Raw genomic sequence first — 72,089 nt, 5'->3', positions numbered from 1 at the left:
TCCTGTATTTTTATTTTGCATCCCTCATTTTCTTTGAATCACTCTGAATTTTTTCCTTGAGCAAATGCTGTCCTTTTGATCTCTGCCAAACCACTGTCATTCAGTGGAGTTTGCTTCATGTGAATTTGATCTCTAATGGCTCATTATTCAAAGGAGTGAGTACCTCACTAGTGGTATTGTTCCCTGTATAAGCCTGTCTGTTAGACAACTAACCATTGATGCATGAGTGTCAATTGAGTTCCAGATTCGAGGGGGACTTCGGACTGTAGTCTCCGTAGTTCCATTGGTCATTATTTGATAAAGTCTGGTCTTTTCTAAGATTTTGATTCTACCTTTTAACCCCTCCATCTAGGAGCATTCTATTGCCCCTAATACATTTTTCAAGTAGTTCTTTAACTTAAGATGGACTATTATGGACTTAATATAAGTACAACATTATTTACCATTTGGTAGGAAATTTGAAGCAAACCTAAAATGAGGCATAGAGATATAATCAGGATTGAGCTTGGTAGCTTCATGGCTCAATTTATCAAAACACAAACTTATTATTATGTATCTTCTTTATGCCTGGTGACTTCCAAAATGTGTCCTCTCTAAGGCTGCTTTCATGAATAATAAAAATATCCACCGAATGAGACCACTTAAGACCAGATGAGATTAATTTGGAAGAATGTCCACACAACCTTTTCTGACATATTGTTTGCCTCTACTTCTTAGTTGCTGCGGGATTTAATTTCATTATAACTTAATTTTAGCTACCCAAAAGACACAGTCACTGTAGTAAAAAATATTGATCAATGCTCAACAATTCCAGGGAGTAGAATCTTATGAAGAATTGATGGTATTAAAGAAAGGATATACTGAAGGCATTGGTCAAAAACAAGGCTCCAAGAGTTGACATTATACCATCAATTGAAATGTTTCAACAAACAGATGTAATGCTTGCAGAATTCACTCTTTTAAGCCAAGAAATTTGGGAAGATAACTACCTGGCCAACTGTTTGGAAGACACCCATATATATGTGCACATTCTGAAAGAAGTTGATCCAACAGAATGCAGAAATTATTGAGCAATATCATTAATACCCTACCCAAGTAAACTGTTTAAAATAATTAAAAAATGGTTGCAGCAGTATGTCAATAGGCAACTGAAAGAAATTCAAGCCTAAATCAGAAGAGAAAGTGTGGCAAGAGCCATAATTGTGGATGTTAGTTAGATCTTGACCCAAAATAGAGAATAAAATGAATATTTTACTTGTATTTTAGTGACTTTGAAAAGGCATTCAACTGGGTGGATCTCAACAAATTATGGATAATACTTTCAAGGATGGTAATTTTAGAACACCTAATTGTGCTCATGATAAACTTGTATAAGGATCAAATTTAGATAGAACAAGGTAATATTTAATTTTATATGGATCTTCAATCAATGCTCATGGAAGCAGAAACCAAGGAATCTGATGATATTTTATAAGGGGCAAAGATGGCTCTTTGAGGACACAAGCCATGGTATTTTAATGGTCTCATGCATGCAAAAGCCTGATGAGAATAAGGAAGACTAAAGAATTGATGCATGAGAATTATGGTGATGGTGTAGAATAATGACTACACCACGAGGTGCTGGGGAAAGAATTGGAAGAAATATGATCAGAATATCTCTTAGAGATGGGGAGACTTCATCTCATGGGTGTTGGCCCTCTACTGGGGAGCAGTCCCTGAAGAAGGACATCATGCTTTGTAAAGTGAAGGGTCTGAGAAAGAGGAAGACCCTCAATAAGATGGATCGATGCAGTGGCTGCCAGAGGAGGTTCCTCACAAAAGAGAAACATTCTAAATCAGGTGGACCGGCATGATGGCTGCAACAACAGGCTCTAATGTCATAGTGATTTTGAGGATGGATGCAGGACCAAGAAGCAGTTTTGCTCGGTTAGAAACTATGAGTCAGAATCTACTCAATAGCATCTAACAACATCCACCACTCAAAACACCAGGAGAAAAACATTTTTAATACGAAAAGAGATGAAGAATTGATATTATTCAGGAGGGGGTTGTCTCATCTTGAAGAAATAATCTTGCTACTACAAGTGACAGACTGCCTGGCTTGGTTTCATTTATGCCATACTTAATTTAATGTTGAGAATTAGGGGAAGGTTGTCTACTAAAGTCTTGGCTAATAAACTATAGAGTAAAAGTAATAAAATTGTTGGTGAAGAGCTATTTGTACCTATGTATCATATTATTAACAAATCTATAATTCATTAATTTTTAAATCTATGAAGTATAGAGTTTAGTCTGCAGTCTCTGTCCCCTTAAGAGTTAAAAGGCAAGGAAAAATGGGAAATGATTGTAGCAAATTTTATTAACCATATAAATAAAATGTTTCAATCTCTCACAAATACTCAAAATTCTCTTCTTTTTGGAAAGTTGGGCTACATGTACATTAATATGGACTTCATATATAATTGATAATCATATGACATTTAGAAAAATATAAAATGTCAACAGATATATCTTGAGTAAACATGTCACAAAAGCGTGTGTTCATAACAACAGAAGTAACAAGAAAATGAGGGGAATAATAGACTCTTAGACTTTAAAGAAATTTAAAGGTTATCTAGTACAGCCGGCCCTGGCAAGCTCTAATACACTCAGTCACATCCTCCACAGAATCTGGCTGGGTCCTATTTGAATACTGGCAAGGGTACAGTATCATCTACAATTTCAGAGCCTATATTTGATCAGCTCAAAACATCAGCACAAAAACTGAATTATTAACACAAAAGAAGATGGGAGTTATTGAAAACACCCACACACCCCCTTCTCCCATTATTCACAAGCTTTTCCATCTTTTAAAATTTGCCTACATAACTTTCCAAACCTTATAAAGAAAACATGGGTTCTTTAGGAAGCAAGACTAAGTGAACTAAGAGACAAAAAATAGGAAAATGGATATAAAATGGAAATAGGATCAAGAGCAGGACTTACCAGCTTTCTTCATTGTAAGTTAATAATGATTTGGCATTGTGATTCATACATAAATCATTCTCTTATTAGTTGGCTTATTGTTATCAATCCTTTAAAAAGCTGACAAAGTAGCTACTCAACACTGCACCGGCACAGTAGAAGGTCATGTTTTTTTCTAAGATCCAAAGAAGTGTAAGTCCAGGAGAAAGAAAGAAATCCCATCCTTGAAAGAGAAAGTTGCAATCATCTCTTGAAAGATAGGCCAACCTTTCTCTTCCCTTGACATTTAATGCTGCTTTCTGCTTAGCAATACAATTTATCCTGCCAGTTCCTGAATTATGGAAATGCAAAAACTGATCCGCTGCTTGGAACCAAGGTGGAACTCATATAGAAAAACATACAAATGCATAATGCAAAAGTTATTTTGTCATGTATACAATAAAACTCAAGAGGTTCTCTTCAATAATTATTCAATGTTAAGATAAATCTTAGCAAAACAAATGGAAAAATGTGTTTAAACATGTATTTGTCTGCCACAACGTTCCAGATAGCCTGGATTTCTACTGTGGTAGTCCTAAAATGTGGCAAAGGTTTTTTGGAGCTCTTGCCACATCTGAGAAGCTCAACTCTTTCTGTTAGTCAGTGGTTCTCAACCTGTGGGTCACAACCCCTTTGGGGGTCGAACAACTGTTTCACAGATATTGCCCAATTCCTAGCAGTAGCAAAATTACAGTGATGAAGTAGCTACAAAAATAATTTTTTTGTTTGGGTGTCACCACCACATGAGGAACTGTATGAACCGGTCGCGGCATTAGGAAGGTCAACAACCACTGTGTTAGGTGCTCAGCAACAGGGAAGGGTATTCTGATGAACAACTTCCAAATCAAGGGGGTTTTTCTGTTTGTAGCAATGAGGTTTTCCACATGAAAATCAAAGCACTATGTGAGTGGATTGTGGTGCCTCACACTCCTTTATGGGAATTGACATCCGTTGATTTAAAAATATATACAGTTTACCAGAACCCCTGGGTGATTTTCTTAAATTGTTTTATTAGGGGATCATACAACTCTTATCACAATCCATACATACTTCAATTGTGTAAAGCATATTTGTACATTCATTGCCCTCATCATTCTCAAAATATTTGCTCTCCACTTAAGCCCCTGGCATCAGCTCCTCATTTTTCCCCTCCCTTCCCGCTTCCGCCTCCCTCATGAACCCTTGATAATTTATAAATTATTATTTTTCATATCTTGCCCTGTCCGACATCTCCCTTTTCTGTTGTCCATCCCCCAGGGAAGAGGTCACATGTAGATCCTCGTAATCGGTTCCCCCTTTCCAACCCACCCTCCCACTATGCTCCCAGTATTGCCACTCTCACCACTGGTCCTAAGGGGATCATCTGGCCTGGAATCCCTGCGTTTCCAGTTTCTATCTGTACCAGTGTACATCCTCTGGTCTCGCCAGAATTGCGATGGAGAATTTGGATCATGATAGTTGGGGGGAAGGTAGGGGGTAGGGTCGGAGGAAGCATTTAGGAACTAGAGGAAAGTTGTATCTTTCATTATTGCTACATTGCACCCTGACTGGCTCATCTTCTCCAGAGACTCCTCTGCGCCCCCCCCCCTGGGTGTTTTTAAACAAGACTTTCCCACACACTATCATCCGTATCAGTCACTCTATAATTAGGTTCAGTTAGTATACCCCAAATACCAGAACGGTGGGCAATATTCACAGTTAGTAAACCTGATCCTCATAGCTTTGAATTACATCGCATATTCATCTTTTAAAAATGTTTATTCTTAGGAACCTTGAGTAGTAAGGCTTATGTAGTGATGCACACATATCAAAATAGTTTAAGGACAAATTTACTGGAAGATTACAAAGAGACCAACCAACTCATCAGAGGGCTAGAATTTTCATCGCCACCTGCTGTAGCCTGTCACTTGCCTTATTCAAAATATGCTTCCTGGTTGAGGTAATCATTGAGAATAAGAGAGGTAATTTGAAGAACTCATAAAGAACATTCCTCAAGACATGCACTGACATGTTCACTTCTGTCCAATAAGGAAGTTCTTAAAAACCAAACACTGCCAGCGAGTTGATGCCAACTCGGCAACTGTGTAGGACAGGATAGAACTTCCCTGGGAGTTTCTGAGGCTGTAACTCTTTTCAGGAGTAGAAAGCCCTGTCTTTCTCGGAAGGAGAGGCTGGTGGTTTCGAACTGCTGATCTTACAGTTAACTCATAACCACCACACCACCAGGGATCTTTGTGAGGAATTCAGGCTAATGTAAAATCTAAAGATAACCATACCTATAATATTTAGTGACTATGTAAGCATGAATGGAGCCCTGGTAGACTGTTCATCACAATCGGTGTGTTAAACCAACAGGCACTTTCTCAGGACAACTCTGGGGCCATTTCCTCTCTCATAAAGATTTATAGCCTTGGAAAACCAACATAGGGTCACTGTTGATTCATGGCATGAGTCACAATTGATTCATGGCAGTGAGTTTAATTTTTTTTGAGTATGCAAACATGAAAAAAAGAGTAGGCAGCAGGCAATAAAGTACAGGGTAAAGCAAGAGATGAACTTACACCATAACGCATCGTGTTAGCACATTATTTTCTTAATAAAGCTTGCAAACATATTAACCTAATTCACTGGCAAACAAATTTTATATGTATACATTTTAGAGACTTGAAAACCGAGGGAGGCTAAAAAGCAACATTTGATATTTCATCAAATATATAAGTATTAAAAAGTTGGTAGAAAATATAATTACACCAATGTTCCATAAAACCATAAAAGAAAAAATAAGTGTGAAAACCTAAAGAAAGAAAAAAAACATGCTTGAAGGTATCAGAGAACAAGCAAGATGGGAAAAATTACTTGACCCGAATTCAGAGAAATTAAGAGACCATAATAAACTATGGGTAACCTTGAGAAGAATGGGAATTCCAGAACACTTCATTGTGCTCATGAGAAACTTGTACATGGACCAAGAGGCAGTTGTGCAGACAGAAAAAGGGAATGCTGTATTGTTTAAAATCAAGAACAATTGTGTCCTCTCACCATTCTTATTCAATCTGAATGTTGAACAAATCATCGGTGAAGCTGGACTCCATGAAGATGAATGTGGTATCAAGATTAGAGGAAAGTTTACTAACCACCTGTGACATGCAGATGATGCGACCTTGCGTCATCTTGAAGAAACAGAGGACCGCTGGAAGCACTTTCTGAAGAAGATCAAGGATCGCGACCTTCAGTCTGGATTATATCCCAATGTCAAGAAGATCATACCATCATAACTCGACTAATAGGCAGCATCATGATAAATGGAGAAAAGGTTGAAGTTGTCAAGTATTTTGTCTTGCTTAGATCCACAACTGACCTTTATGGAAGCAGTAGTCAAGGGATCAAATGAGGTGTTGCATTAGGTCAATGGTTCTCAACACTTCCTTCCTTTCTTCTTCTTTTTATTAATCATTTTATTGGGGGGCTCATACAACTCTTATCACCATCCATCCATACATCAATTGTATAAAACACATTTATACATTCATTGCCCTCATCATTCTCAAAACATTTGCTCTCCACTTAAGCCCTTGGCATCAGCTCCTCATTTTCCCCCTCTCTCCCTGCTCCCCATTCCCTTCCGTACAGTTACTTATGTGGTGGTAACCCCCCAACCATAAAATTATTTTTGTAGCTACTTCATCACTGTAGTTTTGCTACTGTTATGAATCGGGCAACCCCTGTGAAAGGGTCGTTCGACCCCCAAAGGGGTTGTGACGCACAGGTTGAGAAACACTGGAGTAGATAAATCTGTTGCACCAGCCTATTAGAGTATTGAAAACACAATGTTGCCTTGAGGACCAAGGTGTGCCTGACCCATCCATAGTATTTTCACTTGCCTCAGAGGCATATGAAAGTTGGACCTTGCATAAGAAAGACTGAAGAAGAACCAATACATTTTAATTGGGGTGCTGGAGAGGAGTCTGAAAGAACCGTGGACTGCTCAAAGGATTTGTCTTGGAAGAAATACAGCCTGAGTGCTTCTTAGAGGCAAAATGACAAGACTTCATCTTACAATCTTTGGACATGTTGTCAGGAGAGAGTGGTCCCTGGGGAAGGACATCATGTTTGGTAAAGCAGAGGGGCAGTGACAAAAAGGAGGAAGACCCTCAACGAGATATATTGGCACTGTGGTTGCAACGACCCTGTTTCCCCGAAAGTAAGACATCCCCTGAAAATAAGACCTACTTACAGTTTTGCCTCTCGCTGAAATACAAGGCATCCCCCAGAAAATAAGACCTCCCTGAAAATAAGGTCCCCAAAGCTACTGTAACTCTGGACTCTGGACCATAGCAGCAGGCCGCAGCGCAACCGGAGCAGACAGGAAATGCAAGGTCTCTTTTAATAAAACAATAAATGTATACTTCTTCATGGAAAAATAAGACATTCCCTGAAAATAAAACCTAACGCATCTTTGGGAGCAAAAATTAATATAAGACACTGTCTTGAGGCTGTACACTGGTACTTATGAGGGTTGGAGGTACAGGGAATCCAGGGTGGATGATACCTTCAGGACCAAGGGTGTGAGGGACGATGCTGGGAGAGTGGAGGGTGAGTGGGTTGGAAAGGGGGAACTGATTACAAGGATCCACATGTGACCTCTTCCCTGGGAGAGGGACAGAAGAGAAGGGGGGAAGGGAGACTCCAGATAGGGCAAGATATGACAAAATAACGATGTATAAATTACCAAGGGCATATGAGGGAGGGGGGAATGGGGAGGGAGGGGGGGAAAAAAAAGAGGACCTGATGCAAGGGGCTTAAGTGGAGAGCAAATGCCTTGAGAATGATTGGGGCAGGGAATGTATGGATGTGCTTTATGCAATTGATGTATGTATATGTATGGATTGTGGTAAGAGTTGTTTGAGTCCCTAATAAAATGTAAAAGAAGAAAAGAGAAAAAAAATGATTAGGGCAAAGACTGTACAGATGTGCTTTATACAATTGATGTATGTATATGTATGAACTGTGAAAAGAATTGTATCAGCCCCAATAAATTGTTAAAATAAAAAAAAAAAAGACACTGTCTTATTTTCAGGTAAACCGGGTATAGGCTCAGGCAGAAGAACAGTGGTAAGGATGGCAAAGGACCATGCAGTGTTTAGTTCTGTTGTGCACAGTGTCGCCATGGGTTGAAACAGATTCAATGGCACCTAATAACAACAAAGTCTAAGCATATACTGAATCCCCCCCCTTTTTTTTGGTAAATAAATACCCTTGAAACCACAGAAGGAAGTCAAAGGACTGAGCCTCCCTCTGTTCAGAGTGTTTTGGCTCTAATCAAGTGATTGGGATCTGGCAAAAAAGTAAAAATAACCAAGAACTCAAAATTTTCAGACAACATAGATGAAAAACAACAGGAGCAAACCGAAGGGGCAAGGTAATTTGACCTAAGTGCCAGAGATTAGAAATCTACGTTCTAAGAAGTATGCTTACTGTTTTTGAGATGATTAAAAAACAAAACAGATTTTGGTAAAAAAAACACTGCATATTTTAAAATAAAAATCACAGGAATAAAAGATACAACAAATTGCATTAGAAATATATTTCACAGCAGAACTGACACAGGTGAAAAGATATGGTTAACTGGTAGAGGAAAAGCTCTAAAATTAAAGAAATAAAAATATTATATAAAATACATAAAGGCATTCAAAACATTCATAGGAAATTCCATTACCTTTCATTTCCACTTTTCTACACATTTTGAAGCACTCTCATACAAAAGAAGAAATGAAATTAAATGGCATAGCGAGAAGACCTATAATTTGAGTATGACATATAATATCGTGTAGAGGTAATATTGAAAAGATTATTTCTAGAAAGTAGCCAAAATTGAGGAATGATTTTGAGTCACATGTTTAAAGTACTATGAAGTCCAAACAAAATAAATGAAAAGCGTGTGTAGGCACATCATATAAAATTGCTGCAAACTAAAGACAAAGAGTACATTTCTGTATAAGCCAATGATTTTGGAAGTCAAACTACTTCCCAAAGAGCAGCAATATGATAAACAGCTAATTTCTTAACAACAAAATAGAATTTAGAAGACTATGAAATGAATGCCTCCAAGTGTTTAAAGAAAATAGCTTCAATAATGGAATTTTATACCCACTAAAAATATTCTGCAAAAATGGAGATAATAAATTAAAATGGGAAGTATTTGCTGTTAGAAGAATTTCAATACAGAAAATGTTAGCTGATGGTCTTCAAGTGGAAAATAACTGTTTCCAGAAAGAAGTCAGAGATGGAAAAGTTTGTGAGGTGCAAAAAATATTTTGCTAAATATTGAATATATCGATGTAAACAATATGGCCTATATTTATGATGATAAGCAAATCCACTGATTACAAACCTATTGTAAACCCATGTATATCAATGGCTTCCCACTGAATTATAATGCATTTGAATTGTGGTGCCAGCAAGCATATTGAAAGTCCCATGGTCTACCAAAAGGACAAACACAACTGTCCCAGGCAAGAGGAAAGGGTGGGGAGAATTCATCGTACATATTGAGGACATGTTGCTAGGAGAGATAAGTCCCTGGTCTTGTCTCTGGACATGGCTGGTAAAGTGCAGGTCTTGTGAAAAAGAGGCAGCCCCTTACAGAGATGGAAGGACACTACAGACTGCAGCTATCCACTCCGGCCTGGGAACAGTGGTAAGGATGGTGCAAGACTGTGCAGTGTTTGGTTCTGTTGTGCACAGGGTCACTATGGGTCAGAACTGAGCAGATGATAACAGTATTGATAAGGGATAGACTTAAGTTTCATAACACCAATGATTGCTTGCATTAGTTAAGATTAAAAAAAATACCAAAAAAATTTAGAGATGCATGTGACAACATAAAATACTAATAAAAGGGTTTAAATGTCTAGTCAAAGGCAGAAAAATTATAGCAATAAAAAATCAATCCAAAATAAGGCAAGAGAGAGAAAAATGGCATATTAACATATTTTTAACTGAAAATCCCTTAACAAAAATATTTTAAATGAAATATGTCAGAAACATTAAATGCAACTAAAAACAATTTTCATGAAAAATAAACTATATGTTGCTATAAGAAAGTTGCTATAACAACTAAATGTTGCTATAAGGTGGAAAAAAAGCATCATTAAAATTAAAAAAACATGAGAAGTCACACCATGACACACATAGGCTAATCAGAACAAATGTATCACTATATTAAAAATAGATACATTTTACTGTGAGCTAAATGAAACACTTCTATTGAAAAGCTCAAATAATTAAAAAGATGTAACTCAAAATCAATATGCATTTAATCCCATAATTTCAAAAAGATAAAACCAAAACTAAGAGGATTTGCTTAAAGAAGTGAACAATATGTTCAAACAACGATGGGAGATTTTAACACACCTCTGTTACTCAGAGAGCAGCAAACATAAACATCAGTCAATATTCAAGGGGACACGGAAAGCTTCATGTAAAAATGAAATAAAAAGATCAAGGTTTTTTTGAAGGCTCCTTGTAGATTATTTGGAAAACATTAAAAATCTTGAGGTCATCTAACTAGCTAGCATTGCACGTCAAAAGGAGGAAAGCACACATTGCTATTAAGTGCACAATGAAAAATGTACTGAAATGGAACAAATACTGATACACCCAAAATAAACAAACAAACACAAAACAAATCCCAAAGGTTTAAAATAAAACAGAGTATTCTCTTTATTTTATTAGTTTGGATTTAATACATATAACATATCATTCAAAATTTCAGTCATGTCAAGTAGAATGTACAATAGCGACGATAATCAGTTTGCAACCATTCTTTTCTACATGGGCTCCTTGACATTGTCTCCCTTTTATCGCGCCCCCCCCCTACCAACGTAACCCCTTCCCCTGAACCCTTATTTTTATTGCTGTCCTTTTAGGTTCATTAATCCTGGGTTTTATATACCGAAAAATGGAGGAGCATATAGCAGTTCCAGGAGTGTGACCTCCATTGACACATGTCTCTGAGATTCACTGTACTATGACTGAACAAAAACCACACAATCCAAACCAAATATACAAACATTTTTGGAAAACAGACCAGGTCCGGCCTGCATCATACGGGGCACCCACTGACAGTTACATCTGTTTGGGACAGATTTATATCTTTGATTTTCTCTATTCCTCTCTCCCAAGCACCCTAAGTGCCCACTTTCCTCCTATCCTTCAATTTGAGATACTGGGAGTTCTACAGAGTATTTCAGAGGACCTGATGCAAAGGGCTTAAGTGGAGAGCAAATGCTTTGAAAATGATTAGGGCAAAGAATGTATGGATGTGCTTTATTCAACTGATGTATGTATATGTATGGATTGTGATAAGAATTGTATGAGCCCCTAATAAAATGTTTTTTAAAAAATTCCAACTGGAAATAAAAGAAAGACAAGTAGAAACTTACATATGTTTATCAATTAAAAAGTAAGTTTCTAAATAAACTTTCCCCCACTCAGTCCCCCTTCTATTAAGTTAATTAGGACTCATAGACTGTAAGATAAAATAGACCCCTCCCCCCAGAAGAATTTATTTCAAAGGACAGCATTGAATCTGCAGCTCCGGGAGAGGGACATATCTGATCGGAGCACATGGGAACAGATGAAGGGGGAGTAGGAAAGAGTGGAGCACATCCTGGCCCACCAGGCCCTGAGGATGATCACCCCAATTAGAGCAGCCAGTCCACAGAGAGGACCACATGGCCAGCCCCACTATGAGATATGACGTCCCTTACTGATCCATGGCCCTGCATTGGTCAGCACCGGAGCCACAGTGTGGGAATTGCGCCTGACCTGATCCCACCACACCGATGCAAAGCACTGGGGGAGTGCAGCAGAACAGCAAGGGAATGGAGTGGTAAGGTCCCCAGGGAATGCTGAAAGTGGACTTTGGGGCCAGGGCGTGGTGCCCCAACAGACTGGACTGGAAAACACTCCTAAAGGCCAACAACCTATCCTTGAATGAAGTACAAGCTTTTGTGTCTTGATGTGTTTTGTTTAGTTCTTTGTTGATGGTTTGTTGTTGTTGTTTTGTTGTATACTGTTGCTTGGTTTAGCTCTGTGTTGTTTTTGTGCATGTTATTATCTCCGCAGGTCTGTCTAAGTAAGATAGACTGGATGAACTATCTGGAGGAAAAGCAACGGGACCGACAGTTCCGGGGGGACATGGGATAGGGGGAGATGGGGGGGTGGTAAGGAAGTGGTGTTAACAAACCCAGGGACAAGGGAACAACAAGGGATCCAAATTGGTGATGAGGTGGGTGTGGCAGGCCTGGTAGGGAATGAACGAAGAGGTATAGCAAGTCTGGATAGAGCAGAGGATGTACACTGGTGCAGATAGGAACTGAGGCACAGGGAATCCAGGGCGGATGAACCTTCTGGACCAGAGGTGTGAGTGGTGATACTGGGAGGGTGGAGGGTGAGTGGGTTGGAAAGAGGGAACCGATTACAGGATCTACATGTGACCTCCTCCCTGAGGGACGGACAAAAGAAAAGGGGGTGAAGGGAGACGCCAGATAGGGCAAGATATGACAAAATAATAATTTATCAATTATCAAGGGCTCATGAGGGAGGGAGGAGCGGGGAGGAAGGGGAAAAAAAGAGGACCTGATGCAAAAGGCTTAAGTGGAGAGCAAATGCTTTGAAAATGATGATGGCAAAGAATGTACAGATGTGCTTTACACAATTGATGTATGTATGAATTGTAATAAAAGTTGTATGAGTCCCTAATAAAATGTTTTTTAAAATATATAACATTTAAAAAAAGATAAAGTAGAAGTGCTCTTTTGGGTTTCTTAGACTGGGAATCACCCTAGGAGCAGAGAGCCTCATCTGACTCCTATAAAACAGGTGGTCGGTTTGAATCACTTACTTTGTGTTTAGCAGTCTGATGCTTTTCTAACAGTGCCAAAACCAGTGCTTTGGGTCAAAGAAACTATTAGAATGAAATTCAGCAGATACTTGAACTTATTGATATTAACAATACAATATAGCAAAACGATGAATGCAGTTAAAGAAATCTGAGGGGAAAATAGATAGCTTTAAGTGTGTGTTAGATGAGAAAAACTTTTACAAAAGAAAAGAGATATGTGTCCATCTCAAGATATGACCAAAAAAGATAAGCAAAATGTGGATCCTGACAAAATATTTACAAAACAGGAAAATTATCACCACTCTTTCTGTAGAGCAAAGATGTAACCAAAACTTCTAAACAAATAGCAAACCAAAATATAGGAAAATAATAAAATGGTATATATCACAACCAAGTTAGTTTATTTAGAAGTGCAAGGTTGGCTTAACATTAGAAAATAAATCCATATAATCTACTACTCATACAACATAAAGGAGAAAAATAATATGATTATCTTAATATATACAGGAAAATGATTAAACTGTTCAAAAATAATTTTTAAGAAATGGTGCATACAGTACATAAAAGGAGCCAAACTGAACTTCTACCCAGATACTTAACATGTAACATAGGGTAAACAGTATGTGAGAGTTAGGATTTTTGGTGTCAACATGGCACCTGTAAGAAGATGAGGGTCCAGTTTAACCTGTCAATCAGCCACAGCTTGATGACCTCATTTGGAAGTGCCATGGAGATAAAGGGCTCTCTGGAGGTGGGCCACTCACTCTCTCTGCCTTCACTGTTATGCTGGCTAGACACACGAGACCTGCACAAGCTCTGGAGATGCGGCCATTGCCATTGGATCCACAAAACTTTGCACCCATTGGCATGTGGCTTCGTGAGTCTGAGGAGAGATTTATGGATGAGAATTGGACTTATGGCCTAGTATCAGACTTATGTACTTGAATTGGACTGAGCTGGGATGTTTTCCTTATGTACAATTAGTTCTTGATCTAAAGCTTTCTTATACATATATGAGTGTCTCTGGATTTGTTTCTCTAGTCTACCTGGCCTAACACATATTATTTTTTCAAAGATATGTTGAAGATGCTTTTTGACATCTGTTGAAAATTATTTCTTGAGGTCAGGAACCCACCCAGACTAACATTGTAAATAAGAATAATAATAATAGGAAATAAGATATATATATATATATTTTTATTTATATATATCCTTAGGGTGGAGCTTTTGTAGTATGCATTTTCACCACTAGATGAGCATTGAGAACCTCTCTCTGAGTTAGTGCACCCAGTGGTATTACATGGGAAGGTTCTCTCTGTGACAGTGAATTTTTTTTTTTTTGTAAAAGCCATTTCTCTTTTTTTTCTTCTATTTATCGCAAGAGCTTTATTATCAAGAAATAATTCCATATCAAGATGGCATGCCCGTGCAGTCCAATTCAACTGCACATTGTACATCTTCAAATTTTTTGTATATCTACTTTTGAATGTATATCTTCACATTTCATGATATTGAAGCATTTTCTTCAAAAAATACTTGATAATTTTTTCTGTGCTTTCTGTATTTAAAATTGTTTTTCCTTCTCTTTTAGACTTCTACTTACACAAAGTTTTTCCTTTGGTGATGATCTACATAATTATTAGGATTATATATATTTTTTTCCTTTAATATTTATTTTTAAAACATTTTATTAGGGGCTCATACAACTCTTATCACGATCCATGCATATACATACATCAATTGTATAAAGCACATCTGTACATTCTTTGCCCTAATGATTTTCTTCTTTTTACATTTTATTAGGGGCTCATACAACTCTTATCACAACACGTATACATACATCAATTGTATAAAGCACATCCGTACATTCTTTGCCCTAATCACTCTCAAAGCATTTGCTCTCCACTTAAGCCCTCTGCATCAGGTCCTCTTTTTTTTCCCCTCCCTCCCTTCTCCCCCCTCCCTCATGAGCCCTTGATAATCCACAGATTGTTATTTTGTCATATCTTGCCCTATCCGGAGTCTCCCTTCTCCCCCTTCTCTGCTGTCCATCTCCCAGGGAGGAGGTCAGTCAGGGTGCGATGTAGTACCTATGAAGAACACAGCTTTCCCCCAGATCCTGGATGCTTCCTCCTCCCAACTACCATGATCCAAATTCTACCTTGCAGGACTGGATAGGGCAGAGATTGTACACTGGTGCATATGGGAGTTGGAGGCACAGGGAATCCAGGGTGGACGATACCTTTAGGACCAGGGGTGTGAGGGGCGAGGCTGGGAGAGTGGAGGGTGAGTGGGTTGGAAAGGGGGAACTGATTAAAAGGATCCACATGTGAAAGTCGTTTCTTTTAAACCTTATTTTTTTGTGATGGCCGGTTGATTTAAGAGAACAGCGTATGGTTGTGAAATTTTGTCTCCTGCTCGGGAAAAATGCAGCAGAAACTGTTCTGATGGTGAACACAGCTTACAAGGACAGCACTATGGGAAAAACTCAAGTGTACAAGTGATTTTCTCGTTTCAAAAAAGGTGCAATGATTGACATATAACCACACACCCCCGCTCCAGGGGTAAGACCAACAGAAAGTGTGGGGAAAGGGAGATAGCAGTGAGTGTGAGGTATGAAAAGAATAATAATTTATGATTTATCCAGGGGTCAAACGAGTGAGTGAAGGGAGGGGAAAAAGTGAAGCTAATGTAAAGGGCTCAATAGGAAGTAAATGTCTAGAAAATAATGATGACAACATATGCTCGGTACAATTGATGTATGGATTTTTATGAGCCCCCAATAAAATGGTCTTTTAATTTAAAAGAAGAAGAAAGAAAGAAATAAAAAGGTAAAATGTCAATTGATGACAAATCTTGTACTAGACATCTATCTGCCAACTTCCTGAATGGACGAAAATGTTGGCTCATCATGCATTTGGAGTCTGTTGTACAATGTCCGATTGTTAATTAAGCTTTCCATTTAGAAGTTCTAAATAGATTGTGTAATAGTGTCTGACAAAAAAGGCCTGATTTTTGGCAGATGGGGGCCTGGGTTTGCCACCACGACAATTCACCTGCTCATGCAACCATCTCAGTGTGTCAATTTTTGGCAAAAAAACAGTATTTCTCTCTTGCCCCCTGCACCTTACTCATCTGACCTTGCTCCGTGACACTTCCTTTTGCTTCCGTGAATGAAGAGGGACATGAAAGGGCAGCGATTTGATGATGTAGAAGAGGTGAAGACCAAAATGAGGGAGGTGCTGTCAGCCGTCCAAACAGATGAGTTTGGAAAGTGTTTCCAAGAATGGAATCACAGATTTGACAAATGTATTAAGTGTAATTGTGAGTACTTTGAAAATGATAAGGTTGGTTTAAAAAAATTTAAATACATAGCTTGTAAAAAAAATCTGTTTTGGGGGGGAGTACCCCCTCGTATGTATAGGCTAGCACACTAGCAGTGATACTCTTTAAACTTATACTCATAGGTTTGATAACTTCATACATTCTAGAGTGAATGAATGTTTGCTGTCCACCACGTGTCTTTTACTTGATTGTACTGCGGTGGCTTGCATGTTATTGTAATGTTGGAACTTATACCACTGGTGTTGTAAATACCAGCCTCGTCACCTATGGTATGCAGGTTCCAGTGGAGCTTGCAGCTAAGAGCAAATGAGGAAGAAGGAGTAGGTGGTCCCCTTCTGAGGGCTTAGCTTCTGAGAACCTTCAGGATATATACACGATGCCCAAAATGACAAATTCAAGAGGAGTGACAATCCACTCATTACCAAGAAAGAAAATCTGAGAATCTACCCTGAAATGTAATTCTTTTATACTGTAATATTTTTGTAATATCTACATTTGCACAGAGTTAAACCATCCTACCCATAAATAGGGAATATCTTCAATTTCTCTAAGTTTCTTTGGGTTCCTTAGAGTAGTGGTCTATAGCTATCTTTGTACGGGTCTTTTGTTTCTCTGGTTAAGTTGTTCCCAGACATTTCATCTTTGGGGTGGCTATTGGAAATGGTCTTCCTGCTTGACTTCTTTTGCAGCCCTCTCTTCACTGGGATACAGGAATCTGATTTTTGTGTGACTAGCTTTGTATCCTGTCACATTGCTGAATATTTCAATTGTTTCAAACATTTTTGGCTCACTTTTAAGTTTTTGTATATATAAAATTATATCATCTTCAAAAATGAAAATTTCACTTATTCTTCTCTGACTTGGATTCCTTCTTGTTGTCTACTGACTGTAATTAAGACGACCACTTTAAGCACAATGTGGAAAAGAGCCGTGCTAAGGGCATGCCTGTCTGATTCATTCCCATTCACAGGTGGAATGCTTTCACTTCTTTTCTGTTGAGTAAGATTTTGGCCATTGTTTTTTCATTCCTGGCTTTTATTATGCAGAGAAATTTCCCTTCTACTCCTAGATGATGAGTATATTTAAATCAGAGATGGGTGTTGGTTATTGTCAAATTCTTTTCTGCATTGATTGATATGATCATGTGGCTATTTTCTTGTATTTTGTTCTGGTTATTTGGTAGATGTGTTTTGTTTAATAATTTAAAAAAATATATTGCGGTATTCTACTGACCAGGAGTTTGTTGAGCATTTTTCCATTTATGTTCATAAGAGATGGTGGTCTGTAGTTTTCTGCTTTGTGGGGGTCCTTGCTTTGTTTTGGTATCAGGGTTATGTTCACTTCATAAAGTTAGTTTGGTAGTTTGCAATCCATTTTTTAATTTGGAATTCAGTTAGTATAGAATTGATATCAGATCTTCTGTGAGTATTTGGTAGAAACCCCTGTGAGACCATCTGGCTCTGGACACTTTTTAGTTGGAAGTTGAATGCTAGCCAATTATATTTTGCACAGTGATTCTGTGTATTCCTTCCATCTTCCTTTCGTGCTTCCTGCATTCTTCAGTACTTTGCCCATAGACTAGTTCAATATTGCCACTTGAGGCTTGAATTATTTTTTCCATTTAGTCTGAGCATTCTCTTTTGGTTTTCTAATTTCAAGTTTACACATTTATTTAAAAAAACATTTTATTAGGGACTCATACAACTCTGATCACAATCAATTGTGTAAAACAGATCTGTACATTCTTTGCCCTCACCAATTTCAAAGCATTTGCTCTCCACGTAAGCCCTTTGCATCAGGTCCTCATTTTTTTACCCTCCCTCCCCGCTCCCCCTCCCTCATGAGCCCTTGATAATTTATAAATTATTATTTTGTCATATCTTGCCCTTTCCCACATCTCCCTTCACCCCCTTTTCTGTTGTCCATCCCCCAGGGAGGAGGTCACATGTAGATCTTTGTAATCAGTTCCCTCTTTCCAACCCACTCACCCTCCACCCTCCCAGTATCGCCACTCACACCCCTGGTTCTAGAGGGATCATCCGCCCTGGATTCCCTGTGCCTCCAGCTCCTATCTACACCCGTGTATGTCCTCTACTCCATCCAGACTTGCAAGGTAGAATTCAGATCATGGTAGTTGGGGGGAGGAAGCATTTAGGAACTGGAGGAAAGCTGTATTCTTCATTGGTGTTACATCGCACCCTGACTGACTCATATCCTCCTCTAGACACCTCTGCAAGGGAATCTCCAGTGGCAGACAAATGGGCTTTGGGTCTCTACTCTGCACTGCCCCCTTTATTCACTATGGTAAGATTTTTTTTGATGATGATACCTTATACTTGATCCCTTTGACACCTTGTGATCGCACAGGCTGGTGTGCTTCTTCCATGTGGACTTCGTTGCTTCTGAGCTAGATGGCCGCTTGTTCACCTTCAAGCCTTTAAGACCCCAGAGACTATCTCTTTTGATAGCCGGGCACCATCAGCTTTCTTCACCACATTTGCTTATGCACCCGTTTTTCCTCAGCGATTGTATCATGGAGGTGTGCAGCCAATGATATGATTTTTGTTCTTTGATGCCTGATAACTGATCCCTTCGGAATCACGTGAGCACACAGGCTGGTGTGTTCTTCCATGTGGGCTTTGTTGCTTCTGAGCTAGATGGCTGCTTGTTTATCTTCAAGCCTTTAAGACCCCAGACGCAATCTCCTCCAACAGCTGGGCACCATCAGCTTCCTTCACCACATTTGCTTACTTACCCACTTTGGTTTTAGCGGTTATGTCAAGAGGGTGAGCATCCCATTTGCACATTTCATTGTAATTCTTTAGTTTGACTTTTGGAATTTATTCTCCAGTCCTTTAACTTATCATTTTTTATATTTGCTTGGTCAACTCTATGTTCAAGAACAAATTTGAGTTTCTTCTGACTTTTATTTTTGTTTTTCATTTCTTTTCTGTCTTTTTGAATGCACTTTGCTTTCTTCATGTACACTTGACATCATCCACAACTCATCTGGTCTTCAGCCGTTCATGTTCAATGCCTCAAATCTGTCCTGGAGGTATTCTCTAAATAAGATTGTATATATTCAAATCACTTTTCAAATCTCCATAACTTATTTTAATTCACTTCAACATTAACTGAACTTGTATATGAGCAATTGATGTTTTCCCCCACAGTTGATCACTGGCCTCATTTTGGTTGATTTTATTAAGCTTCTCTATAATCTTTTCCTAAAGATGTAGTCAATTTAAATTTTTATTTTGAGTATTTTTTTCTCGTGAGATCCACTTGTATAGTCATCATTCCTGTTGGTGAAAAATGGTTTTTGTAATGATGAAAGGATGAAATTGTTTGTCTTGTAAATCTCTATAATACAATCCCCAGCTTCATTTCTATCATCATGGGAATGTTTTCAATTACTGATTCTCTTTGTTTCCAGCTCTCCCATTTCCAGTAATTATGTATTCATCCCGATTGCATGTTTGATCAATTTCAAAGATGCAGAACTTTTCGATTTCATCATTGGCTTTACTAGTTGGTTTGTAATTGGAGCTTCTGTTCTTCATAGGTGTATAGATGCTATCATAGGCAGCACTGTACTTCAATGTAGATCTTGAAATTTCCTTAGGATGATAAATGTGATGCCATTCCTCTTGAATTTGTCACTTCTGGTATAGTAAACTATATGATGGTCCATTTGAACATACCAATGCCAGTCAATTTCCTCTCCCTCACATTGCCTACTTTGTTACTATTTGTTCTATTTCATTTTTGATGATTTACAATTTTCCTAGATTCATACTTTGCATATTCTATGTTTCAATTATGAATGAATGGTTACAGATTTTTTTCTTATTTTGAGTCATGTCCTAGTAGCACATGAACAACCCAGAGCTTTGCCACCTCCATGTCATTCAGCTAGTTCCACTCTACTTTGGGGTGACAGTTCTTCCCCAGGCATATTTTTAGCCTTCAAATTCGAGGGTCTCATCTCATGTCACTCTATCACTAAAATGTTGTTCATAACATTTTTCGTTGGTGACTTCGTCAGAAGTAGACAACATTTTCCTTCTTTCTAATATGGTCTTAGCCTGGAAGTTCTGCTGAAACCTGTTCTCCATAGATGATCATGCTGGTATTTAACCTTCCAGCATCACAGTAACATGCAAGCCCAAACTGACAGAAAAGTGATAAGATTTGATGTATAGATATTAATAATTGCTGTGTTTTATTAAAGGGACCCTGGTGGCACTGTCATATTAGGATAAGCATTGGCAGTTCAAACCCACCAGCTGTTCTGTCAAACTCTCTAGAGCCTTGGAGACACTGCATAGGATTGCTGAGCCTGAACTGACTCTAGCGCATAGGGTTTTTATATTTTCACCCTGAACTACTGCTCTTGTTGGGCACCATGGAGTCAATTCTTGCTCACAGTGACACTAAATGGTAGAGTAAAAACACCCCATAGAATTTTTAAGGCTAGAAAAATTTAAGGAAGCAGAGTGCCGCATCTTTCTTCTCCTGCATATTGGCTCGTGGGTTTGAATTGCCTGACTTCTGCTGTTAGCTGAACACTTAATAACTGGACCATCAGAATTCCTACATATCAAGTGGAGTCACAGCCTAGTCCACTCTGCACACCACTTGAGAACATAAGATACTGATGGACGTTCATCAGGGAATGAAAAACATAAGGGTTAAAAGATTGAATATTAATTCTTTCTTTCTCCATTCCTATTTTTCTTTCCTTCTCTTTTGCTTTCAATATCAAAACAAAAGAAAAATTATGGTCAGTAATTATTTCATTCAAGCAGAATTATTTCATTCAATATTAAGGGATTAGAAACTATTTCTCTTCCTTATAATTTTTAATTCATTCCAAATTCTGTTTCAGGCATGGCAGAGGATATAATGATACAGTCTTTACTGTCCAAGTGAATATAATTTGGGAGAAAGGGGAAGATTCTAATATGCAAATGTTATAATATAAATTAAACTGTAAGGACTCAAAGAGAAGCATGACTAAAATATGGAGAGATGTTGGATAGACAAGAAGTTATATTTGGCTACTAAGCCAAAGCATGTGATGATTGTAGGCAAGTAGAGTAGGAGAAGTATGTGGAATTTGATTGGGACACTTTTCAGTGGTTCCATGATAGAAATATGAAGAGACATGTCTGGTCAAAATACACAAGAGTAAGTCCTGTTTGCTTCTAGAATATCTATCAAGATTACCCCTTTCATATTCCAAAACAGTCACCATAAACTTCTGAGCCAACCTCTCTACTTGAAAGATAATTGGCTCAGCAGATCCCTTCAAATATACTGCGTACATGGAAAAAAATTTTTTAAGTCATTCTAGTGTGACTCAGACAAGAGTATACAGAGAGACCTTGTCTGTAGCCATCCACTGACCTCAGCGAAACATTTCAACACATTTTATTTGGAATAAACACATGCATACATGGATACATTTTTACTTATTATCATATGTTATGTTATAAGTATCTGCTATCTTGCAAAGAGGCCTAGTTTGGAGTAGAATGAACCATTGCACTCATGTGGGCATTTCACATGTAATTGTTCCTCATTTTTCTTGGGCTTTGTTTGGCTAGTCCAGTAAAGGGGAACAGGAACATTATTGTCGTTCCAACCCATAGCAACCTGGTGTACAACTGAAGCATGGCCTGGCCTGGTAAAACCACACAAGTGAAATTTGTCATCTGGTTCTAATATCAGAAAAGAGAAACAATCCAATAGCTAGGAGCTACCCGAAGATAGAGGCAGCATGTGGAAAAAAAGGATTCAATGAGATAAGAAGGTCAACGACCTGGAGAACTTAGAACATGATCCAAGTGGGTGCTGAACCCTTTGGAAATAATAGCAGATACTGTACAGGGTTTCTGTGAGTCTGAATTGACTCGATGGCAGTGGGTTTGGCTAAAACGTATTTCTATATATATGATTGAAGACTTCACGTGCAATAACCTTTTTCTCTCCCTCTCTTTGAATGGTGATACTCAATTTGAAAAAGGTATGAATCTATTCTCAGCTCAATTCTATGTTCTGTTCATTGTAGTAGCACCTTCAGCCTTCCCATTAATTCCCCACCCCGAGGTGGAGTCTATTATTATTTCCATGTCATAGGTAAAGAACTTGATCCACAATTGAATTGCTCAGTGTCATTTAGTCTGGGAATGGTGATGGAGCTTGACTTACAAAGAGATACAGGTGGAAAAGGAAAAGTGTTAGAGACAAAATGATCTTACCTCATTTCATTCACTGACACTGAGTAATGCCTACAAATAGCCATCCTTCAAAACAGAGTAGAACTGCTTCAGAGCCTTTCCAAGGGTGTCAACTTTCACAGAAGCAGACTGCCACATCTTTCTCCCATGAAGTAGTTGGTAGGCTCAAGCCTGTGACCTTTTTGATGGAAGATTATAACCACTGCATCATGGGGGTTCCTTTTAAATTAATCTAGAAATGTTAAAAATATAAAGCCAGGAGGACCTGATGCAAGGGGCTTAGGTGAAGAGCAAATGCCTTGAGAGTGATTGGGACAGGGAGTGTATGGGTGTGCTTTGTACAATTGATGTATGTATATGTATGGATTGTGGTAAGAGTTGTTGGAGTCCCTAATAAAATGTAAAAGAAGAAAAAAAAATATATAAAGCCAGTATGCTGGCAATTAAGGGTTTTGTTAATGTTGTATGCATAAAAATGTTAAAATTATCCTAGGGTTATTTAGTATAAAATTGTTAGTCCTTGTCAGTTTGATGGAAATAGTATATAACTGGGGTGCAATGATATAAAGAGATTGTTACCTCAACCCAGTTCCAAATTTCTAGATTTTACATACACCTCTGAAATGGGAACAGATGTGTTTTTCTTCACAATAAATGGGCCCTCAATTCACTTCGGAGGACATTCAAGATCTAGGGCAGATAAAATGCTGGGGCATTACACCTCCGTCTGAGTCAGTTCAGTAAGGGCAAAACACTCATTAAGGAAGTGCAAACTTGGGAGAACCCGATGTCTAAATGCTCATAGTGAGCTATTTTCTGAGCCATAGGAGGTTGGGCGGACAATGACACCTCCAGGAATAGAAGGTAGAAAGGGCAGGAATGTCAAGGCAAGAATCCCTATTGGAGAAATTAGGAAGCAAAATCAGCGTGTAGTACAATGTCTCCCATAAATTAGCGAGTGGATAAGGATGTTTGTTGAATGCATGCTAGCTTAACTTTTTATAGAACATGTAGTGCTTTGGCCACAAATGATTGTCTTCCTAGAAGGGCTGAACACCACTAGAAGCCCATTTTATCCTTATCTTTAACCTATGACTTGCTTCACAAGGCATGCCGGGTCAATTCTTACACTGGTGAGTAACCAGAGTTTCCATGGACATCAGACTTGAATCATTCTTTTTTTTCTTCTGAGAAATGCACGTTTTCTCAAAGATCTGTCATCACGGGACACCACTCTCATTTCTTCCCGATGACTTATCTTGCTGGAACTTTCCTCCTAGATGCTCTCTGTTGAAAGCCAGCGCAGAGGCAGCTGTGTAAGTGGAGATGAGGGGAGGAAAGTGATAGTCAATGGGAATCTGTGTCCCAGAAATGGAAGGGATCACTGTCCTAAAGGTGAAGTATGTACGAATGACTTGGGCATGGTGGGTATGATATGGATCAAGGAATTCATCTTAAGTTAAGGCTGTTCTAAAGTTCAAAATTCTAGACAGAATAAGACATGCCACTACACCCTGCCCCCTCCTCCTGCCATGTCCTTGGTTCAGGAATCATTTTCAGTACATTGCTTTCCCATCATGTACCATCATGTCCCATCGTGATTGAAGTTGGCAGGTAAATTTAAACAATCTATTGGTCTAATTTAAACAATAATTCTTTATTCGAGGACATACGAGTATTACTTATATGTCTTCATATCAAGAAGTGCAATTGATTTTACTTCTTTGGGAAAATGAACATTCATTTTGAGTACACTAAACTTTGCCTTTCTTCTACCCTTCCAACACTGTACTGCTCTCTGCACACTATCACTTCATGTATAATGAGCTCATGTTCTTGTTACTCAGTTGGGGTAGATGTGGTACAGAAAAAGAAAAGGATTTTGGAAGAGAAGATGCTGTTATTAGCTCATTAATTTCAATTATGCCTATTAGCATGAATAATTAAAAGCTGGTTGTATGTGGGGACTTTACAAGAGATATACACACGTGGGAATTCTGAAAAGACGTTGGTGTAAATAGACTGTTATTCCAACCCTTGCCCCCTCATTCTGCCCCCCACCCCCATACAAGACAACACTGCTCAGTATTTAGAAATGCCAGACAGCAGCGAAGTGACAGACAGCAGGGAACTACAGACAGGCAAGAATCTACAAACCATGGAGCCTCTAATGGTAGACAAATCACTTCTCCAACTGTCCCCGCCCCTTCCAGCCACATGGGCCAGTGGCTGCAGGGCACTTGGGCTGTGGCCCCAGAAAAAGAACATTCTTTGACTCCCACAGCCCTCTATATGCACATATATGGCATTCTAAGTTTCTGCCATAAAACCAGGCCGACCTCTGCAGGTCTGATTAGAATGTGCCAGTAGCTCTCCAACCTGCACACTAGAAACTGAATCCTCCGGAAGATCAGTGGAGTCTGATCTTTTAGTTGGCACTCGGTGTACTTCCTTGTACACCCCAAAGGACAGACTTCTGGAGAGTCCATTCTGGTTTCTCTCCCTTTTTGAAGTTGGTGCTGAGAACCGATGCTATCGTATATTAGGAAGCAGGCTTCGTTAGTGGAGGCTACAACCACAGGTACCATATCGTATGGGCATCGCTGGTATCCATACAACAAGGTAGACCACCCTGGAGTTCTGGTTGGAATATGGCACCCTCCCCCTTTCCCGCACACTGTCACCTGCACATCTGCGAATTGCTCCAGAAAGCCTTGGCACTGGAGTCCGTTTCACAGTCAGTACTTGACCTGATTCCCTTTTATACCTCTTAAGTGGCCTCTGAAACCAACCAGAGAAACCCCCCTGAAGATCAACTCAGGGTAGTTCTCTTCCCTCGCTTGTAGTCAATGCTGAGGATAGCTGACTGAAGCTGTTGTGTGCCAGGAAGCAGGAGGCTGCTTTTACATCCCAAAGCCTTCTGGGGGAACTCTGATAGCAACAGGACCTCTATACGAACACTTCTTCCCCAGCTGGGAGCGTATGGTTGCCAGGCTGTTGCACAATCTACAGAAAGCCCCCGAGTAAAGTCCACCCCCCCCCAGTCAGTCCTCCCCCTGCCTTTCTGTATATCTTTCTGAACCAATAGGACAGACCTGCACGGCAATGAGGTTGAGTCTGTCTGCTTTCCTTTACTGTCATAACTGAAGACGGACTGAGATTTCTGTGTATTAGGACCAGGCATCATAGTACAGGCTATACCCATTGCCATCATACTATGGAGAGGATGCTAATAGCAGTTAGGCAGACTTCCCTGGGGGTGCACTTGTGACGCCCCTCCCTTGATTGGTACCTTCCAGTGCCGGGACTGACCAGGAGGTTCTTTATAGTGGAGTCAGGAAGTGGGTCATCAAATGGAGTTTACTCCCAGCCCCCACCCCAACCACTGCTAGGGAAGTGACTTATTGAATGTGGCTCTTGTACGCAGAGCCTCTATGTCCCACCAAATGACCCTTTCCTTCATAGGATTGGATAAGAAGACAGGGGTATACTGATAGGATTCACCCGTGAATGATTTTGACAGGATCCTTTGGATTTCTGTCCTTCTGGGTATAAATTGAGACCCCTGAGAAGCAGGAGAGGAGATTTCATTACCAACAAGATCCAAAAGTGGAGTGCATCCTTTGGACCACAAGATCCCTGTGATGTGAACCTCTCGGATTGAGAATACAGCTGTGACATCAGAAGAACAGTGGCAGAACCACGAGCCAGAGCGTCGAACAGGATGCTAGACTTCCTAGCTCACAGCGCCAATAAAGCCAAATGCTTCTGGGCGGGACACTGGCTAGGGGAGTGTGGTATCTCTCGGAAAATAAGTAGGGGAGTTGAGCTTATTGTCCCATGAAGGTGAATCTAGGACTGCAGACTGAGGCTTACTGGAGTGTGGTGTCTCTGAGCGCTTCACTGGGGAGCTGGGTTCACTGACTCGGGGAGCTGAGTAGAATGCCTTTGGAATGAGGCTCACAGCAGTAGCCTGCCCTGAAAGAACTTTGTAACATGTTCTTGTGAACAACTCTAGCCTGTGCATTTCTCACTTACATCATAACCTCTTAACTTCCTTCATAAAAGTTGTAATCCTCTCTGAGTCCTGTATAGCCAGTAAAATGGATTGTAGAATCTAGATTAAAAAAGGTAGACTCTTGTTTGAGAGAGAACACAACCACCACTAAGGACCATGAAGCCTCTGTAACAAGCAAGTTCTCTCAGAGGTCCTTCTGAGGAGTGCCAGTCCCTCCTACAGCAGAAATGAGGGAGAACTTGCTGTTCTTCCCCCAGTGGCAGCTCAGACAGAGACGTCCCCACGGAGCAGGGGAGGACACATCCGGCAAGCCTCAGCTCCAAAAGGGAGAGCTGAGTGTGGGATTTTCAAACTAACAATTTTGCTTGAAGAGACAGACAAGGGAATAACTACGGAGAGGGACTATGTCCCCTGGTGGACATATTAATTAGTGCATTATTTCACGACAGTGGCAGTGCCTGCTGGTGAACAGATGGAGTGCTGTATGAGCTCTGGTGTGCTTGGGAGAGATTGGAAACTGACTAACGAGACATAGAATGTTCAAACCCCAAATAAATCCAGCAGGGGCAAAGAGCTCCCGCAGCAAGGGAATAGTAAGCCAAGGCCAAGTTCACCTAAGAGTTTTTGTCACAACGGTAGTGTGGGCCAAAACATCACATATGTGCTAAAACTGTGCAAGTAAATATCCTCCAAATTTGAATACTCCAACAAAAAATCACAAGACACACAAAAACCAGAAAAACAATAACTCATCCAAAGGAATATAACAATCACAATGAAAGCATATCTTGGGATGATGGGATCATGAAAAGGAAAAGAGGGGGAAAGCCGGGGAGTGGGGCAGGGTAGAGGATAATACAACAATGAGAGTATAATTAAAGAGCTAAAAACATAGATAAAGAACTGAGAGAAACATGGGAAAATATCAGAACAAATTAATAGCTGAAGATACTGCCATTGAAATGCACAGTAGCTGAAATGATAACCCTAATGGAAGGATTTTTCCAACAGATCTAATTAGGCAGAAGAAATAATCAATGAATTAGAGGATCAAAAAGGTCAAATTACAGATACGGAAGAACAACAAAAGCAGAGGCTCAAGAAAGCTAAGCATGACTTAATGGAATTATAGGATAACAAGAGGCTTGATATATAAATAAAAATAATTTCAGATAAAGATGAGACAAAGGGATAGATGGCATATTTGAAAAAATAGTGACAGAAAAGTTTCCTATTCTAAGGAAGGCATGATTCTATACATCAAAGGAACTCAGAATCCTAAAGAGGATAAACCCCCAGAGATCTATACAAAGGCACATCATAAATTTAAGATAGGGAATCCTGAAAATAGTAACAGAACCGACTTACATACAAATGATCTCCAGTAATATTAAATGTCAATTTCCCTTAGAAATTAGAGGCCAGAAGGCTAAGTAATTATATATTTATATTAGTGGGGTTAAACTTTTCAACTTTATATATTATACCCACAAAAAACAAACTATCCTTCAAGAATGAGGGTGAAATTAACATATTCCCATATAAATAGAGTCTGAGAGAATGTATCTTCTTTAGATTGGCCTTCCAAAAACACAAGGGGAGTTCTATAGAACTATGCATAAAAAGAAAGGGGAAATACATGGACACATAAAAGGCCTAGAAATAAGATATTAATGCTTGATAATACTAAAGGTTTTGCACTAAAAATAAAACCCCATATATTAAAGACAAGGATTAAATTATATACAGGGTAAATGAAATATAAAGATATAATTACACTAAATATGCAAATGAAAACTATAAAATTCTTAGCAAAACAAGCAGGGTAAATCATGAGGTTATCTTTAAACTATGGATTATCTAATATAACAACAAAAGCATAACCTAAAATAAATATATGAATTAGATTTTATTAAAATGAACAACTTTTAGTCATTAAAGGACTTTATTATAAAAGTGAAAGGACAAACTGAAGTTTCTAAGAATATTATTAGAAACATGGCAATAATGTAATAACCCCCCCAAAAAATGACCCCCCAAAAGCTTCCATAACTTAAAGAAAAGGACAATCTAATCATAAGGCGGACTAAGGACTTAAATAGACATTTCACCAAAAACATTCAAGTGGTCACCACACACATGAAAATATTAGCTCAGTAGCCTTCAAAAAGATTTGGATGACTAAAATGAAAACTAAAACAAACAAATAAGCAAACACAGAAAATAGCAGATTTTGGTGTGGATTTTGGAGAATTGGGTTCTTCTGGGAATGAGAAATTGTAACTGACAAAAGGTTGTGTCAGTTCCTCAATATTCTGAGAATAGTAGTACCATTTAACTTAATTGTTACACTCCTAGGTATATATCCAAAACAACTGAAAGCAAAGATTCAAAAAGTTTTGTTTGGCAATGATTATTGGGACACTATTAACAATAACCCAAATATGGAAACAACCTAAATGCCCAGAAACGGTTGATAAGATTAACCAATTATGATGTATACATACAATGGAATGCTACTTAGCCGACTGGAGAAATTCAGTCTTGATACATGGTAGCAGATGGATGGCATTTGAAGAGCTGAATCTAAGTGAAATGAGCCAATTAAAGAAGTTCGTGTACTACATCATTTACATAAACATATAATAAAAGGCAAGTGGTAAAGAATAAAGTCTACTAGTGGCAACCAAAGGTGGGAGAAAGGAGACAATGGGGGAATAACTGTGATAGAAAGACCACACTGATTAAGGGTGTGGTTTCATTTCACAACTCATTATCACAATTTTTGTCAATAATTTGTATACCATAAAAAATTTATTGACAAGTTGTGTGATAGATGTATTTATAACAACAATAATGACAAAACAGTAGCTATTGGGACTTTGTATATTCAAGCAAACATCTCATGTGATTTGGTTCTGAGAGTTGGAAGTTTCTGGTCACGGTTCTTGATACATCCCAGTTAACTGACCCAATAATGTTTAATGTTTTTAGTGCTTCTGTTCTACTTCCTAGTTCATTTTATAGTACCTGGGACCTTGAATAAGGAGGAAAGAGGAAGGAAGGGAGAGAGAGAGAGATTTGATGAAGGAGGAAGAAGGGGTGGTGGTGGATGGCTTGGGGACCACTTTCAACTTCCTCCAGCCACACAAAGGAGAAGGTAGAATCCACCTCTATGTCTGTCCAAGGGTGATTTCTATGAAGCAGAGATCAGACATGCCTCCACCTCTCATTGTTCTTTATCCTAGTCTGATTCTAAATGTCCCTCCCAGGGAATTCTACTTCTTTCATACTTTTGAAAATCCAGTGCAAGTGACACAGAGAACTCACAGACGACCCTTATGATTAAGGGAATTTATTAGGGAAGCTCTCAGGTTACAAAATGGTAAGGATACAGTTCTTTTGGTCTATTCTTGGTCATGCTGATTGGCAAGTCTCTCTGACCCTTGGTCTCTCAGGCACACGGTTTGTTGGCATCTCCCTGCTTGGGTAAGTGCTACAAAGCTACTTTACTGCCGCTAAATATACAAAGAGCATGTCACTCTGCAGGCCAATTTCCTATCAGAAAACACTCAGTTTTACTCCTGTTGTTCTCTTTCACAGCCCCAGTGTGATTCCTCTGCTCTGCCATATGGTCCAGGGGCTGTGGTTTCTGGTGCCTCTGCTATCTCTGTCACTTCAGACAGGGATCTGTACATGCTCCACTGATGGCTCTTTTATGTTTTGGATGGTCATGAGCATCCTCTGTTTCTGATTATGAGATGATTCCCTTTTATACACAGTAAAATGGAAAAACGGAGCAGTTTGCATGAGTGGGAGTTATAAATTCTAGAAATAGAAGAGCCATACCAAAAAGTTCATGTCCACATAGAACTTTAAAGCTTGTAAATGGCCATCTTTGATGTTTTGACTGTTTTTCTTTTTTTGGCGTCTGTCTCTGGACCATGTATTTGGCTAACAACCAGTTCTCTGGACTAGAATTTTATTACCAGTGCTGATTTCAGCAGCTTCTGAAACCTTATGGAGGAGGATCCTCCAGACAGGTGACTAAACTTTGGATTTGGAACTTAACAGCACCTGCGACCAGGTGAGCTGTTTTCCTTCCATCTTTGTGCATTTTGTAGGTAATACAGTGAATCAAGGGGTGAGAGGGAAAACTCTAAAGTAAGGAACAATAGTTAACACCAGGGAAATGAAAATAAGACAGTGTCTTATATTAATTTTTGCTACCAAAAATGCACTAGGTCTTATTTTCAGGGGATATCTTATTTTTCCATAAGGAAGAATATGGTACACTTTTATTGTTGAACAACAAAAAAAGGAAATTTATTACCTGTATACAGTATGTTAGTTGTCATCACAATGAGCATAACCAGACAAACTGTGAATTCTTCAGTATCAATAATTTCTTGTTACTACCATTATTTCCATGTACAACAATCTATGGTACATTTACTCATTTATTCAATGAGTCATGTCATCATTTTCTGGAACATCATCATAACAATCCAAACCCTTATTTTTGGGGATGTATTATTTTGGGGGGAATGCCTTATATGTCCGTAAGAGGCAAAACTGTAAATAGGTCTTATTTTGGGGGATGTCTTACTTTCGGTGAAACAGGGTTTAGCAGCTTGGCAAAGTTTAGTGTTTGGGCCATCATTAATTTCCACCTCCTTGGACTAGTTTGGTAAAAATTCTTCTATAAGAAATTATTACTGACTCAGACTTCTGGGGAAGATGGCGACTGAGTAACAAAATACCAGAGGGATTCTGCAGAGATCAGCCCAGCAGTTACTAAGAGAGAACAGCTCAGCAGAGTTACTAGAAGAGAAATTCAACACTGCTGGATCACAGGTGGAGCATCATAAAGATGAGTAGGCACAGATCCACAAGGTTTTTGGGGCTGGGGTCTTTTGGCTTACCACAGTGGAAGCTGACTAGGGTTTTACCCTAGTCCCGTCACTGCCTCAGCCAGAGTTGGGACCATTTGGAGCTGGCACAGGAGCTTTATCTCAACACAGCCACAGCATGCTGCCACCTTGGGGCAGGGATTAAACCTCTCCAGCGCCATGGTCAAGGATCAGAGCTCAACTATATTGTTACTTTTGTTTCCCTCTCTTCTCTATTTCCCTACAGTCTCAGCAGGTTTAGTGTTTTTATTTATTTTTTGTTTTTTTCTCTTTGTCTCTTCCCGATCTCTCACACAGCACTCCCCTTAGCCTAGGGGATTTGTGCCTACTCTCCACCCATTTAGGTGAGCTCCACCCTGTACCCCGGAGCCCATGGCTGGGGAAAGCCCACCTGCCCTGCACCAGGGGATATTACGTCTAACTTCTTCCCAGGGAATTCCTGCCTCCATGGCTAGGGGAGTTCCTATTTGTCCTCTTTGGGTCTGCGTGACTCAAGTAAATTCCTCCCACCTACCTTAGTGCCTCACATGGCCTAAAGCAGCTCAGCCAACACTCACCAAGGTTCTATGCTGCTGCCGGAACCTCTGTCCAACCTCCACAGTGATTTGCCAGACCAGGGAAACTCCGCCCACCATTCATTGTGTTCTACACCAAAGCAGGCAACCTACCAGTCTTCTGGGACACTCCCTTGAGAGTGCAGCCACAGGAGGAAAAAGTGGTAGGCTAATTCCATAGTGAAATTAGCTGCAGGCAGTTTGAAGAAGCATTCTTATGTGACTGCCAGAGAGAGCAAGTGCTCTTAGAATCCCGGGGAAATGGCACTTGGCTACTCTAAAACAACACCAAGGGCTCAAGCAGAATGCAAATGTTTTGCGAATGATGATGGCAACAAATGTACAAATGTGCTTGACACAATGGATGGATATTTGGATGTGATAGCGTTGTATGAGCTCCCAATAGAATGATTAAAAAATAAATTATTATCACAGTCAGGTAAAATATCTTCTAATACTGAATGCAGTGATGGTTGCACAATTCAGTGACTATTATGACCTGAACAATTTATATTAGTGAATTGTATGGGATGTGAATTATAGTGCAACAAAGATTTTATTTACATTGTATATTTCTTTTGAAAAAAGGAGAGGCAAAAACATCTCTTGTGAGTGACTCCCTGAAGGCTTAACTTTATGTGGATGCAAAATATTTATCTTAAATAATAATAATACAAACACTTGTAAAGATATAGTTGTGACCAGCAAGTAACATTTACTTTCATTTAAAAGGCTAATGCTTTTAATAGTTAAATGAATATATCTTAAAGTAGAAAATGTATGATAAAATCCACCATATTATAGGATATACAAGGTAATAACTTTGTTAAGGTACAGTGTTAAATAAATTCATTTCATGCTCCAACACAGTCAAAGAAATAAAGAGATACACTGAAGGATGTTTTTAAAAGAAATGATCCATCTTACTCTAATATCTTTATATCTATTGTACCAATTAGGTACAATTTTTTCCCTAAGTATTAGGTAAAAGATATAAATTAGTTATTACCATTTAGGGAAAGAAGATAAAAATCAGATAATATGATTAAGGGAAAAAATTGAACTTGCAAAAATAAGTAGCAGTAAGCAAAAAGTTTTGCTGGCTTAGTGATTTGTTTGCATTTCTTTTGGCTCTGACTTAGAGGGAAATATTTATTGAATAGCTACTCTGCCAAGTTCTACACTATGGTGATTTTTCAGTTTTACCTTATTTGATTTTATTAATAACCTTGTGGTTACTGACAAATGAGAACACTTAGTTTCACTAACATTCATTACTAATACCAGATTAAGTCAGCATTGACCAATTGTTGATTATAATATGCAGATATAGATATGATTGAGGAAGATACAGAGAACTAAGGGAGACAACCTCAAAGCTGGTTTCAGGATGTTTTGCTTGGTATCATATTTATATCTTTTATGAAACAAAATCTTGTATGAATATAGAATCTTGTATAAATGCTTAATAATAGTATAGTATTCCAAGGCAGTAAGAGAGATATTTTCAGTTTTAGTGATGATTATTAGTTTAATCCTCTTGTGGCCTAGCTAGCATTGTAATTTTATGTCAATAGTCTATTTTGCCAGCAAAATTTCCTATAAATATACTTTCTTGACAAAGAGGATGACTGTCTTGATTGACTTCAATTGGTTTTTTTCCTTTTTCAAAACTCTTCCCTTCAAAATACGGAGCATAATTCTGCTCCTCTTGAGTGTGAATGAGACTTAGCACTTGTAATAAAGTAGAGTAAGTTAGAAGTGGTGTTCTACTTCATTGGCAAAATAGAAAGTGTTGAGCCTTCTCTTCGCTCTGTCTTAGGTTCTTCATTCTGGTGAACACCATCAGCCTTATTGTGAGTGCACTCAAGTATTTCTATGGAAAAAAATCTCCTTGGTAAGGAACTGAGACCTCCTTTCAACAGCCATGTAAATGAATCATTTTGGAAGGAGAAGACTTCACCCTTGTCAAGCCTTCAGAGACTGCACCTCTAGCTAATATCCTGACTGTAACCTCATCAAAAAACTTGAGCAAGAACTTAGCTTAGGTGCTTTTGAATTCCTTGCCTACAGAAACTACCAGATAATCAATGTTTACTGCATTGTCATTAAATGCCAAGAGAATTATTTTTTTTTACAGGAAAATAGAAAATTAACACTCAAGGTTAGAAAATAGATGTATCTCCAAGAAATTGTCTATATTATTGAAAGGAAATAATTTGTTCTTACCCAATAAAATAGATTCTGAAGCCATGCTTTTGCTTTATTGGGGAATAAAATCATAGGGAAGCAAGTATGAGCCAGGAAAAGGAAATAGAAAAGGAAGTAAGCAATAGGGAAAATAACCTAAAGTGATGCTTAGCAGAGCTGCTCACAATTTCTCAAAATAATGCAGCAAAATTGGAATTCTGAATCCACTTTGTCTCAAGACACACTTTACTAGAAATTTATGTCCACATGGTGTATGTATGTCTCAGATAAAGTGGTTATATTTCTATTGGTGGGTAAATGAGGAGGAGCAACCTCCCAACAACAAAAAAAACAACTTAACGATTGTGCTATTTCTATGATTTTATAGTCACTAGACACTGCTGGCTAGGGGTAGTCAGATTTACCAATCAGGTCACAGTCTGATGCTGTGTCCTTGTAGGCATGGCTTTCTCATAAGGAGACTTTCCTCTCTTCCTTCACCTTCCTGCTTGCTCGCCACCCTGAGAGCTGCCAAAACTGGCCATGTTTCTCCAATCTTTGATCCACATTACTGTACATCTACCAGCCTTCTTTGAAAGAAGTTCTTTGCTTATCCTAGGTCTCATTTCTTTCTATGTAAAGTTTGTAATTAGTTTTTCCATTTTAAAAATTAAAAATGTTGGAATTTAGATGAGAATTGTATTCAATTTTAGATTTATGTTGACATCTTTACAAAAGATGAAGTCTTCCTATCCAAGTACACAGGCAATTCTTCCATTTGTGTAGGTCTCTTGATTTCTTGTAATAGTGGTCTGTAGTTTTCTTCCACAGACCATTTCTTTCTTTTTTTAAAATAGATTTATTGGCACTTCATCCACATATCACACAATGCAATGGTTTAATCATAACAAGAATAGTTGTACCATCATTACCACAATCAATTTTAGGACATAGTCTTTTTCCTTTTGCTCATTTTTATTGGTATAACTACTTTTAAAATTTGTGGCAAAATTACACATAACAAAACATTCTCCAATTCAACAAATTCTACACATGTAATTTAGTGCCATTGACTGAACTCTGTTGTTCAACCCTTATTGATGTCCTTTTCCAAGCTGTTCCACCACCATTAATAGACTCAGTGTCCCCTAAGTAAACGCCCAACCTCCTTTACCTATGGAAACCATTTACCAACTTCGACTTATTTTTTTAGTAGTTTTCTTGATATAAAATTCACATATTGTACATGTCTATAGTTAAGTCGCCTTCAAAGAGTTGCTTGTCCATCATCACAGTCAGTTATAGTGCTCTCTTCCCCATGCTGCATTCATTTTTTGCTCCCAAATCCCCTCACCCTCCTGACCCATTGTCCCTGAAAAAAAAATCATTGCATCAGTTATTGTCTCTATACATCTTCTCTTTGTGTTTCATAAACTTGGAAACCTAACAGAAACAATGAAAAACAAAACCAAAATGAAACAGAATGAAGAAAAAAGTATATATATAACAATAAAGAATAAGAAAGAAAATGTCACCAACAATAATTTTGAAAAGAGGACATTTCTGCTGTCATGGAACAAACAAGAATTATTTAAGCCAAGAGCAAATTCAGGTTAGGTCAAGGAGGAGAACAACTGACCAAATATCCTAAACTGTGGTTTGATCCTCTGTAATCATCTCTGTCTGATAGTAAAGCTGTTCATGCCGACTGTCTGTGGCCAGGGGGGCTCTGCCAGGGGCTTAGTCTGACCAGATACTCTGTAGATGGATTTTGGGCTCCCACAGTCCTTAGCTTTCCACAAAATGAGTGTCCACAATTAAAGCTCTGATATTCTTCTCTTCATTGTATTTGGATTTGTTTTTGTCATCTTTGGATCACACAGGCTGGTGTGCTTCTTCCATGTGGACTAAGTTCATGACTTACAGAGATGGCTGCTTGTTTGAATACAAGCCTTTAAGTCCCCAGACATTATTCCAATTGATAACCAGGCAACATCTGCTTTCTTTACCGCACTTTGCTGTAGTACCCTGATCTTTAGACTTCTCTTCATGAAGACAAGTATTGAGCAAGGCTAGGTCATAAAAATTGGGGCTAGAATTAAATGGGAGCTCAGTATTCATCTGCTTGTCCTTGAGTTATGGATAAATCTGCTTTACTTTAGCTGTCATACTATAAACAAACAAATAAATAAAAACAAACCTCAGCAACAACAGAACAAAACAAAACATACAAATACACAACAAAAACAACCCCCAAACAAACAAAATAGGAAAACTTTGTTAATCACCCACCAGTGGTAGAAGGTGTTTGCACTAACATTATCAATAATTTATCCAATGCCATAGAATTTGAAGTATTGGAGAATTTAAATAATTTATTCAATGCCATAGAATTTAAAGTATGGATTGTGGCTTTGTACAGATTGATTTCTTATTTGATTGAGCTTTGCTTACACTGAGCATGGAAATTGGTGCTAGGGAAAAATTTCCATTAGTATTCCTTAAAATGGCAGATCCTTGGTTATAAGATTAATACCCATCATATTAATGTAAGGGGAATGTTGACTTATTGAATATATGGTGATTTGATGTCCCCTTTCATTGGGTGCCCACTAAGCCAGGGGTGCAACCCAACGTCCAATGACCACCATTTCCACAGTTTTGGGGTGGCCATCTTTGCTTCCTCTCCCATGAGGGAATTTCAGCCCTAAGTCCAAAGGCTATAGGTAGGTCCCAGTTCATTCTGCCGGGCTTCCACTTAGAGTCCTGCTGGTGTGGTCCTTAGGGGATGTCATGGGCCAGTGTGCAAGGTCATCCTAGTGCTTAGTCCATGTGTGGCTCACTGAGAGTTGGGTAGATATGTATTAAAAATGTCTATGCAGGAACATAGAACCAGTTTTGTCTCCCCTTGGGTTCTCTACAATTATTGTTTAGTATCCTTTCCTAATGAGAGGCTCCCCCTTCCCATTAACTACCAACAAAATTAGAAGTGCCTCTTCTGAAATATAGATGCTCATCTCCCGTGGTCTTCACTTGATTTTCCAGTAAGGTTCTCCCCTCATTCTTGTGGAGAGCTGTGGATGTGTGGCAGCCCTGCCCAAACACTGTATAGCACCAAGTGGACAGACTTTGCATACACCCATTCGTGTTGCGTCTCTATTTCTTTGGGATATATACCTAAGAGTGGTATTGTTGGAGCGTATGGGGCTTCAATTGCAATTGCTTTGATTAATGCCCTAGCATTTTTTCCCAACGTGGTTGTATGTATGTACAATTCACCAACGGTTTATACAAGTTCCATTCTCTCCACCAACTCTCCAGCCTTTGTTGTTTTCTGTTTTGTTTTGTTTTTAAATCGGGCTAGCATTGTGGCTATAAGGTGGTATCTCCTTGTGGTTTTACTTAGCACCTCCCAGGTAGCTAGCGATTGTGAGCATTTTTTCAGGTGTTAGTCATTTGTACTTCATGTTTGCTGAACTGTCTATTCATGACTTCTTCTGACTTCTTAATTGGGTCTTAATTTATTATTTCTGACTTCTTAATTTATTATTTTTTACTTAACTATTGCAGAGTTATGTAGATCTTGGTAATTAGACCCTTCTTCAACATGTCATTGGTAAAACTTTTTTTCTTTCATTTTACAGTTGAATGAAGTCTTTTGATGCGCATAAGTGAATTAATGTCAGCATGTCCCAGTCACCCCTTTTGTCTTCCCCTGCATGTGTTTCCTTTCCTCTATTATTCTGGGTAGTCTATGCGTGCCCTGTAATAGGGCCCTTGAATTTGTTTCAGTATCTCATGGATAATCTGGCTAACTTTGAGGCTGACATGGAAGTCTTTAATCCCTCTTGAGTTCATTTCTGTGCATGAGGAGATATGTGGGTCTTGTTTCATTCTTCTGCATCTGGAAATCCATTTTCCTCAACACCACCTTTTTTTTTTTTTTACTTGATAGGTTTTCATTCCCTGATTTTTGGGAACCAGGTTGGCAGGTCTTTCTTCTCAGTTCATCTTTGTCTGGAAGTTCTGCTGAAACTTATTAACATTATGGCATGACACTAGTCTCTACTGACAGACAAGTGGCTGAGTATGAGGTGAATTGGCTGGGAATCAAACCTGGGTTTCCATCATGAATGACAAGGAAAACACAGGTTTAGCAGAGAACCGGACAGTTTTCCCCTGCATTCAGAGAAATCTCCCGTTCTTCTTCCTCCCTTTCTGTGTGCCTAGAACTGAAAAGCATTCTGTCTGGCACCTCCACTTCTTCAAGAATGAAAACCAATGACTGCAGAGCAGATGTGCAAAAGGGCCTTCCTCCTTGGCAATCTCTCTCTTCCTGGTACACCTTTGACCTTTGACTCTTTTGGGTCAAATCCCAGATCAAATGTTAAAGAATTTCAATACCGAATTCGTGTCTCTCAGTGAAAAATATATTTTATGGGTTATTTTCTTGATTTGAAAAATTCTATTCCTTTTATGTAAAAATATATAAAATTTAGAAATCCAATAAATACTATCATAGTTTTAGTTTCATTATTTCAAATTTCTCAGAATATGTAAAATCTATTTCTACTCGGGAGCTTTCAGAACGTATATGATTTTCTTTTATAAGGCAGGGTCAATTTTCATCTATTGTTCCCATTCTTGAATTCTTGAGCATGTCATGCCTGCTAGAACTGTGTAAAGCTTTCTCCATGCACAATGTTTGTAACAACAATACAGTGCTTCGTTCCAAAGAACACGTGTGAGAATGAGACCCAGGGGAGTCTAAAACTTACACTTCTGGTACTCGTGCTGCCCTGACTTGTAACCATGAATCCAAACGTTGGAATTGACTTTTCATTGTTTGCATTTTATCTGAAGTTGCTGCCATAGGCTATCGCCGCTGTCGTATTTTCTGTTGAACGTTTGCTATAGCACTCGGAGGCAAGCAGAGACGGATGCTGCTGACATATGTCATCTCCTGTGAGCGCCAGTTGGCCAAGTGAATGATGCACTGGCAGCCACTGACAGTCCCCTGACAGAGTGGTGAGTAGCGTGAGACAGCCATTTGTTTTGAAACTGGTCTCCACGCCACAAAAAGCTCCATCATCTGACAAGCCAGCGCTGCTCTGTTAACCACACTGTCATTGCTTCAAGGGCATTGAGAGAGACACATCCACCGCTGCTACTCCCTGCTACTTTCATCGGTGATTTACTTAACAAGCGCTGTCTGGTTTGCTATAAAGGATTCCTCATTCTAGCATGTAGAGACAAAAATAAAATAAGAGGGGAAAATACAAGGAGAGGAGGCTTCTGAAAATATTAAGAGGATAGACATTAAGTTAGCAGTCAGGGACTTGCGGTTCCTCCCCAAACTGCCAGCAGATGTTTATGATCCTATGTATGATCCTATGTACAGTTTTTTTGCTATTCATAAAGTTATCTGTAATTCAAAAAGGATTAAGGATCCTTGCTCTAGAAAAAAAGTCATGGGTTCTTTGCTAGTCACATCTGAAGCCAGGTATTCTTGCTAAACTAATGCAGATTGGCAGCAGCTTCCAGTCCCAAAGGTAGACATCCTGAGATATGTAGATCTTAGTTCTACTGGAATCAGAAAAGGCTACCTTTTTAAGACGAGAGGTACTAACAGATATAAGCCCCTATGGTTCCTGGCTTCTAATAGTTTATATTCTATGATGGCACAGCCCTTCTATAGTAAGACGTGACAATTTAAATCTCTATCTTTAATAGCTTTATAGATAGAGAGGCGATTGGTAGAGAGACATACAAGTAGGTAGATAAGTAGATCCTGTTGACTCAATTCCAACCCAAGGTAATCTTATGTACGACAGAGCAAAACACTGCCTGTGCATGCATCTTCCTAAGCCTGGGTATGTCTTAGTTCATTTTTGTGGCTCTTAGGCTAAGCCATTTCAACAAGGGTCTTCCGTGTTCTCACTAATCCTCTCCATCAAACAAACATGATTTCATCTTCTAGAGTGACATGTCCAAAACCAATGAGCTGGACACTGTTCTGTTGGTAGTCATAAGGTTTGCACTGGTTAATTTCTGATGTCAGGTGTTAGGTCTTTGTCCTTCCTCTGGCTTCGTCTCAAAGCTCTATTGAAGCTTACCTACCATCGGGATATAGCTGGTATTTGAAATATTAGATTCCAGCACAGTTCAACCTACTCACCACAACCTGGTGGTAAACACATACACACACACACACACACACACACACACACACACACAGAGTTCTAAAAAGTGGATGCAACTTTTTCAGGAACTCTGCTCCACGCCTTATGAAAGCACTGGCAGGGTGAACTGCCTACAGTGTCCTGGCAAAGGACACAATTAAAAATCACCTGTTCAAAGTCACCTCTTAAGGTTGGGATAAAGCCTCTGCTACCTCTGTCACTGACATTCTCTATTTTATAGACAGGGTCAACTTTCTCCACGCTGAGTTTCTCAGGAGGAAGTTAAATGACACACTGAATGACAGCACTTAAGGTCTGCTGTTTCGTGTGCTCGTGTTGTGCATAGGATGAGAAGTTATTTCTCATAAGGACAGTCTGTAACTTAAGCAATATGTTCTGAAGATGTCTTACAAGGGCAATCAAGATTTAGCCAGGGGCTAAGTGGGAGGAAGTTATAATGTACAAGGTGAATCTTTGGAGACTCTGAAAAACCCATTAACGGAGAAGTTATTAATGTCTTTTTTTATGCTATTACAGTGCCGAGGCACACCCCAAAGAAACCAATCCACATTATGAAACATTTTACAGAAATCCATTTTTAAAAATAGAAGAATGCTATAAATGAAATCTTGAGTTGGGAACTGCATACGTGCCTGGTCTCCTAGGCCAGCTGTGGATTTTCTAAAGAATAAAAGGAAATTCTCCTTTTTGGCTTTTATTTTGAGACAAAGAATTAGAATAAAATCCCCTATTATAAAATTATGTCATCTTTTTAGTTTCCATTTTCTAAGATTTAATTTTATTCATCTTCTCACTTGTACATCTTTTGCTCATATTTTCAGGCCTCTGTTAGCTGAAATTTAAAGCTAAAATATTAACTTATTTAAACTTCTTTCAGTTTGGATATGATGAAGAAAGGGTTTCTCTAAGTATTATATAATAATAACCCTGGTCTTGTGAATATGTCTCTAAAATCGTATCAGAAAAAAATTAAATATTTTACTTCCATAGAGGTGATGTTTGCATGATGAGGAAGTAGGGTGACCATTCCTATAAGTGGCCAGGGGAGGAAAATAGGGGAGCTATGAGCTGGTGTTTGTCAGAGACAAGGGCGGAAGAGCCTTCCACAGAAAGGATTTACCACGACCCAAAGTGGGGAGGTGGGAGACTGCTGTTTAGCATGTGTAGATGCTTGCCTTGCATCTTGATTTTCTAGTGCTGCTGTCACCAAATACACAAGGTGAGTGTATTTAAAGAATAGAAAGCTATTGTCTCACAATATAACAATTCTGGAGGCTGGAAGTTCGCTTTCAAGCCATCAGCAGGAACTTCCCTTCTTTATTTGCTTTAATGGAAGACCTCAAGGCCTCTTCTATCATTGAGAAGAAAAACCTTGCAATCTCCTTATATCAAGACCGTCCCATGGGGTCACTATGAGTGAGAGTCAACACCACAGGCACAAAGGACAGCAACAAGCGGAGAAGAGTGGGTTCTAAGACCACTGAAGGGGAGTTTTAGGAAAAGGGGGAGAGGACACAAAGGTGGTCACACACAAGGGAAGACAGATTGAGAGCAAAGAGGCATCTACAAGCCAGTGTAATATCAAAATACCCAGGGACACCTACCACGAGCTGGTGTGAACCCCCAATCTTTCCAGCTGCCGGAGGAGTGCTTAACCATTGAGGAGTTAGGATACGATCTTGTTCACATATCTGATACCATCTTCAAAGAAGGAACCTATATCAAACCAAGCCACACTCACAGGTACACGGTTCAGGACTGAGACTTTCCTTCTTGGGGAACACAGTGTGTAATCCTTCCTTTCTACTAGTCCTTGTGACCACGGCAAGAAAACTCTTGGACACTCATGTTGGAGTGTGTGAACCTGTGTGGGTCACAGTGAGTGGACAGGAGGGCCCTCAAACGGGTGGTCCTTTCACTCCCACAGGTTCTGAACAGGCCACCTATGCTCTCCAAGAACATATCCCAGAAGTCACCCAAGAGGCCCTCGAGTCTCTTGACCCTGTCATCTCCCTTCACTCATGACTATGTCTTCTGGGAATTTAACAGCAAGCTGGGGCTAAAACTTGTAGCTTCTGTGAGAAAGGAAGTGAAGTTGCTCAGAGGGAGGGAGTATTTGAGAAACTCCCCTGGCGTAGGCATGATTAGGTATCCTCAGAAGGAGGTAGCGGGGAGTGACCCAGTAAGAAACGGTTAATTTTGCAAACCCAGCCTTGGAGGGGAGATGTCCCCTCCTAGATTTTTTCCCCCCTAACATGATAGAAAGAGGATGCTCCAGAGCTCTGCCATGATCTCCTCTGCTCTTCAGGGAGGAGATCCAGGGCCTGGGGTGCATCCTTAAGAACTGGGCCAAGTTTACTCTTCAGACCCTAAAGAGAAACCCATACTCTTGGTAATAAGTTAGGCAGTGGTGAAATTTGGGCTCCAAACAGCAGTCTAAATGATGACAGCCAATGAACTCCTGCTAAACAAGACCCTCAAGAGAACACGATGGCATTTTAAGTTCCAAGTGGCTCTAATAAGACCTACTCATCTGGATCCTAAGAATCCCACAGGAAAATGTGTGGAGAGATCAGTTTATAACTCCACCCCACTTTGTAGAGCTGCTCCCAGATATTAAGAAGAAATCACAAGAGTTGGAGATAGGTCAAGCCACCCTAAGTATTGATCTCTGATAAGAATTTACAAAGCAGGGTTGGGGGCGGGGTTCTGCTCACAGCAAGGAGTCTAGTAGAACTTTGCCTACTTATCATTCAACCAGCTCCTTAGAAATACTACTTTAAAATTAGATGAGTGAAATGCTACTTTAAAAATTTAAAAATACTGACATGCCTACTGCAGAGAGAAACGAGAATATTCCCAGTGCTCAGAAATGATTAGTCTCTGGCAGCTTAAGTCTGTGATAAATTTGCCATCTGTTATTAGACTCTAAGGAGCCCTGGGGAGTAGTGGTTCTGTGTTGGGCTGTGACCCTCAAGGTCAGCACTGCATTCAAACCAGGAGTGTCTCCAAGGGAGAAGGGCGGGGCTTCTGTCTCCAGGAAACAGGTACAGTCTCAGAAACTCACGAGGGCAATGCCGCCCTTAGGTCGCTATGAGTTGGTACTGGCTTCATGGCAGTGAGTCCACCCCCGCACCCCACCACCCTGAGTTATAATCCTTGCTTATCAACTGCCCTAGCCTCACAAATGGGTTGTTTAGTTGATAAGCGAAAAAAGGAAAAAATGCTGCAAAACTACTGGGTATAAAAATCTAAGGAAGATCTTTTCTTCCTAAAGAAGGCCACGTTTCTGACTTGGTGGCCAAACAAGCTCCAGAACAGAATCTGGAATGTAAGCACGCTGGTGAATCAACCACTGCCCGGACTTTCCTCAGAGGAGTGGCTCACCTGGAAGCACAGTTCGATTATCCCTGCCATGTGCTACATGTGACATATTTTAACATAAAGTGTGCTGACCAGCTGTCTAGTTACCTGTTGCCTCTGAAAGGGATAGACACACGGATGAAGAATGCTTCCGTCAGGCTCTCAGCATCCATGCCAGGAGAAGCCCCATTTAAATGACTACTTAAGTCTGCTGCCCACTTGGAACTTTTACAAGCTTTTACCTCAGGCAATTAAATTATGGACTCCCCTTCAGTCGCCTGACTACGTCTAGTAGTAACTTGTTTTATTCTCACTTGGAGTCTAGTTAAATGATTACCTGCGTGCAGCACAGTTGCTAAAGCAATATGCTCCTTTGACTTTCCTGGAAAATAGATGTTTTGTGGCAAAATACTAAGTCTTTCCTAAAACTTTAGGTGGGGTCCTGAGAACATTATGACCAACTAGTTGAAAGTAAATGAAAGTAAGCAAAAAACTTCTCCACTCAAATCGGGGTTGGTCATTTTAAGTCTTTTGATCCCTAGTTAGGTTATAGTTAACTTAAGACAGTCTTTAAGAAATGTGGGGGAAAAAAGAAATGAAATGAAAAGGTTGACAAATGGAACTACACAGAAAGGGACAAGTTATTTTTAATAACATCTGACCAAACCTTTTATTTAGGTTCTATAAGGATGCTTTTTAATGAAGAACCAAAACAAGTGGAAACCAGGCGTGAGATTTGAACAATAACTTTACAATAGAAGATATCCCAATTTGGGACCACTAAATATATGAGACAATTTCCAGTTTACTACAGAGATGACAATAGTAAAAGAATAAATGAAAATTCTGTTATGCCCTAGAAGACTTCCGGGTGTCTTCAGAAAATACCAAGTGTGGATGGAGCTGTGGAGCTCTCATGAACCGCTGGTTGGAATTGGCATTTCCACTTTTAAAAACTTTTGATTCTGTTTGAAAGTGAAGTATTTGGAGGGGGTATAGAAAGTGGAGCTGATGCCAAGAGCTCAAGTAGAAAATGTTTTTGAAATGATGATGGCAACATATGTACAGATATACTTAATACAATTGATGTGTGGAATGTTATAAGAACTGTAAGAGCCCCAATAAAATTACTTTAAAAGTTTTTTTTTAAAGGGACAGAAATGCATCAATTACTATGGAACAAGTGCAGATGATGTTCTTGCGGGATGGGGACACAGCAGTGATGCCTAAACTCTTTGGCCAACGTGTCCCTGAATATCAGCATCTTTAAACTTTATTTTCACTAGCCCAGTAAGGTAGAGTCTGCACATTAATTAGCACGACCTAGAAGCACATAGATAATACAGGAAAGCCAAATGAAGACATACACACAGTTCAATCATGGGCTACAGAGCTCCACACTGCAACAGCCCTGCAGACCCCAGAGCTTTGTGAGTAGCTACCATCAGGAATAGACACATGAGGTAGGTGAACTTGACCAGGGATCGTGATCATGGTAACCTGCATTCCACTCACAGTATTACTATTATTTTATCTTTTGCTGCCTCTTATGTAGGGGAGGGAATAGATAACTTAGACCAAGGTGATGACCATAGGCTTTGATCCATGCTAGGAGGCATTCTGGTGAAGACAGACCAGGTAGGATCAGTAAAACACCAGCACTGTGAGTTTAAAGAGCCTGCCAGGGCCACCCTCTAAAGCCCAGGGGAATTGCCAGTGTGCTATCTTTAACTTACAATCACGAGGAAGAAACGGTGTCAGTGCTAGAGTCTGAAAGGCACCTGTGCTGTGGAAAGCTGCAGCCTACACCCAGAGCCCTGCCTCCATCCCATGCCTCGAATCAGCACCCAACCATGTTTAGTAATACTTTATCTACATACCTATTTCTAAGCACTAAATATCACATAATGGCCAGGACCAATCTTAGAAAAAACAGAGAGAAATAATGTGCTTACAGAAAGAGAGAGAGGCACACAGACAGACAGACACACATGTGCACGAACACACATGAATTGAATTAGGATGTGTGGCTTAAAATTTTCCCCTGAGCTAGAACATGTAGGTAAAGGAACGATCTTTCTTTGTCATTTTGCAGTCTAATCCTGTAAGCTCAATCGACCCCTTCCTGATTATTTTCATATTAAACCTGACATTAATAATCTTTACTAATGAATTAGGGAGGAGAACATTTAGTGATATGAGCCGCTAGTCTTGTATTCTTAAGAAGACATAACATTGGTGGAGTGTCAATCCGTTCATCACTCCTCTTTTCTTTAACCTCCTGATGATTAAGAATTTCTGACAGCAATGATGACTGTGTAACTCCACTCGAGGGGAATGAAGAACAGGATTGCAGGTGAACAGATACAGTGGATGGGGTAATATGTGGCAATATATATGTATGTATACTGGCTGGGGGGAGGGAGCTGATAAAGGGTAGCTGATAACAAAGTTCAGGAAGAAAGAAAATGTTTTGAATTGCTGGTGCTAGCAACTGGAAAATTATATTTGCTCTAACTGAATTATGGATTTTATCTGTAAAGGCTCCCAATAACATGATTCATTTAAAAAAGAGAGAAAAAGGATTTCCACATGGACAATATTTATGTGTGACTGTGTGTGGAATTGTCTGAAACAGGCTCAGTGGATCCAGAGGAAACCTAGACTACAGATCACGATCGAGTATAAGCCTGTGAATGACTCACAGCCTCAAGTCCAGCAGCTCCATCTGAGCAAGCTTGCCACCTTTAATGCAGGATAGATCAGGAGAGATTTCTACTGATAGAGGCAAGGCGATGCCACTGTCTGTCCAGTATAAGCAGGAAGCAGGTACAGAGAGACTTTCACCCCAGATTGCTTAAAGAATAATATGTGGGGAATCTTTCTTGAGGGCAGTGAGGGGATTGAGACAGGGGCAGGAAGAAAGGTAGAGATTTGGACAGAGCATGCACGGAGTCCATGCACACCCAGGGGCTACATTTCCTAGACCTTCTTGCTACACGTTGAGGAGATTCCTGCACCAGTGAAAATGCCCAAGAATCTTGTGCGTGGGATTCTTTAAAATGCGGATAAACATACTGGAAGTAAGAAATATAGGGGCTAGCCATGTTGGCAGGTAAGGTTCTTTTCCTACTGGGTGTTTCTAAAGGATCTCTGTGGCTTAGTGGTTACCTCTTGGGCTGCTAACCACAAGGTCAGCAGTTAGAAACCACTAGCCACTCAACAGGGGAAAGACAGGGCTTTCTACTCCCATAAAAAGTTCGAGTCTCAGAAACTCACAGGGACAGGTCCAGCCTGTCCTGTAGGGTCACGACAAGTCAGTCTGGACTGGATTGCAGTGAGTTTTGTATTGTTTGATTGACTTGGGATTTGTTTCTTAATAAAATCTCTGAGGCTGCCTTGTGACTTCCAAAAGTACATCTCTTTCTTGGTCAGACAAGACCTGAGTTCCAATGGCAGTTAACAAGCAGGTTCCCCCTTTTCATGTCCAACCATTATCCCCCTTCATCCCCTTCATGCAAGATAAATGTGAGCAGGCAAACGTCTAGCTGCCTGGGATCTCTGATACATCACAGAACCATTTTTGTTCTCAACTTGTTCATTTGTGCGAAGGAAGGGTGGAAAGCAATGATCTTTCTTAACTCTCTAATTATGTGATCATAACCATTCTTTTCTTGATCTCAATTAAAACAAAACATTCTTCACCTTTGACCTTTATCTCGCTGGTTACTTGGTCATACCCTCTAATTTGCCTGGTTTTTATTTTTCCTCCTCTCCTCTTTCTTCCTTGTTGGTTTCCCTCTCTGCTCCTTTCTTTTTCTTGTTTTCCCTCTTTTCTTATATGGAAGAAGAAGAAGAAGAAGAAGAAGAAGAAGAAGAAGAAGAAGAAGAAGAAGAAGAAGAAGAAGAAGAAGAAGAAGAAGAAGAAGAAGAAGTAGAAGAAGAAGAACTATTACTACTTTGGTTATAACCAAATTTATAACACAGATGTGAGATTTTAAAAAGTAGTATGGGCTGTGCAGGGAGATTTAAAGGGAATATATTTCAGACTCCATTGAATTTTAAAATTTCTTAATGTGGGTCTTAACCTTTTATTGAGAACCTGATAAAAACCCTCTTCTCTCTTCCCCACCCCATAGCACACTTTTGCATATAATAACAGGAAACAACATCTTTTCCAAGGTCATTATGGGACCTCAGGTTAGAAACCCTTGCACATCCGGGAAGCAAAATTGCACTGCAGAATGACTGATTGACCATGTACATGTTGAGTTTATTTTAGGAACAGTTTTTTTTGCTTTTGCCTTTTCTGACTTCCGTGCACCATTTCCGACCTCACAAGGGTGCAAATCAGTTCTGCCAGGTGGCTAGTCAGAAAGAGCACGTGTGCTCCTTGGAGAAGGACTCCAACCTCTGCCGCAGGCCACTCATCTGGGAAAGGCATCATGCAGATTTCAAGCTGCAAGGGAAATGCAAGCCAGATTGCTAGGTTCAAGGCCAGGAATGAAAGAGTAATAAAACGTGGCCAGAAGTGCAGCTGTGGGTAGGGCTCCCCATTTAAAACCTCTTTACTTTATGAGATATCTTAAATTGCCTGCCTGCTTGCTGTGCTTTATAGGACGATAAGCTAGGAATCTTGGATTCTACCTATGGTGTGGAAAAGATGGAGACAACAAAAGGAATGTGTGTCTGAGTCTTGGGTACAAGTTACTGCTTGCAAAGTGGAGTGTGTTCTGGGTAGAGAAACTTGCAACCTGTGGAAGGTCGAAAAGCATTCTGCATCTGCATTGATGTAACAGGGCACAATCGATGTGTGTGTGTGTGTGTGTGTGTGTTTGTAAGTGGACATATGGGGGACTGTTCACCTGCTAGACTTTTCTCTCTACATAGGAAACACAGGAAGCCCTTTTGCTTCTTAATAGTCAAATCTTCCAGGCAAAATCCAGAACTCTGGACACAACAATAGCACACAACATCGCTCAATCATCTAGTTCATTAGGGTAAAATGAGGAAATAAAGGTTGTTGGGTTTTTTTCCTTAATGAAGAAATAAGAGGGTTTAATGTTGCAACTTCAAAATGCTAGCTATCAGCAGTGCTCCTTTGCATGCAGCACTCAATTCAAGCAGGAAAAGCAAGTCATTTCTGTTAAAATAACATCCTTATACATACTACTTCTCATGAGGCTTGGGGGTATTCCGGTTAGTTTTCACAGTATATATTATGACTTAGAGAAGATTCTTTTTTCATTTTTCACTCCAGGGAATAGTGTATTTTTGGTCATTCTCCAAGTTTTACTTTGAAAAATAAAATAAGGATTTCCCATATGCAGTCTTATACTCATTGTAAGGACAGGTCATCGGAGGCTAAGTACCCTGCAGTCCTTCCGGCTATCAAGGAATTCCCTTTGGTAGTGATGCTCTGGGCTCTGGACAACAGAAATTTAAGGGTAATTCTTTGAGATGCTGTGCTCTGCCACCTACAGGTTTGGGTCATGGGACTGTTGATTTGATTGACAAAATCTTCAATTTGTTAAAATTCCTTCAACCTCAAATTTTCATCACCTTTGATTATTGAGTGCCACCTTAGCAGCAGTTTAATCATAATTATGGCTCTGTATTCCTGTTGTATTTATTCTCTCGAGATGGATGTGCACCATACTTTACTTTTACCTGAAGTTGCCCGATGTATTAGTTTCTGATTTCTGTAACAAATCACCACAGTGACAACACAGCACCTTTGTTCTCCTACAGTTCTGGAGGTCAAAATTCTGAAATGATTCTTACTAAGTTACAGTCAAGGTGTTGGAAGGGCTATGTTCCCTCCTAGAGGTCCTAGGAGAAGATTCATTTTCTTGTCTTTCTCAAGAGCAAAGAGGCTGCCTGTAATTTTTTGGTTTGAAGCCTGTTTCCACTTTCAAAGCCAACAAGTCAAGTTTTTCTCACCTTGCATCACGGTAACATTGACTCCTTTGTGTCCCTAGTCCAATGTAAGGACCCTTGAGATAACATCAGGAACCCATAGGTGGTACAAATAGATACGTGGCTGGTGAACACAATGCTTGCCATTCAAATCCACCCAGAGGGGCCTTTGAAAAAAGTTTTGATGGTCTATTTTGAAAAGTCATAGCCAGGGACTCAGTTTTGCTCTACAGTGCACAGGGTCACCAGGATTAGGAATTGACTCAAATATAGCTGGCTTGTTCTGTTCTTCTTCTTATTATTATTATATTGTACCTAGCCAGGTAATTTGGTAATTTCTTTATTTAAAGTCAGCTGATTTGCTTTCTCCAGTCCATCCATTCCAACCCCCCTTCCACATGGAATAAATTAACAGGTTCTGAATATCAGGATGTGCACCTGTTTGGAGGTCATGATTTGCTCTACCATGGCAGATCTCTTGAATACTTTGTAGATGTTATAGAAACGCATACTTACTAAATGATGATTTTTGAATATGATTTATTATTATTGACTGTAGACAGTAGCCCTCAACTTTTTTGTTTCCGGTCCTTCCAATACACTTAAAATATCTTGAAGACTCTAAAGAAATTTGGTTTATGTGGGTTATATCTACTGCATTAGATATTAACCTTTATACTTTGAGAAAACAAACAGAAATACTGTAATTTTACACATAACATGCCTATAATGCCCATAGGTTGCATGTTTTGCAAAAAACGTATAATATGCACTCTTTGCATAACATTTTCTATTTATAAATTTACTGAAATGATTAGTAACATTGTATATTATTATAACATCCTTATTTGAATAACTGTGTTGTCCTAAAAAATTTTTTTGCAAATCATTTAATGTTTGGTTTAGTAAGAGAACCGGATTAGTATATCTGCTTCTACAGTCAATCGACTTGCTGTTTTGTTGCAAATCTAGGTAGAACACTCACTCATCATCCCCAAGCAAGGTAGGTGAAAAGAGAGAAGTATTTTAAATCATGCTTTTAGATAATTATGTATATACTTCTTTGATATGGCATCAACATTTAACCAGAAATACTTTTTAAAAAGTTAATTGTAATGTGGAATCTGGAAATATATCAGTGACTTTTCATAGTTTGTTACTGAAAAACTTAATAGTTTTGTTCTGTGAAGAAATCATTTACCTACACATAATGTTATATCATTGCTGTTTTGAGAGTTATTGATTCATATAATTAGGAAGATCTTCTAATTGCTGAGATATTTTATAGTATATAAAATGTAAACATCTGCTAATATCATCAGCAAAAACATTGGGAAACTTTCAAGTTCACAGAAACAATTAAAATTTTCTGAACTTTTAGTTTTCCCTTGAAAGATCAAGTTTTCTTATTGGAAATAAATTTGCCTTGTTTGCTGTGCAGAAATTTGACCTAGTGGTGCAAAAGTCTTGGTGAGTAAACCTGTTGGTGCCTTCACGCAAGTCAAGGCAGCGAGAGCAAGCTACATCCAATAAAAATACAAATTACAGTCACCCCAACATGGAACCCTTAGACCAATATCCCCTTTCCCAGAAGTCCCCCTGCACCTCTGAATTGGGTACTCTGTCACCACCCTTCTGGTATTTAAATTTTCCAGCTTGTACAGCATTCCATTTCAAGAGTTTTCTGCAAAGAAAAGTCCAACAGACCTTTCAGCTTTCACTGCCTGTGCAAGCATGCACAGAGATACCTTTGACTATCCTGGAACCCAGGGGTCACCAAGAGAACGAATCACAATGATCTGACCCATGGTTCTACCAGAGCCTATTTCTCAACTGAGCTGTTCATTGGGAACATCTGGGGGAGCCCGACTCACCAACCAGACTTCTGTTATAGACGGAGTTGGGTTAGAGAGCAGAGAGGGGCAGGAAGGAGTCAGAATGCTGGAAGGCTTAGGGGATGAAAGGACTCAGGGGGCCACAATTCGGGGATGACATGGCATTTGGGTTGGGAGGTCATATGATGCTCCGTGTCTGAACAGAACTAAAATCCCTGAATATTTCTTCTGCACACGGTGTCTGCTTTATTTCAATTGGCCAATAAAGTAGAACAAGGACCTGTAGGTTGGAAGGACAACAAACATATAATGACCCCGTATATGTCAGAAAGAACTGTACTTCAGGGTGTCCTTCGTGTCTGCTTGTTCCACTTAGATCACTGGGCTCTTCTTAGTCTCATGTGAGTGCACTTGACCCTGCACTCTTTCAGGGTGTTGCCCAGCATATTAACTGTTTTTACCACACAAGGAATGAACAAACAAAATATTACTTAAATAATATTCTTAGGAAGACAAGTGACTGTTTTCATTAAATCTTGACCCTTTAATAATGTTAGTTTTAATGTTCTTTGTGATAGTGTAGAAAGTATGTATGTAGCACTTGTACCTACCGAAGTATGATGTTGTCTTGAGGAAACCATGTGTGCTATGGTTGGAGTTGTCTTAGTGACTCTACAGAACACTCTGCTCTCGAGGGTGTGGGACAATCTAACTCTTTCTCAGGGCAACAAGCCCTGTCTTTCTCCCACAGAGAGGCTGGTGGTTTTGAACTGCTGAGGTTAACAGGTCAACCCTTAATCATTACACAACTAGGCCTGGGAATCGATTTAATGGCAGTGGGTTTGGGTTTTTGGATGTTGGAGTTTTGAGTTACACTACCATTATTTTGGTAAGACACCACGTTTGCTGGAAAGAATGGCAGACGTAAGAAAATTTATGATGTTTCTGATATGAACATTTGGAAGAGATTTCCTTAAAAATGAACAAAATGGATCTGAAATGTCATGGGGGAAAAACCAAACAAGAAACAGTGGAAAAGTGAAATAATATCAGCATTTTATGAGAATAGTTCTGGGTTCATGGGTCTGCAGAAAGTTCTTTGGAGCTTCCAAGATTGTTGTGAACCACGCTTGGCCCTTTAAGGAAGCTCTGACACATATTTTTCTCTACGTAAGAAGATGCAAATGGTTCCATGTTTACGTTAGTATGTTTACCCGATATCCGATGCTCCTTATCTTTGTCTTGAAAGACCCAGGCAGGTCACAGGCAGGCTGTGTTTACAAACTGAGATCAGACAAGGTTTGGAAGGTAAAAGAGACCAGGAAGATAAGCCTGTTATCTAATACAACAGCTAGGAGCTAGTCTGAAGGGATTGGGTTGCTGGTCAAAAGCTCAAATCTTTTATGATATCACTTACGTAAGACAACAAACCAACTAACCCGCCCACCATGTTGAGTCCATTCTGACTCACAGAGATCCAACAGGATGGAGCAGAACTGCTCCACAGGACACCGAGAGAGCACATTTTTATAGGAACAGACAGCCTCATCTTTGTCCACAAGGACTCAACTCCGAACCCTTGGTTCTTTGCCCAACACTCACCCTACTGTCTTACCAAGCTCCTCTCAAATTAACAAGAATAGGACAATGTACAGAGTGCAAAGTCTACCAGTAGTTGCCAGGAGCTGGATGGAAGGGGAGAGCAGGAGCCATGTTTGGAAAGTAACGACTTTGTTTTTGTTTTTAAATTTATTATTAATTGGGAGCGCATATATGTATCCTGTCATTCCATAGTTCAGTCACATCAAGCAGCATTGTATAATTGCTACCCCAATCAGTTCCCAAACATTTTCTTTTCTTCTTATACTCCTTGACATTGTTTCCCTTTTATCCCCACCCCCACCCACCCTGAAACCCTCCCTCACCTGAAGCCCTTAATCTACTTGCTGTTCCTATAGGGTCATCACTCCTGCATTTCATATACAGAAAAACATGAAAACATGTAACACAACTTCAAGAAGTTTTGATGTTAGGAAATTTGCCATAATTAGGGAAAATGGTTGCATCACCAATTAGTGTAATTCATATTACTAGGCTGTGCACATTGAAAATGTTAAATTAGCGAATATTGTTTTACGTAGATATTTAATACACCAAAAGAAGCAATCAAGATTGCTGATACACACCAGACATCCAACTGGATTTACTTTTTGGTCCTTTGGCTGGGAGTTTTAGGGTCAGCACGTCGAGGGGCATCCCAATCAGTCAGCCAAAAATGATTTCTAGTATCTGTGCTCTGCCTCCTGGTTTGTGTATGGTGACTGGGGGTTGAAAGGTAAACAAATGTCCAACAGTTGGCCTTCATTCCCTTCAAGCAATAGAAGAAGAAGGAAAGTCAGGAATTGGAGGAAGAAATGGTGTTACCCCACATTACCGAACACTTTGATAAATGATTCTATAGAAAGATCCTGATCAAATGAGAGTAAAGTCCAAATTAAAATTTCAAATTCTAAATGAACCTCAAGTTTGAGGGGACAGTTGAGGGAGGAAGAGGCCCCGAGGTAATCTTTAAACTTTAAGTGTTACACTAAAACTTCTTTTTAATCCTTCTTCAAATCAAAACCACAGTCCCATTTCTCATAGGGCAGAGTAGGATTCCCCTCCTGGGCTTTCCAAGCTGGAGTTTTTATGGAAACAAGCTGCCACATCTTTCTCCCAGGGATGGGCTGTGGGTGAACAACCAACCTTTATGTTAATAGCTAAGTGTTTAGGCAGAGTTCCTTAACCAAAATGCAGCTTATCTAACTTAGTTGAATACATCTGATCTGAGCATGGTGCTTTTAAAAATATTTATTTATATGACAAATTGTCAAAGCAACTGGCATTGATAATTGGATGGGAATCTTCCCACAGTGGATGGGGATGGATTTAAGGTAATGTTGATGAATGGTTTGGAAAGGATAGCAAGGTGGTAGTGCAACCTGCAGAGGAAAAGGAATATATTGAATTTACAGGTAGAGATTGTTAACATGGTGTATCTTTGTGCATACTTTTACCCAACCCTTTTATTTCTAAGGTAACTAATAATAATCATAGTTACCAGACTTCAGATGTCATTTCATTTAATCCTCCTCAAAATCCCTACCGGGTAACTCTCTGGATGCCCCTTTAATGTAGAGAGTAGGTTCCTTGATATTGGTGAGCATATTAAAGCCACATAGTTAGTCTTGAATATAATTGGTTTTCAAAAGGAAGTCAACTGCTTACAATATCCTACCTCCTTTTTCAAAGTGTAGGGTGTTGTTAGGTTTTTCCTTGTCTACTGAGTTCAGTCGCAATTCACACTCAAGTTTCTTGGTATAGAGCAATGGTTCTCAACCTGTGGTCGTGACCCTTTCACAGGGGTGGCCCGATTCATAACAGTAGCACAATTACAATTATGAAGTAGTAACAAAAATAATTTTATGGCTGGGGGTCACCACAGCATGAGGAACCATATTAAAGGGTCATGACATTGGGAAGGTTGAGAACTCCTGGTCTAGAGTATTTGTCTTCTTTCTCAAAGTTAGAGGTTTCTGATGTGCTTTCACACCGAAGACTCTCAATGTCGTTCCTAGTGGATTGGAAAAATAAAAGGAAACTTAAAATACGTCACCTCAGTCTGATTATCGTCTTTGTAACGTGGCTTCATTTATCCCTCAGTGAGCCAGGAGTTGATGGTGTTTTGGTGGTGATGGAGACTAGCTTCTTGGATACAAACAAACAAACAAACAAACAAACAAATGCCCTGAGCTCGAGTCTCGCCCATGGCAAGCCTACAAGTGCCAGAGAAGAGTTGTGCCCCAGAGAGTTGTCAATGGCTTATTTTTCAAAATGTAGATCATCAGCCTTTATCTGAGGTATCTCCGTGTGGACTTGAACCTTCAACTTTTCATCAAGTTGTTTAGTAGTTTAGGCATTTGCATCAGCCAGGGATTTCTGTGGCATGGACACCAATGCAACAATTATGCTTTTTTTCTGTTGACCAGTTCTGAGTTAGAAATAGTGAGATAATAGCTCTTAGGGTCCACTTGGATCCCAACTCGATCAGAGTTGCTGATATGAGGGACTTATTAGGGGTGGGGAAAAGAGTCATCCTCGCAGGATGAGAAGAAACGGAATCAAGAAAGCACATTCCTGGGTGACAGCACATTTGAGAGAAAGCCTTGCTGGCAGTTTCCCTGTATTTGGAGCTAGGGCGGCCTTTTCTCCCTTTCCTTCTGTGCATGTCCACGTGGCCTCCCAGCAGGGCTTGAAGGGCACTGCTGGATGCTGTCAGGCACAGTCACTTCCTTAGGGGACGTGGCCATCTTAGAGCAATAGTGGTTTCACCAACGAAAATCAAACCCTCAAACTATTCCTCTGCTCTGTTCAGCCCACATGTATGCCAAATGCCACCCAATATGATCAATAAAGAGAAAGACATGCAGCTGGGAGGGGGTCTATTTTCTCCATTAGCCAGGTGTTTGGGTCTCAATACTTCTTCATAAACTAGAAAAATAGGATTTCCCTATTTTTCTCTCTTCAACTAATCTCACGTTCTTCAGACATTATCTGTAACTGCTGAGAAGGCGCCATCAGAACTGCTGTTTCAATCTTTAATCAGCTATATCATGCAGATGTGTTTGTCTCCTGTGTCTTTCTCATAATTTATAAGTGCCTGTATGTAGTTTTAATATCATCTCAAATGTCAGAGCTCTGGCATAATTCCAATATTAGCCTTTCTCTATCTTCCATTGTTTATAGGAATGGCATAAATATTCCTCCCAACCCCTACTCAGGAAGGATCCTCTAAGCATATCTGTGCATTTATTTGTCTTAAACTTGAGTTCATTTGGCTCTGTATGGGTATTGTATTGTGTTATCTCAAGGGACATTGTGCTATCATCAAATGACATTTAATTGTTTCTACTAAGCAGACATTGGCTAGTATATGTTCTATTACACAGCTTGTTCAGTCCTTTAATTATTCAGAGTCATGAAGTACTATTATATGGTGATTAATAAGTTATTTGGATTTGAATTTCATGGTCTGTATGTAAGGTGGCTAAATCAAATAGCAGTTGATTTTCCTTTTGTACCGTGAAGCCCAGTTCGACCTGGTGGCTCACTGATATCTCCATTTCCCAGCCATTCCCTTGCCACTGGTCTGGATTCTCTAGAGAACCCAAATCAGTGAATATATATATATATATATATATATATATATATATATATATATATATATATATATATATATATACAAAGAAAGCAATACATATCAAGAAAAATGGCTCACATGGCAGTAAAAGTGGTTAATTCCAGTTCATCTGCCAGCTATTCAATTGGAGGCTTTTCTTGACCTGCATGGCTGCCTGGAGCTGGCAAATCAGGAAGCTGAGGTCCAGAAAGCCAGAAGATCACAGGCTGGTGCACGCAGAGTCAGATCCGTGGATCAGATACTCTAGCAGACTGTTGCTAGCTCCCAGATGGATGGATGGATGGGGCTGGGAAACCAGGAAACTGGAGGAAATTGTGACATATTCAGGGTGTAACCCACAAGAAAAGAGACTGATTTTCACAAGATTTCATTTTATGGGTATCCAGTAGATCACACCCTCACTGAGAGGTCCTCAAACCCTAATTACCTTATGGCTTTTGTCTTTCTGTGTCTCACTTCACGATTAGAAGACGGTGGCTTCTGCTCTAGCTTCGGAGTCACTCAGGGATGGCGGAAAGGAAAGGGCCAGCCGAATGTCTCCTGAAGAGGCCTTGGCTTTTCTCCTATTTGGGAAAGGATGGCATGTGCACAGATGCATATCTACATCACACAGGTCAGACTCCTCGATCTGAACACCCTACTCCTTTCTTTTCCCACACAGATAAGGCAAGCTGTGCTGTTGAGTCCTTGTAGCAGAATAGATTGCTGCCCTGAACCAACCTTGATGTCTTTAGTAAATAAGAGCGGAAACTTTTGTGTCCAATTACCAGAACTGATCTGTCACTTTCCGGTGCTGTCAAGTTAGTCAAGCATGATGTCCTTCTTTCCTGTTAACTTGTTCAAAAGAGATGAAAATGAGTCTCATCATCATGATGTCTAAGGTCTATTCTGACTGTACTTCTTCCTCTGAACAAACAAACAAACAAACAGATTTATCTTGGAAGAAGTACAGCCAGAATGATCCTTAGAAGCAAGGATGCTGAGACTTGGTCTCATGCACTTTAGACAGGTAATCTAGAGAGAGAAGACCCTGGAGAAGAGCGTGCTTGCTAAAGCAGATGGGCAGAGAAAATGAGGACGGCTTTCTCTGAGATGGGTGGATAGGGTGGCTGCACCAATCAGCTCAAGCAAAACCGCAGCTGTGAGGAGGGTCAGGTCTGAGCGGAATTCCGTTCCGGTCACGAAGAGTTGGAAGAGGTTTGATGGCATCTAACAGCAACAACACTTGTTCCAACAAATATTTGTTCATTCTTCCAGCCACCCACGGTGTTTTCTCTATTCTTCTCCAACAGCCGAATTCACTATATCAACTTGTCATCCTTAGTCATCGCTCAACTTCCCCCGCCTGTGAGAAGACTGAAAGTCTCCTGCCTTGAATCAGTTGCACTCTATGCTTCAAGTGACATCTTTGCTATTTAACACGCAAACGAGGTCTTTTGCAGCAAATTTTTCCAATGCAAGGTGTCCTTTGATTTTTGAGTGCTATTTCAATGAATGTTGATAAATTAATTTCATTAACGTAATTCACCCTTGAGTCTAATGGCCAATCGCGTTCTGTCATCTGGTCCTGTCTTTGGCATTGTTGTTTCCGTCATATGCTTTTTTAGAGTCTATTTTTTCTTTCAATTAAGTTTAATTCCATTTCACACTGAAAGCCTTTAACAGGTTACATGTAACTCAGTCTTGATTTCACCTTGAAAGTTGTGTGCAATACCTAGTCCCCTTCCTATATCAATAGCTCTTCCCTCTGGCCACTGAAACACACTTCAGCCTTATTTCATATCCTTGAGTTTCCTAATTTTCCAGAACTTGTTTCCTCATTTCACCTTTGCCCCTGCATTTTTTGATAAAATTTACCCCCTTGGGACCTCAGGACTGTACCTCTATTTCCCATTCTGAAGCTGCTTTCTTCCTTTGGGCTATTGAACATCTGCTGACTCCATCTATCAGAAAGTCTCGACTTTAAGCAGCGTTCCTCCTCAGGGATCACATAAGGGGAAACTCATGCCAGGTATTTTATGTGCTGTGTTAAACCTGAGAGTGCTCTAACCACGTTCCCCTAACTTAATGTGTTTAAATTGTCAGGGGAGACCTGGCAGAGGCTCAAATTGAAGATTTTCCCTCTAGTCATTGCTGTTTTTCTGGTATGACCTGCAGCCAGGGGAACACTGATGTAATTATTTGGACAGGAAAGAAATTAATAATTTCTTTGCGTGGAAACTTAGGATTCTGGAGCTTCAAGGGGATCTGGACACCACTTGTTAAATACTTGCACTTTAAGCCAACCTGGATTCATTGTCCAGTCTACGTTCTAATTGGATGTGTCTGATTAGTGGAGTACTGACCAGAAGATATCTTGCTTATTCGTCAGTATAGCACACTAGAGGATAATTGTTTCAGAGTTATTAGAAGTTATATTAGAAGTCAGAAGCATATCTTGGTCTAAAATCCATTTTTTAACTTGCCTAATCACTAGGGTTTCACCCTACTTACCCCTTTAGGGGGCAGGTTTTATTTATCAACTTTTAATTGTCCGCTGAGGTTAGTAAAGCTGAAGCTACTGAAAATCGTGTCTAGGAAGGAGAGGTGAGCTGCTCAAAGAAGGTGAGATGCCTTGGTGAGCTTCCTTCTTTGAAGGCACCAAGTGATCTTTGTTATAACTTTTGTGTTAGTCTGGGGTGACTAGAGAACCAAATTCATCGACACTCATATGTGTATAGGAAAGAGCTTTGAGTAAAGAGTAATTGCATATTAAGAAAACATCCCAGTTCAGTCCAGATCAAGTCCATAAGTCTGATATTAGACCATCTGTCCAATACTAATCAATAAAGTCCTCTTCAGATTCATGAAGCACATGTAATGGTGCTGAAGGCAGGAAGATCACAGGTCAGGGGGCGGAAGTCTTGAGGATCCAGTAGCATTGGAAGCATCTCATGCTCTCCTCCAGCTCCCAGGGCTCTGGCTGCATCTGGGTAGCTTCATATGGCTTCTTGTCAGCAATGTCTCGCAGGGAGTGAGCGAGTGTTCCACCTCCAGCTAGCTATTTATCTCCTTAGATCCTCCAAATGAGGTCATTAAGCTGCGACCCAATTGACAGGTAAACACCACCCCTTCACTCCTAAATCTCAAAATGACAACAGATTATGTAACTACCACATACCTTGTCAGGTTTTTATTTTTTTAAATCACGTTGAGTATCTTAGCCTTCCCTCCTTCTACACTTGAAAAACATTACCCATGTTTATTCATTGTAACTCCTGTATTTAATTAACACGGAAAAAAGTTTTTAATTTCAAAGAAAAATCAGAAATACATTTAATTCACCTGGATGACTTACTTTATTTAGGGCAAGAGTCTTCCGTATGAAAAGAGATCAATCACCTCACGGATTGTCTTAATTGCACCTTACTCCTGAGTACAGTTAAAATCACCAGTGCCGTAATGTTTAATGCTTCTATTAGAGAGCTTCATTAGCAGTGATTACACATGTGGTCAGATCCACGTCTTTCAGAAGGTGCTTTTCAAAGATAAAGAGGTCTGGGTCTTATATAACTTTCTTTACTCATCAGATTCTGAAATAATTAGTCTCATGTGTGTTCTTGGTACTGCAATTATTAAAAGACAACAAACCAACAGCAACAAAAATTCCTCAAGTGATGCCAAAGTGCAATCAGGGTAGTGATTAAAATGTGCATATGTTTATTAAAATAGACACTTAAACAATCTGCTTTCATATACCATAGAGTTTTATGTGATGTGAGATGTACATCATAGGGTGATTTACATGAACATACACTTACGATATTCACAATAGGGTACTCAGTAGTGTTTCTCTTGAAATAATTTCATAGATTCTTATGTATTTTTAGGTCAAATCTGATCAATCATGTCCCATTAAAGAAAAGCTGGATGACATATAAGAAAAGGAGAAAATCAGATTTCAGGTTATTTATTTCTTATTATTTAATGTAAATATTTTTAAATTGATATGAAGATTTTCCTCAATATCTATTCCCTCTCTTCTGTAATTACAGAACTTCTAAAATATTAGCTGGGGATATAGGTTCACAAAATAGAGATTGAATTTTCCAACCTTTGTAACAGCTGGTATAGCTATAACGACAATGAATAAGGGAGGTCAAGATCAAAGAAGACGAGAAACCTATGAATCATGGTATTGATGAAGAGTGTTGAGTGTACTATGGGCTGCCAGAAGAGCAAACAAACCTGTCTTGGAAGAAGTACTGCTGAAATGCTCCTTTGAATGGGGGAGGGTGTAAAAATTTCTTTTCACGTAAAAGGAGACTTCAAAAAATTCTCAGGAAAAGTGAATTGAAAGGTAATGGATTTTTTCCATGAACTTCTATGAAGCCCCCTGTCATACTGATCATCTTATCAGGAGGACCAGTCCCTGAAGAAGGCCAGCATGTTTGTAACGTAGTGGGTGAGAGGAAAAGGGGAAGATTGTTAAGATGGGTTGAGAAGGTGGCTGAAACAACGAGCTCAAACAGAGAAACAATTGTGATAATGGAACAGAATGGGCAGGGCTCCATTTTGTTGTCTGTGGGCTTGCTATGAATCAAAATCAACTCGATGGCATGTAACAAAGCATCAACGGCCATATCATGACGTTTAGCCAAAGCCACTTGGGCAGAAATGGTAAAAACACTCTTCAGTAAGGATCTGAAAGGGAGAGGGCATCTACTTTTGCCCCTTTTTCTTATGACGTGAAGATATATGGTGAGCGCTAGGGCAGTCATCTTGATTAACAAAGTCATTACCATGTGGTGGGAAAGCCTGGTTCTCGAAGGGGTCGATATGTACTTCCTCAAATGCGTGTGTGTGTGTGTGTGTGTGTGTCTGTCTGTCTGTCATCCTAGCTCTTAGAACTCACCACAGTCACTGTTTTCGAGCTCTTTCTGACTGATAGTCATTCTTATACCTGATGGAATGGAATGGAATGCAGTCAACCTCCAAAATGTAACTGGAGCTAATACAATTACATTCCATAGTGAAATCTAAGGTAATGTAAACAACGGGTCAGTCGAGGTAATAGGGTTGATCCTAACCTAAACCTTCTTATTTTAAACATATTTTTTAAATCATTTTGTTGGGAGCTTTTACAGGTAGAACATTCTGTGGTGCAATCACATCAAGCAGTATTGCACAATTGCTACCACAATCAGTTTCAGAACCTTTTCTTTCTTCTTGAACTCCTTGATATCAGCTCCCCTTTATCCTCCCCCCACCCCCCGCCAAACCTTTATGTATTTCCCTATAATAGCTTTTATCCCTTGCCATATCTTACCAATCCAATATATCTATTCATATACAATTATGTTGTTTGATACCATTGCAGGGGCTATACAGTTATCAATAGCATCAGGTCCCTATATCCCCCTCTCCCCACCCCTCCCTTTCCCGTACCCTCAGGGAACCATTACTTCTGTCCCTGAAGGGTTATCTATCTTGGCTTTCATGTACTGATCAATCTTAAATATACAAATTAGCATATGCAAATCTAACATGATTAATGAGGGAAAATGAATAAAAACCATAATAGCAAGGGGAGGAAATATGAAAGAATTAAAGGATAGTTATGTGTTTCATCAGTGCTATACCTCAACCTGGATTTATCATCCCTTCTGTGTGGCCCTTTTGAGAGGAACTGTCCAATTTTCTTACAGGTGGGTTTTGGGGTCTCCACTACATCCACACCCATTCACATCAATTTAGTTGCTTATTTTTGAATCTCTGATACCTCTTCCATTGACACCTTGTGATCACAAAGGCTGGTGTGCTTCTTCTGTGTGGGCTTTGTTTCTTCCCTGCTAACTGGCTGCATATTTAACTACGAGGCTTTAAGACCCCAGATGCTATCCCTTTTAATAGCCAGACACTATCAGCTTTCTTCACCACATTTGTCTATGCACCCATTTTATCTTCAGCAAACGTGTCAGGAAGGTGAGTACCATTCATTGCCACATTAATAGAACAAACCATTCTTTTACTGAGATAAGATTTAAGTAGAGGCCCAAAGTCCATCTTCTGCCTTGTTGCATTTTCATATAAATACATATATAGACAAGTACCCATAAATTTATATTTTACATATATAATTTTTCTTCTTTTGCTCCTACCACACTATCATGTTTACCCATTGTTCATCTCTCAGTAATTCCTCTCAGATAATACAACCCACTAGTACAAAAATAACCAGAAAAGCTGCACTCTCCTCGCCATCAATTTTAGATGACTTACTACTCCCCTGTATCCATCTTTGTTGTCTACCCCCTCCCCCACTGACCTCCAATGCCCCCTAGGAATCAAGAGACTAGTCACATTCACTGTAAGATTGCCTATCCTGTCTATCTTGTATAAATACACACACACACACACACAGACACACATGACCTACAGACAGTCACAGGACTAACAGGGATCCTGACATAGAGCAGGTGAATAAGGACATGTTAGAAGCCATGGGATCAGGCCCCCTTTCTCCCTGAGTTGCATATCCTGGGTCCCGCTTGCCTCACAACACAGACACCCTTTAGTCTTCAGCATTTATGTCCGAAATGCAAGACTCCTAAATGTCCTCATTCCTATTCCTGCCGTCAGGAATGGAACGGTCTGATACCCTTCCTGTGTCCCCCCAACCCAGTTGCACCTTTAGACATTCAGTTTGGCCCCCTTGTGAGTAATCCCCAACCAGTATAGATGGGGTGGCAAGTGCTGCCCCCAAGTCAGAAATCTATCATCGGGGTATTTCGCAGCCTTCTTGGCTTCGCTCCCATCACTGCTTTGTTGGGCTCTCCTCTTGATTCGCCCCCATGTGGGCGGGTCAGACTGGCCGATCTCCCTGAGCTGTATCTTTAAGGGCTGTCCTCTACAGCTTTGTCTTCTATAGGGAGAGAACATCATATTTCGAGCTGAGGCTGGTCCTGCAGTCATCTCTGGGAACAATCTTCTCTCAGCAGGAACATCACCCTCAAGGATTAGCACTTGGAATGTGGTCTTCTCTCACATCCCTTTCCTATAGACATATCAACAGTGCCCTTTTTTCTTCTTCTACCCCTCTGTGGGCCTTAAAGCATATGAGGAGGGGTGGTGGAAGTGATGGGTGGGTGGGGGAACCTTTCAACACTAGTGCCATCGGCATCCATTTTTGATGATGTATGAATCATTGAGTTTGGTCTGGCTCATGCCAGAATATCTGGTCCTCAGCCCGGGAAGTATGTGTTGATTACCTTTAGAGATGCACTTGTACGCAAGGAGAAGACAGACAGATGTTATATGATAAAAGAGGCAGATGGATTTACAAATAGGTACGCTTTAAATTTTGTTGACTACTAGAAATTTAAATAGAAGAAAAATAACCTCCCCAAAAAAACCCTCTCTGTCGAGCCATATCCTGAATTCAGATTTCTAGCTTCCTGAATTGTGAGGAACGAAATTACCTTATCACTGAAACCACTTGCGTGTGGTCTTTTGGTTACAGAAACACTAGACAATGAAGACACCATCATCCTTGGCCTCACTCCATGGAACAGAAATACCTTATTTTGACTTCATCCACTGTGGTTTTGTGCGTTCTTTCTCATTAAGTCAATTGAAGTCCTTACTCGTTCTGTACTGTACTTGGAGGAGTCTGATTAAGGAGGGAACAAAATGACAGAGTGTCTAGTTAAATCCAAAAACATGTATTCTGGAAATCTTCATTCTATTTTGTCAGTCAGCATTTCCTGTTTCCCTTTGCGACATTCATCATCTTGTCTGTTCTAGTTATATTTTAGCTCCTCTGGTTGCCTTGATATTTCCTCTTCTCATCTTAAAAAGTTATAATCAAGTTGGAAAAACTAAAAGATATAGGGAATGGTGAAACCTGCTATTTCAAGTGTGTAAGATCTTTCTCTTGGCCATAGAATTGCACTTTTCTCTAGGACTTCAGGTGTTATATGATTTCTGATCATAGTGTAGCTGAAAAAAAATCAATGGATTATGATTATAACGACATAAGACCATGAAATGTTAAAAGCCACTGCGGTTTCTGTGTCTATCTGTTATATCAAGCACTGCTTAGTGGCTTTGGTGAGTTCGAAAACCTCTGTGCTGAAACCATACATACAAGGGTAAGTCAAGAAGTATTGCTGCAAAATCATAGGCACTCTTCTTAAGCAAAAATAATAAAATGTAAAGATATCATTTCCTGTCATCTTCTCCACCCATGTCCATATATTACTGAAATCAGTATTTCCATTTCTCAAACGAGTAATTCTATGCCCTTCAGTTTACACCACGTCAACAATGCAGTTCTGGCATCCTAGAGGGAATCAAATGTATTTCTTTGAACTATTCTTTGAGTTTTGGCATCAAAAAGATGTTTAACAGAGCAAGATCTGTGAAGTAGGATGGATGATGTAAGGTTTTCCATAAAAATTCCTGCAGGACTGCTCTTGTAACACTCAAAGAATAAGCAGGTGCATTTTAGTGGTAGGAAAAATAATTCCTTGGCACAATTTTATATTTCTTTTCTTACTAATGCAGTTTTCCTTGAAAAAGAATCTTCTTACCAAGAAGCCCTTGTGTCCCTATCCCCTTCAAGAGAATTTATTGGGATTACTCCTTCAGAGTTACAAAAACGTGTTGCCATAAACTTCTCAGTTGACCTAGCTGCCTTGATCTCTTCAGAAACCTCTGTTTTGATTGAACTTCTTCTTACTTTTCTTTTTTCAAGGCACCTTAATTAAAGTAAAAGGCACTACTAGATCTGTCATTCAAACCTGTCAATGACTCTTCCTGAAAACAACAACACAAAACGAGCATATTTGCTCTAGTAAATGTTTATAAGGCCTCACAAAGCCTTGAAAACTATGTAGGGTCTTTATGAGTTGATATTGACTAAGTAGCAGTGAGTTTTTCTTTTTAAAGTAAGGCAGGTGTACTACTGAGAAATTCTTTGATGTCATCAACTGTTCAAGAGATAACTTTAAACACATTTTATTTGTAATACATGTGTACATGTACGATCAAGAACACTTGTTACAATTCTTTATGACATACCCAAATACATATGTCAGATTAAAACCAAGCAAGAGTAAACTTTTTCTAAACAACTGTGGCTGGCAAATTATACATGGAAGATCATCATAACATCAGCATATAAAGCGAATCCAATGACAATTAATTCTATGGCATGGCCCTGCTGGAGAAGTGCCCTCAAGAAGAGATCAATAAAGATATGAGGGCTACAGCAAATGTGACGAAGAAACTAGATGGTGCCTGCCTATCAGAAAGAATAGACACTGGGATCTTAAAGGCTTGCCTTCAAACAAGCAGCCATCTAATGGGAAGCAACCCACCAGTTTGTGTGATCCAAGGATTATAAATAATATAATCCAAATCTTAAGGAGGGAATGATATGCAAGTTCAAATTGTGAACTCCTTGTTCAAAGAAGGCTATGGATGACAGTGGAAGCCCAAAATTCATTTGAAGGATGTACGCAGAGATTAAGCCTCTAGTTATTTTCCTCTGAACATAATTGAAAGATAAAAACAGTCTGCTTCTCAGACAATATTTCAGAGACAATTATAGTAAGGTAATATGAGAAATCTCATTTGAATGGTTGGAACACAATGCATTTGACCCCCTTTTTGATACCTTTAAAAGTAGTAGCAGTTAAAAAAAATGAAGAGGAACTACATGTGGTTGAAGTTTTAGGTGAATCCCCTCTGAACACAGACAAGTGATGTAAATAGCGGAATAACTGTGCTATCATACAGCATCCACTGGAAAGTGGATTATGGCAGATACAACTCAGTTAAAATCCAACACCTTATCATTTCATCTCCAGTTTGGCCCATTTTTAAACTGCTCTCTTTTAAAATATTTTCTGGGTATTTTTCCAACTGAGGTTCTCTTCTATTTTATTTTACTATTGTTGTTAGATTTTTTTAGCTCCTTGTTTTATATTTTTGTATGTTTATTGGTATCTGAAATCCATGATGGTTGAATCTATAAAGACAGTAACTGGACTAAGGTCTTCTTGGGGTTATGGCAGAAAAGGTTAGGGGACATTGGAAAGGTAATAAAACAAAATAAAAGAAAATGTTCTAAAATTGATTGTGGTAATGATGGTACAACACTTCTTGGTATGACTGAATTATTGAATTCTATGACATTTGGATTATGACCAATAAAAGTGTTTACAAAAACTTCACAATCAGCATCTGTTACTAGCATTCCATGAAAGTCACAATGGCTGCTGGATGGAATGGAATGCCCAGCATGGTCCGAAAAGACCAGGGGAAGTGGTCCTTTTGTACTGTGTAAGTACTTACTCTCCCTGGAACTTGCCCAAGTCATAGGCTCAAGTAATATGAGAATGCTAGATGAGTTAACATATTAGAGAATGCTTTTTTAATACTTTAAAAATAGAGTTGAAACAGACTACTCAAAAGAGGAAAATAAACTACATTGAAAAACATGAAGAATGGGTCAGAAAGGAAAAGATACAGGATTAACAATCAACTGGAGGCAGGATATGATTAGTGTTTCCAAAGCGTGTAGTCATGACAACCTAGAAAAAGGCATCTGGAATTCTTAACTGAAATTGAAAAATTGTACCCATTAGGAGATTGCATATGGTAGAAGGAATGAATAAAACAAAACCAAATATTTTAACAGAAATAAAATTTAAAGTGATTTATCAAATTATTTTGATAATCATTAACAGAATTGTGATTGATTCAAACCTCTGGCTGAGGTATACACGTTTATCATAGAGAATTGAGTAGCCTAAACTATTTGATTGATTCAGCTAGATGTATCTAACTTAAGTTTTGCAAATATGCAGTAAACTGCAAACTTCTAGTTTTTACACACTGAAAATCAGAAAAAAATGGTTAATTAGTTTGGGAATTTGTCTCTGTAGTAAAAGATCATCTTGACAATAGGTGGAAATAATAGAGTTTCTATTCTAAGAAACTTTCTCCCCAAAGTAATCTTGACTTTACTGGGACTAAGTACGAATATTTTAAAGCTATTCCCTTTAGATTCCTAAAGAATAGTGAACTGATGGGAAAATGAAGAAATTTTAGTTTTAACTATCAAATAAAGGAGAAATAACGATTAATGGACTAGAGATGAAATTCAAGCCCATTAGTTATTCCTTGGATTTTTATTGTACTGAAGTGAGTAAAACACTTCATTGCCTGTGTCTACCCAGACACAGAAAATTAAATAGATTGAGTCAATTATTTAAATCATATCTATTTGAAAGCTTATTTTGGTGCCACACATTAGCATGATGGACACTGAAGAGATTGTATATTTTCCTTTATTTCTCTTTATAATTAAAGTTTATGTATAATGAACATAAACTGATTTATGTCCTTCTTAGGCATTCAAAGGCATACAAATGAATAGGATGTCATCCTATGCTAAAGGTGAAAATAAAGCCAACTCATATCTTCAAGTAACCTTTCCCCCATGCATTCTTTGTTTAGAAATATAGATTTCCAAATTTTCTTCAAAGTAACATTAACTTATATGTTCTAGGGTAACCTCTATTTATTTAAAATATTATTTCATCTGTCATATTTTAACATGATTTTATATAAAGTATCCTATATTAGGAGGCCTACTGGAACAGAGGTTAAATTGTTTGGTCACTAAATGAAAGCTTAAATATTCAAATCCATCAGCCACTCTGTGGGACAACTATGTGTCAGTCTGCTTCCGTAAAGATTTTTTATTTTTAAAGAGGTTATAGGACCTAAAATGTAGGTTCCAAAATATTTTAAATTAGATGGAGGTTTGTATTTCAGATCATCAATTTTGTATTTAAGAGTGTCCAGGCATGGTGAACATTTATTCTGCCAAGGGCCATTAGGATATTCATAACATCATTTTCAGACTGTACTGGCCAACCATTTCATCACGTCAGCCCCAAAGTGATGGTTGGAACGGCTTCTCTTTCCTGAGGTCTGTGAGATTAACTGGTGATTTCACAAGCTTTCTAAGGTCAAAGCCTGCTGTTCCCCACCCCTGGTCTAAACTACCAACTACCACCCGGATAGTTTGCCCATCACCCACTCCTTCATTTCTCTTCCTCCTCTTGTGGACTACTTTCTTCCACTTCACCATGTTAACCCCTGTCAATAGGGGCCCCCCCGCCGGGGTCGGCAAATGGCAGCTCTGGAGCCATAGGTGGCTCTTTCAGAAGATGCACGTGACTCTGAAGTAAAAGGTATTTTTAAAATACAGGATATTATTCAGGTAATGATACCATATTTTGGGGGGTAAAATACACTTCTGGCTCTCAAATAATTTTGAAAGTGTTGTGAGGGACAGGATTGGCTCTTCCATAAAAAGTCTGCCAGCCCTGGTCTAGCCACTGGTTTATGTTGCCTCACTTGTCCTCCCACCTTTGGGTGCCTTTCCAGTGTCTGTTCTCTTTTATATGAAAGTCTTTATATTGCCCCCCCCCATTTCTTATAACAGTAGTCTTATGTAATATGTGTTCTTTGTGACTGTCTAATTTCAGTCAGTATCATGTTCTTCAGGCCCATTTATGTCACAGGTGCTTCATGGTTTCATCCTTTATTTTTGTTTTTTAAAGCAACTCATTGCATGTATCTCGTTTTTATCCATTCTTTGACTGATGGACATTTAGGTTGTGTCCAACTTCTTGATGATGTGAACAGTGCTGCATTAAACATGGGTGTGCATTTGTCTGTTTTATTACTCTTACTTCTTTAGGGTGTAACCCCTAAAGAACTCTACCAAGAACTTCAGCCAGATATTGATCAAACATGCGATCAAGATGTACTGATAATTATTGGCTATTCAAATACAAATGTTAGAAATGAATAGGAAGGAACAGTAGTTGGAAAGTATGGACTTGGTGAGAAATAAAACGAGATATTGCGTGATAGAATTTTGCAAGACCAATGAATTGTACTTTGCAAATACAGGTTTTTTTCCCCCAATAACTCAAAAGACGACTGAGCACAAGGACTCCCCAGATGGAATATATAGAAATCAAATTGACTACATGTGTGAGAAAAGATGGTAGAACTCACTGTCAGCAGCTAAAACCAGGCAGGGGGCTGACTGTGGAACAGCCCATCAACTGCTTCTAAGTAAATTCAGGATCAAGTTGAAGAACATTACACCAAATCCCTGAGAGCCAAAATACAACTTTGAATTGATCCCACCAGGATTTTGAGAATTTCTCAAGAACAGATTTGGTGCCTTGGATCCAAATGACAGAAGACCCATTGAGCTGTAGGAGGACATCAATATCATCAACTGTGAGGAGAGCAAAAGATAATAAAACAATCAGGAAAGGAAGACAAGGTGAAAGTGGATGTCAGAAGAGACACTGAAACGTGCTTGTAATGAGAGTAGCTAAAGCACATGGAAGAAAGGGTGAATTCAAAGAGCTACATAGAAAATGTCAAAGGATACCTCGAGAAGACAGAGTCAAATATTTTAATGACATGTGAAGAGATGTTAGAATCAAAAAGGAAGAGCACCCTCTGCATGCTTTAAATTGGAAGAATGAAATAAAAAAATTCAAGGCTGGAGCTGTAATTTTGGCCAATATGTAGAGTGGTGCAGGGAGCAGCCAAAGACGATGGAAATGATTCAGAGTCACTGTAAAAGAATTAGTTGACATCCATATTTTAGGAGGTAGCATATGCACAAGAACCAATGATAGAGAAGGGACAAGTTCAAGTTTCAGTGAATGCATTAGCCAAAAACAAGCATCCAAGAATCTATGGAATACAAATGGAAATGTTTCAGCAAGCTGATGGAGCCCTGGAAGGCACTAGTCCGTGCCAGTAAATTTGGAAGAAAGCTGCTTCATGTACTGGACGAGATTCAGACTCGTACTCATTCCAAAGAAAAGTGACCGAACAGAATGGTCAAACTATAGGCCATATCATCGATATCACCTGCAAGTAAAATCTAATTGAAAATCATCCAACCGGGGTTGTACCAGTACATTGACAGGGAGCTTCCAGAAGTTCAGGCCAGATTCAGTAGAGGCCATGGAACAGTAGAGGCCATGGAACAGAAGATATTATTGCTGATGTCAGTTGGAAATTGTCTGAGGGCAGAGTATATCAGAAAAATGTTTACTTGTGTTTCACTGACTGTGCAATGCCTTTTGACTGTGTGGATTAAAATAAACAATGGATAACTGTGGATAAGCTTTGGAAGAATGGGAACTCTAGAACACTGCTTTGTGGAACACTCACGTGGAACCTATACATGGATCAAGAGACAGTTGGCAAACAGAACCAGGGAATACTGCCTATTTAAAATCAGGAAAGGTATTAACTTATTTAATCTGTTTGCTGAGAAAATAATCCAAGAAACTGAATGATATGAAGAAGGTTTGGAGGAAGGCTTATTAGCAACCTGCAAAATGCAGATAACACAAGCTTGCTTGCTGAAAGTGGGGAGGGCCCTGAAGCACCCACTTGCTGATGCAGATCAAGGATTGCAGCCGTCAGTATGAATTACAACTCAAAGTAAAGAAAACCCAAATCCTCACAAACAGATCAATAAGGTAATATGGTAAATGGAGAACAGGTTAAACTTGCCAAGGGTTTTGTATTACTTGGATCTACAATTAATACCCAAGGATGAGATCAAAAGAAGTGTCGCATTGGGTACATCTGCTACACAAGACCTCTTTAGAATACTGAAAAGCGAGGATGTCAGAGGACTAAGCTGTGCTTGACCCAACTCAGGGTGTTTCCCATTGCCTCATATCCATGTGAAAGTTGGGCATTGAATAAGGCCGACCTAAGAAGAATGAATGTATTTGAGTTGTGGTACTGGTGAAGCATATTGAAAGTACCATGCACTGCTAAAAGAACAGGCTGACCAGGTTTAGAAGTACGACCAGAGTGCTCCTTAGAGGCAAGGCTGGTGAGATTTTTGTCCTCCATACTTCAGACATGTCATCAGGAAAGACCGCCCCATGGAGAAGGACATCTTTCGTAGAAAAGTGGAATAGTGTGGCAAAAAAGGAAGCCTCTCTTTTTGGACTGACACAGTGGCTGCAACAATGGACTCAGCTTATTAACAATTGTGAGGGTGGTGCAGGATCAGGCAGTGTTTCCTGTGTACAGGATCCCAAAGGGCTAGTTGGATCAGAACCAGCTAGATGACACCTAACTTAATGAAGCCTGTCTTAGCACAATATAAAAAGTCAAGAAAAAAATACTCCTTGAAACCTGGGCTGATGAACAAAGCAAACGTGACGTGTCTTAGGCTAACTACAAAATAGGAAACATATTTAAGTTTTATGAGTTTCCATGAAGATGTGACCTG

Source organism: Tenrec ecaudatus, chromosome 11 (assembly GCF_050624435.1).
Source record: "Tenrec ecaudatus isolate mTenEca1 chromosome 11, mTenEca1.hap1, whole genome shotgun sequence".
Lineage (NCBI taxonomy): Eukaryota > Metazoa > Chordata > Mammalia > Afrosoricida > Tenrecidae > Tenrec > Tenrec ecaudatus.
This window is presented reverse-complemented; position numbering follows the sequence as displayed.